This window comes from Tenrec ecaudatus, chromosome 9 (assembly GCF_050624435.1).
Source record: "Tenrec ecaudatus isolate mTenEca1 chromosome 9, mTenEca1.hap1, whole genome shotgun sequence".
Lineage (NCBI taxonomy): Eukaryota > Metazoa > Chordata > Mammalia > Afrosoricida > Tenrecidae > Tenrec > Tenrec ecaudatus.
The window spans coordinates 146,941,462-147,013,550 of record NC_134538.1 but is presented as its reverse complement, the minus strand read 5'-3'; the positions used below and the strand labels follow the sequence as shown (position 1 = coordinate 147,013,550).

Genomic DNA, 72,089 nt, shown 5'->3' with positions numbered 1-72,089 from the left:
ATGTTATGTAAACTTCAGGTATACCTGGACTCAGTTATAAGCAGATTTTTCACCTTCCTGACACTCTAGTTGGGGGGTCAAAAGTAAGGAAGGACATGTATCCAAAGAGCATATATAAATGAAACACAGAAAGATGTTCAATGCCACTTGCTAACAGAGAAAGGCCAAGAAGAATCACAGTGAAATACCATGTTATAGTCATGAGGACAGGGATAAGCCACAAAAAAAGAAGTCAGTCATTAGCTATCATTGAGAAAAATGTGGAATGACTAGAACTCTCATACAATAGTAGTGGGATTGTAAAATGGTAAAGTTGCTTTCGAAAGTCTGACAGCTCTTCGAAAGCTTTTAATATGGAATTACCACAAAACCCACCATCTTTACCATAAGAGGCAAGGTCTGAATCCTGTATATGGTTCATCATCTAACCTCCAGTTCTTTGGACTTGAATCGGCAGTCCACCCTGCCATCTACCCGCTTGGATTTATCTTCCTCTACAGCCAGCAGTTGGCCATCTGGCTGGTTGATCTTGGGTGCATCAGCCCCTGCAGCTAGATGAGTAAGAGAAGCCTCCAGCCTGACACCTGATCCACAGACTTGGAACTTGCCTGCACTTTAGAACTGTGTGAGCCATTTCCTTAATATAAATCTCTCTCTACATGTAAGTGTCACTGGTTTTGCTTTCCTAGTGAACCCAACCGAACACACTCCTTGAACCAGTAATGAGGATGAATATCACGTGCCTCTGTATGGAATACTCTGAGAAAGACGTCATATATATATATATGTGTGTGTGTGTGTGTGTATGTATATATATATATATATATATATATATATATATATATATATATATATATATATATATATATATATATATATATTTCTAATCCTGATGAAGACTCAGGTAAATTCGTTGGACTCATTCTATAAGACAACTGATATGTACTCTTCAAAATGTCATTGTCATGAAAAACAATGGCTGAAGGGTTGTTGCTGGTTGCAGGAAAGTAAAGAGACATGCCAATCAAATGCAGTATGTGATTTGTGAATGGACCCTTTATTAGGGAAAAAACAATAAGCACAATAAATATCTCCATGGCAGATATTTTAATGAAAACTGACCAAAGGCTAATATTGGTTATATATTAAATAAAACTATTGAATCGATGTTAACTATGCTGGGTTTTCTAACTGTACTGTGGTTATGTAGGAGACAATTCAGGGGACATGAATGAATGCAACATACTCTCATAGGGTTCAAAATTACTTATGTGAGGGTAAGTGAAAAATATTGCTACAAGCAAATCATAGAAATATTTTCTGAACAAAAACCTCAAAATGTGAAGCTGTGGTTTCTCAATACACCGTCCATCTAGATCTGCTTCCAACTCTCTAACCATTCTTGGAAAAGGTCTTATGTATTCACTGCAGGTTTAGCATCCCTCATGGACTCAGCTCTGTCCCTTTGGAATGTTGTCTGAGTTTGGGTAGCAAAAAAGCCAGATGCAGCAAGTTCAGGGCTGTAGGTTGGATGGGACAAACGCGCTCAACCACGTGATCACAGGACAGCCCTTTCTACCAGGGGAGAAGAAGGGGTGCATTGTGGGGAGGGGACAAACTTCCTGGTGCAACTTTCCTGGGCTTTTTCTCACCAATGCAGTAATGCAGTCTTCAATTTCCTTAAAGCTCCATCCCAGTGAGCCCCCGTGATCATGCTGTGTCCTCTGAGAAAACCAACCAACGTGACTTCTTTGGAGCCCCAGGAAACAATGGCCTTAACTGATTTCTCGGGTTTTTATTGCATTGGCTCAGGAAATCTCCTCAGAGGCACTTGCATTGGATTTTTTTTTTAAGGCACCCTTAGGAGAATAACACGAGTTACCCTGAGAGAATTTGTTTGCAGCCTTTCATGGACTAAAGAGACATATATGACTAGGTGTGTTAGACAGGGTTCTCTAGAGAGACAAAACCAGATTGCTGATAATTTTATACATATATGTAAAGAGATAATAACACAAGAAATGAGCTGATAAATTATATACAGATAGATATATAATACAAGAAATGAACAGTTAAATTATAAAGCAGTGCAAATAACTCAGTGCAACTCACTCCTGGGAGAGAGTTGTGAGACACTGGTAGTCCTTCAAGTCTTGAGGGCTACCAGGTAGTCCTCTGTAGAGAGATTTAGGCTATCCTGGCACAGGCAGCAAACAGCAAGGCAGGTCACCAACTGTCAGCCAGGTCACCAACAGTCAGCCCCCAACTCCAGAAATTTACATTCCAATTTTCTGGTGAGGCAGGTCTTAAAGGGGCTTCAAATTGCAGTGACACAGTCCACGGGTTAGGTGTCCCACAGGTAGTGTAGCTTGCAAATGGAGGTACAGAACAAGCAAGGCAGCCGCACACTGGTCCGATGATCAAAGAGCGAGAGACCAGAAAAGCGAGGCTCACCAAGCCATTTATCTCTCCGCCCTTCAATTAATCCCACATGTGTTTATCAGCCAGGCTGGCACAATAAACTACCTCACTGGGGTTTGTCCAAAATAAACTCATGCAAGTAGCAAGTATGAACTGGAACGCCAGTAGCAGTACTTTTTGACGTGTGTGTGTGTGCATGTGTGCAAGAGAAAATTAATATGAACGATAAAGAAAACATTAAGTGTGCATAAGAAAATGTGAAGAAAGCTGATGGTGTCAGGCTATCCAAAGATGTAGCACCTGGGGTCTTAAAGGCTTGAACGTATCAAGAATCAGGCATCAAAGAACAAAAAAAATCATCATTGTTTGCATACCTTCCCAGTACAAATGCTGAGGACAAATGTGTGCATAAGTAAGTGTGGTAAAGAAGCCTGATGGTGGCCGGCTATTAAGAAATATAGCATTTGGGGTCTTAAAGGCTTGAAGGTAAACAAGTGGCCACCTAACCCAGAAGCAACAAAGCCCACATGGAAGAAAAAAACCTGCCTGTGTGATCACGAGGTGTCAAAGGGATCAGGTATAAAGCACCAAAGAACAACAACAAAAAATCATATCATTGTGAATGAGGGGGAGTGCGGGATAGGGACCCAAGGCCCATCTGTAGGTAACTGGACATCCTTTTGCAGAGGGGTAGCAGGGAGGAGACGGGTCACTCAGGGTGCAGTCTAGCATCGATGAAGCACATAATTTTCCTCTAGTTCTTAAATCTCCCCCCCCACACACAAACACACTGTCATGATCCCAATTCTACCTTACAAACCTGGCTAGACAAGAGGATGTACATTGGTGTAGATAGGAACTGGGAACACAGGGAATCCAGGACAGATGAACACCTCATGACCAGTGGTAAGAGTGGCGATACTGGGAGGGTAGAGGGAAGGTAGGGTAGAAAGGGGGAACCGATTACAAGGATCTACATATAACCTCCTCCCTGGGGGATGGACAACAGTACAGTGGGTGAAGGGAGATATTGGGCAGTGTAAGATGTGATAAAATAATAATTGATAAATTTTCAAGGGTTCATGAGTGGGTGTGGAGCTGGGAGGAGGGAGAAAAATGAGGAACTGACACCAAGGGCTCAAGTGGAAAGCAAATGTTATGAGAATGATGATGGCAACAAATGTGTTTGACACAATGAATGTATGCATGGATTGTGATAAGAGTTGTACAAACCCCCAATAAAATGATTTAAATTTTAAAAAAAGAAAAAAAAACACTTAAAAGTATTTAAAACTGGAGAATCTGGGTAAAGGGATTATGATAATTCTTTAACACACTTGCAAAATTTAAGTTTTTAATTGCTGGAAATTTTAAAAGTAAAAAATGCAAACAAAACAAAAAATCCTCAAAACACTGCTTGAGATTTAAAAATCACACTCTTCACATGATGCATGAGTAATACGGCCAGCAACTATTCTACAGTAAATGTTTTATGGTGAATATTCTTTAAAGTAATAGCTTCTTTACTTGTGTATAGTTCTTCTCTGTATTGAAAATGAGTATGATCATGTGTCATTTTGGGTCCCAGTTCTAATGAAACCAAACTACAGAACCACTTGATATTTCCCCACGAAGCATTTTGGTATATTTGTTGTCAAGAAGTAAGGTTGTCACTTTTTCTATAGCCCGATAGAAGCCCATTCACTCAAGTCAAACATTAGTCTTTTGATGGTTACCTGTTATGTAGGGTGCTGGATGGCACACCAAAGAGTGATTTATGGCTTCTGTTCTTGAGGAATTCACTTAGTAAAAATAAAAATAATACACAAAATTACATGTGGGACTTTGTTTCACAGACGTGACATTTGTGGGGAGCCTTGAAGGATAAGAAAGAAGCTTTCAGGTGGAAGGAAGAGATTATTTTCAATCGTCAGGGGTTGCCCGTGCAAAAGGAGAAAACTTTCCAATCTGCATTTCTAATTTTAGGTCAGGTGGAGTTCAGAGGCATTAAAGCTTAGTTCAGTGATTAAAAAAAATTTATTAACAAATATTATGCTCGTAAAGTTGTTTAAACTATAGCCACACATATTAAGACATGATTCGAAAGCAAATGTAACCATCCTCAAGGCCAAGAACTGGGCGATAATCCAAGTTACAACTCCCACCTCCGTGTCCCTTCCCTCCCAACCCATTCCTCCCCACAGAAGACACCACGTTCCTGTCACTTGAAGGGTGGCTTTGGGGCTTGTCTCATATATCTTTACATTACCTGTGTCTGGATCTGATAGGCCACTTCACATTTAAGGCACCACTCAATTTGTCTATCCATATCTTGACTATTTAGAAATGTCTTCCCAGATATTATGTAAGTTCCATTTTTCAATTGAAGTTTTTTGTGGTAGTTATATAATCATTGTCAATTTGAGGATTAGGAGTGTAGGGGTGGGGTCTAGCCTGTCAAGTAGATCGTAGCCAATGAGGCCTCTGTGTGGGTATGGCCTCCTCCTGAGAATTCTGGGAAATCCGGTATTTCCTCCTTGGAGGGAGGAGAGACTCTCCCTTACTACTTCACTCCCTGGGAGACAGTGCAGCTGACAAGACACATGGAACCACCCTAGTGCCCTGAGCCGGACAAGCCACATGGAAGCAACCAGACCTCTGAAGCCAGAGAAGCCACAGAGAGAACCCTGCCAGCGCTGAGATGCTTATAACGCCACTGGACCCAAAGGTTCTCTACCCACTGGCTTGTGATCGTCCTGCATTCGGCGTCATTGCATGTGTTTTGTGAGTCTGAAGAGGACTTTATAGATTGGTATCAGACATATGGGCTAATATCAGACTTATGGCCTTGGCGTGGACTGGGTTGGAATGTTTCCTAAATGTTCAGTTACCCTTTATATAAAACTCTCTTATATACATATGCATGCTTATGAATTTGGTTCTCTAGTCTATCAGGGATACCACAGTATTGCATAGAAAAATGGTCAAACCTTAGGTGACTGCTCAATGATGTATCGTGAAAGAATGTGCCCATACAACTGTCACACAACTCATGAATTAGAACACCACTGGAAACCATTCTTGGGCTCTTCAAATCACTGCCAAGTTCACTTTCCTCCTCAAAGGGCACCACAATTCCAGCACCATTGGTTAGTTTTGCCTGGGTATGAAACGGAACTGTACAGTCTCCTAGGTAGTCTAGGTCTGGTTTCTTTTCAGACTCCATTATGTTTTTGAGTCTTAGTTCATGTTGTATGTAACTAGAGTTCTCTCGTCTTCCTTGATAATGTTCCATTATATGTACTATGATTTGTTTTTCTATTCTGTCGATAAACACTCAATTTAGTATTAGTTTTGGGATATCATGAATAAAGCTACTATGAACATTCTTCTGCCTATCTTTTGGTGCATATGTGTATGCATTGCTGGAGGCATATAATTTAGAAGTAGAATTTGCTAGATCATAAGATACGGACATCTTCAAATGTAGTAGTGTCAAACAATTTCCCTAAGTGATTACTTCAATTATGACAGTCTCCAACAGTGTCTGAATTTTCCTGTTGCTCCATGTGTTTCAACGGGAATTTCCACACAAACACTTGAAGTTGTCCTCTTAATGTAGCCATTTTGGTGGGTATATTGGGGTATCTCAATGTGATTAAATTTGGATTTCTTTATTAATCAGGTTAAATATATTTTCATATTTTAGGCCTATGATAGAATATTTTAAGCATATAAGAAGTAAGTAGAATAGTGTAATGAATCTTCTCAGCTTCACACACTCAGCTTCAACTATTATTAACTCATATCATTCTTTTGATTCCTAGTTGTGTCATAGATTACAGCTTTGGCTGTAACTGAAAGCTCAGCTGTTTAAAGCCACCAGCAGCTCCATGGGGGAAAGATGGGGGTTTCTACGCTCCTAAAGATTTATAGGCTTGGAAATCCACAAGGGTAGTCGTACTCTGTCCTATAGGGTTGCTATGAGTTGGAATTGATTCAATGGCAGTGAAAGAGAACCAGTCTTCTATCATCTAAATCTCTATCCATATTCACTTCTGAGTCTATTATTTTTTACACTTGTTTTGCAAGTTACATTCGCATGCATTGAAAATTTTTTGTGATACAATTGTAACCAATTGATACACCCATATATCATCTTTCCCCAAATTCCCTGTGCCCTGCCCCCCATCTTCCCAATTTAGGTACTTTCTGCTTTATTGATGCAGTGGACGAGAAATCCAGTGAGTCTGCAACATAAAGAGCGTGCCCTTTTCAGAGGGCTGTGTAGAGGAATAAGCACTTGTATCCTGCCTGTTAGGGCCTGGTGGCTGCTCTGCTCACCAACTGACTTCTCATGGCCCTGAAAATAGTGTACAATTGAGGAAATCGAAGCACGAGAGGTTCTCACCTGGTTAGGTTCACAAAACAAAGTGGAGAAAAGACTCAGATTTTCCTGACTCAAAACCCATTCTGCTTACCAATGCTGGTTGTCATTCATGTAGGCAACTGGCAGTCCGCAGGGGCGTCTGGGGGAGTAACCTGACGAGATTTGTCTGGATTCTAATTCTGTGGACTACTGGAGTGAAGGTGCTGGGAAATCACACGGGTGGTTTATTGCAATAGTTCAGACATTAGATTTTGGAGGAGAAAATTGATGGTGCTGATGCATTTCCTAGACCTTTTTGTTATTTGTTCGTTTTAGCTATATCATGGCGCTAGGCAGCATTGGGGACTAAGTAAGAGGAGAACTTGGTGCAGGTAACCTTGACTCCTTTGGATCTTTGCATATGCTCCTCTGATTCCAAGGCTACTCCCTGGGCAGACTGTGTGAACAGCAACACCTGGATTAAAATTAGGAAGAACAGGTTGGGTGAGGAGATAAATGAAGTTTTAGTCCTGCTAATTCTGAGCTGCCTGGAGGAAAGTCAAATGGTTTATCTCAAGGGAAAGTAGAAACATAGCTTGGAGGCTCCAGGGTCGGGTCTGAGCTGGAGATAACATGTTAGCAATCATCAGAATGTAACTTGAGGTCCAGGGTTTGGATTGGAAGAGATCTAGTTTTAAATCTTATCTCACCCACGAAGCTGTTGATTTATTTGTAAAATGGGATGGTATCCAAGCCAGAGTTGCAACAGTATAAAGCACTTGGTACGCTGCTGGAGAATATCAGAGGGATGTTTGTGTTTTATTGATTATGCAAAGGCAGTTGAGTATGGACCCCGATTACCTGTGTATAGCATTACAAGGAATGGGAATTCCAGAACACTTAATTATGCTCACACAGAGCCCGTACATACACCAAGAGGTAGTTATTCGAACAGAACAAGGAGATACCGAGTGGTTTAAAATGGGGAAAAGTGTATGTCAGGGTTATTCAGTCTTTATGCTGAGCAAATAATTTGAGAAGCTGGACTATATGAAGAAGGACCAAGCATCAGCCTTGGAGGAAGCGTGTTAATCACCTCTAATACCCAGGTGCCAAAACGTGTCTGCTGAAAGCCAAGAGGACATGGAGCGCTACAGATGAAGATCCAAGACGACAACTTTCAATATAATTTACACCTCAACACAAAGGAAACCTAAAAACGCCACACTGGACCAATAGACAATATCATGATAGGGAAAAGATTAAAGCTGTCCAAGATGTCATTTTACTTGTATCCACAGGTACCACTCATGGGATCTGCGGTCAGTCAATCACATGACATGTTACATTGGGCATGTCTGCCGCACATGACTCTCTTAAGCATTACAAAAACTAAGACATTATTTTTAAAAAACATTTTATTAGGGGTTCATACAACTCTTATCACAATCCATACATATACATACATCAATTGTATGAAGCACATCTGTACATTCTTTGCCCTCATCATTTTCAAAGCATTTGCTCTCCACTTAAGCCCTTTGCATCAGGTCCTCTTTTTTCCCCTCCCTCCCCGCTCCCCTTTCCCTCATGAGCCCTTGATAATTTATAAGTTATTATTTTGTCATATCTTGCCCTATCCGGCGTCTCCCTTCACCCCCTTTTCTGTTGTCCGTCCCCCAGGGAGGAGGTCACATGTAGATCCTTGTAATCGGTTCCCTCTTTCCAACCCACTCACCCTCTACTCTCCCAGTCTCGCCCCTGGTCCTGAAGGTATCGTCCACCCTGGATTCCCTGTGCCTCCAGCTCCTATATGCACCACTGTACAACCTCTGCTCTATCCAGACTTGCAAGACATTATTTTGAGGACCAAGGTATGCCTCAGTGAGGCCATGGCATCTTCAGTTGTCTTATGCACAGGGCTGGACAGTGACTAAGGAAGGCCTGAGAAGAATTGATGCCTTTGGATTGTGGTGTTGGCAAAAACATGGAAAGTACTGTGGACTGCCAGGAGAACTAACAAATCTGTCCTGGAGGAGGTTCAGGCAGAATACTCTAGAAGATAGGGTGGCAAGACATCATCTCCCATATTTTGGACTTGTTATCAGGAGGGACTAGGCTCTGGAGAAGGACATCACACTTGGTAAAGAAAGTGGCCAATGAGACGGAGGAAGACTCAGTGAGATGGATTGACCTGGCAGTTATAACGCTGGGCTCAAGCACAATGTCTGGGAGGAGGAGGGAGGCCAGGCAAGTTTTTGTTCTTTTGGACACAGAGTTGCTATGAATTGGAACTGACTTGATGGGGCCTAACAACGCATCATTAGATGACAGTACAGACTTGAAAAAAAAACAAACTGTTTAAACTCCAAGGAGCTGCTAATCTAGTTACTGTTGCTATCGATTTACCTATTCTGGATTTCATATAAAGAAAATCATACAACACCAAAATTTAAAAAGTATAATAGCAATCACGAAACACAGAAATGCCTCAATCCAAAAGAAAGCAGAAAAATAAAGGAAAACTGGAACAGAAATTCTTTTTCTTTTTAATTTGGATTCACATATATATATATATCAAATCACTCCATAGTTCAATCACATCCAGCAGAATGGTATATTTGCCGTCAAAATCGGTTCTCAAACGTTCTTTTTAGCCAGGCATTATCTGCTTTCTTCGCCACATTTGCTATAGCAGCCCTATCTTCAGTGTTCACTTTAGCAAAGGCAAGGATCCAGAAAGGCCAAATCCTAAGAACTCATCTCGTAGAGGAGGGCTTATGAGTCACTGCAAGCTCAAAGTCCATTCGTACACCTAAGGTTTATATGTGTCCCTGGCCCACTTCAGCGAGCATTATCAGCTTCTTGAGGAATATGTAATATAGGTGACTTGCAGTAATATATTAATTCTAATAACGGCATCATTAATCTTAGTGGTATAGAATTTAAAATACTATCGAGAAAAGGAACACACACACATATATGTTCACTTATATAGTTTAAAAATTGCAATGACTGGACACTGCTTAAGAAAACAAAGGATTAGACACAAGCCAAGAATGTTGATACCATTCATTCACTAAGGCAAACATGTGCCTGCAGAACTAAGACATGTTATAAAAAGCAAATAAAATATGAAAATAGCAAATATATGTTGGTCTTAAATTGTTAATTATCAGACAACTTCCAGAGCAAGAGAAGCAAGAGATTTGAACCAAAGTCCAATGATTTTCAAGGTCATGATGTTTGGCTAGCGGGCATCTGCTGCTTCTTACCCCAGGGCGTTTCAGCTTTAAGTCCAAAAGTGATTTCCATTCCTTTCATCTGCAAAAGGTGTGTTTAAGGTAAGGTGTAGTTCACTTAAAGGGTTTCCATAGATGCAATACTGACTTTCTTAAGAAGAAACTGTACTATAACAAAAAGCAACCCCCCCACCTCTCCCATGAAATTAAAATGCTACTAATAAGCGTCTGAAGAAGGTATGGCTTGGCACCTGCAGAGCAGGGTAAGGCACACATCTCTATGACCTAAGGGTATAGGAATGAACATACTAGGCATGCCTGGGGCTTCCTTGTAGGCAACTTGTGTCCAGGGCAGCAACTTATTTACAACCTACTCCCTACCTGCTTTAAAATCCGCATTCTAGGGAAAGAAAATTCTTCCTTTTGCATTTTATGCTCTTTGTACAGCATTTTGATGGTAAGTTGTCTATAATTGATAGAACTACAGTTTTAGATTTTTCTTTCTAAATAAATTTTATACAAATACATGACCTTTTCTAAATACATAGCCTTTATTTTGGTATTTAGATTTAATTTTGTTGTCAAATGCCACATCATAATCAAAGTTAGCAAAATCTGGACCAGAGAATATAGCAACTCTAATTGCTTCGACTTGTTCACTTTTTTGTCCTTTTTAAGTATGAGTAGGCTCTGTCCAGTGCAGATGGGAAACTAAGAACAGTTTTTAAAAAATTAAGCAAGGCCCAGTGAGGGAAGTTATTGACTAAAGCTTATCTACATAAGGCTACTAAATTGACCTGGTTGGCCATTTTAAAAAATAGGTTTGACTGTGTCCCCATTTTATTCGTCACCAGGGTCTCACCTAGCATAATAAAGAAACCAGCACATTGATTAGCTAGTCCCATTCTTCAGTTATCGCACATTGTGAAGAGCCTCAACAAACCCGCTCATTCCAAAGTACACAAGAGCCCTGACCCTCTCACCAGGAGGGCAGCCTATCTCCTGTTTCCTGCACCTGCCCTTTGACTTGCTTTGAATAACAGAATGTGGTAGGAGGGAGATCATGCAACTTGGACATGGGGTCTCCAGAGGTTTAGCAGCTTCTACTCTTTACCCTCTTGGTATGCTGCCACAATACAAAAACACTCAGGCTAGGCAACTTGAAGATGAAAAGCTACAAGGAAAAAGAGGTCTGGCCAGCAATCCACACCATCAACCAGGTAAGCGAGCCTCTCTCACAGCGGCTGCAAGAGTGAGCCAAACAAGGCCAACCCAAATTACTGGTCTACAGGATTAAGAGATGTAAAATGATTTAAACCACTGGTTTGGTTTGTTAGGAACAATCGTGTGTATGTGTGTCTAAGGGGCTTTGGTCATGTAACACAGTATGTGTTGGGCTGCTAACCACAAGGTCAAGCAGTTCAAAACCATCAGCCACTTGAGGGAGAAAGATGAGGCTTTTCAAACCTGGCAACTCACAGGCGCAGTTCTTCTCTGTCCTATGGGGTCAGTGTGTGATGGAATCGACTTGATGGCCATGAGTACGTTTTTTGAGTTGGAGCATGTTTAACTATCCACCCATTCGTATTTAGGTATGATAGTGTTTCCCTATCTTGAGCATTAGACGTGATTTTAAACTGTAAAAGGGACGTACATCATACGATGTACTTTCAAACTTTAAGGATCAAAAAGTCGTGCTGTCAAAGTGTTGTCTAGGTTGCTGTGCTTCGTGAAAGGAAAAGCTGATACTTTTCTGGGATGGCTTGTGAGAATATTTTTCATTCTTTGTCAGTATTTATTAAATATATTTTGATATGACTTTGGTAATTACAAGGACATCATTGTATCTAAAGTTTCTTGGGACATTTCAATATATACATATATACTTTTTAATTAAAAGATCATCTTATTGGGTGCTCTCACACTCTTAATACAATTCATACATCGATGGCCTCAGGTGTATTTGTACATGTGTTGCCATCATGCTTTTCTAGACAGTTACTATTTGAGTCCTTGGGATCAGCTCCTCTTTTTTCCCCCCTCCTTCCCACCCTCATGACCCCTTGATAGATTGTTATTATTTCCATATCTTGTGAAAATTTTTTGAGGCAGGGCAATTCTACACCATGTCCAAAGTCTCTTAAATTCTGGAATGGATTTTCAATAGATGTTTGTAATGTAGCCATCCATTTCTACTCCATGAGCTTGCACATAGCATTTTAATACTTTTCTAAACTGGCAGGGTTTACTGGCTCATCTTTCTCTAGATAATGTGACAGTGCACATCCCATGCAGTCACGGAATAGCGTAGACAAACAGTGCAGGAAACAGAGCATGCTTGCTAAGTCCTGGCTCTTGACTGGGCACCAGCTATAACCTCGGTGAGTTAGCTAACCTCTCATGGTCTCAGTTTTTCCTTCTGGCAAAGAAGCCCTGATGTCATTGTAGGCTGTTAGGTGTTAACCAGAATGCCACCACTCATTCCTTGGGAGACAGTTTAGGCGATTTGCTCCTTTGAAGATACGCAGCCTTAGAAACCCTTGATAGGCCCGCTCCGAGTCAGAATGGACATGATTGTGGTGAGTTTGCTGGCTTTTTAAGCCTTTCTATAATCATTGTATAGGGTTGTTGTAGGGTTGCTATGAGTCAGGATCGACTCGGTGGCAGTTTGTTTTATAATCATTTTCACAACATCAGTCTTCTTGGCTTTTAAGATTATTTTCTGCTTATAATATTGGTAAATTTAGAAACTGAAAAGTATACAGAAAGAAAATAAAAATCACGTAATCATTTTCAAACCCCAGGGTTAGGTATTGCAATATAATTTTATTTTTTTACTTAAGCACATGTCATATAGTTAAATGTTAAAAAGAATGTGTTTTTTATTGAGTGTATAACAAATGCCGTCATATGGGTGTACCATAATTCATTTTACATTGGTTTATAAAATGCACTATTTCATGATGTCTTGATTGGGTGCTGGGTGAAACTTTTTGACAATGGGACAGATAAACACCACCACACCTTTTACTTATGTGACAGATTATGGTGTGTCCAATGGTGTGTGGTATTCCATTCCAAAAAACTGATCCGTCTTCTGCCCCTCTCCTGTCACCCAATATAATCATGATCCCCCACCAAACGTGCTGCTACCGAGTCGATTCTGACTCAGAGTGATGCTATAGGAGTGAGTAGAATTGGCCCCCTGAGTTTTGCAGCCAGTGTATATTTTTTGCTAGTTTAAAAAAAATGATTTTATTGGGGACTTGTACAACTCTGATCACAATCCATCCATCCATTGTGTCAAGCACATTTGTACATTTGTTGCCATCACCATTCTGAAAACATTTGATTTGTGTTTGAGCCCTTGGTATCAGCTCATTCTGCCCCCTCCCTCCCCGCTCCCCCTTCTCTCATGAACCCTTGTGCATTTTTAAGGCAACAAACCACCTCATCCTCTTCGCCTGGCTTGGCTGGTGAGTTCCAACTGCTGCCCTTTTGGTTAGCAGTCCGAAGCTCCAGGGCGCCTACAATCCACCCAGACTTCTGCACATGGTCCCGCCAACACTTTGAGGGTAACCCATTTCCCAATTGATCGCACCCCCTACAAACGCCGCATATTGAAAAAGGGGTCCCTGGGCACTCTCTTTGCTCTCTACCGAACTACCCGGAGCGCCTTATCTGGCTACTCCACGACGCCAACTGGCAGTTTCCCTCTTTCCCCGAGAATCTGCCCGGCAGAGGCACGCGGAGAACGCATCTCTCGGTCACCCGCCCAGACCCACAGTGGGCACACCTGCCCGGAGCCCGAATCCCGAGCGGGGGTTTGACAGGCGCCTCGAGACCGCGCGGGGATCTTCCCTGAGGAGGGAAAGGGCGTGCGGCCCACGTGACTCAAGTTCACACCAGCGCCGCAGGCGCCAACGCACCTCCACGGGGGGCCAGGGGCGGCTCCCGGGAGCACGTTCTCCTCCCCCCACGACCAGCCCGCCGAGCGCCTCGGGCGCCCCAGCGCTCTGCACCGCGCGCCCGGGCCTGACAGCAGCGCCTGAGCAACAGTTTGGAGGCCCGGCGGCTCCCCGGGGCGCCAGGCCGCAGAGGCCCGACCCTCTCCGGGCGCGCAGCGCCGAGCGCGGCCCCAGGCGGCCCGCCGAGACCCGCGGGGCCCCCGGCTCGCCGGGCGCAGGGCCCGCGTCGGCCGGTGCGCTTCCACGGCTCCCGGGCGGAGGGGTGGCGGGGTGCGGGCTGGGCGCATGCGCACGGCGCTCCCGGGCGCGCCGGCCACACTCCCCCACCCACTCGGAGAGCTTGTCACTTCCTGCCCTCGCCCCATCTCCGTCCGGGGTCAGTCAGTCGCTCCCTGTCGTTGCCGGAGAGTCGCTGCTTCCCCCTTCCTCCCCGCGCCGCCGCGGTCGCTCGGGCTCTCTGGGGAGGGGGCGCCCGAGACGGAGCGAGCCCGACTTTAAATAAAGTTTCCTGGAACAACAACTGCTGCCGCCAGCCGCCCGAGGGGGGCGACCCCGTCCGTCCCCGCCCCTCTCCAGCCTGAGGGACCGTTGCAGGTGGAGCGGCGCCGGGGGGAGCCGCGCTCGGCGGAGCCGTTGCCGGGCGAGGGGCGCCTCAGGGCCGGCCGCTCCGGTTCCGGCCGCCCCTTCGGTGGTGGCCGCGGCGGCCCCGGGGCGGTTCCTCCTGTCAACTGCCTGCGCCCGCGCGCCCGCCGCCCGCGCCGCCCAGGACGCCGTGCGCCGCGGCCGCCGCCTTCGCTCGGGCTGCGGGGAGCCGCGGCGCTTCCGCGTCCGCGCCGGCGGGGACTCTCGGGGAGCGCGGCGGGCCCGAGCGCCGGAGCCCTCGCGTGGTCCGCGGCGGCTGCGCCAGGTGGGCCCGGCCGCCCGGCCTGCCTTCCTTCCTTCCTTCCTTCCGCCCGCCGCCGGCCCGTCCTCGGAGTTGAGTAAGTTGGGCGCACGGGGCGCGGGGACGGGGCGCGGGCCGGGAGACCCCGACGCACGTGCGCGGCGGGAGCGCGGCGCCGGCCGGCCGCGCGGGAGCCCCCCTCGGCCCACGGCGCCCGCCGGCCCGCTGCGCCCCGCGCGCGCCCGCCCGATCGCCCGCCGCTCGGGCCGGCCTGGCCGTGCGCGCCGGAGCCCGCGTTTCCGGGTCGGGGAGGCCGCGCGCGCGGGCCAGCGGGCCGGCGGCGGGGAGGTCGGGTCGGGGCCCGTGCGGCCGGGGGGCCCCCCAGGAAGTTCGGGGCCAGTGACGCGTTTGTGCTTCTCTCCCCAGTCGGGCCGCGATGAAGAGCTGCTCCCAGTGAAAGGAAAGTAGGTCGCGCCCACTGAAAATGCCTTTGCGGGACAAATACTGTCAGACTGACCACCATCACCACGGATGCTGTGAACCAGGTACACCCCCGCCCTGGCCTGCGCCCCCAGTCGGCCTCGCCCGCCCGGCCCGCGCCCCCGCCCAGCCCCTTCCAGCCCTGCGTGCCGCGGGCCGGCCCTGGAGTCGTGCGTAAAAGGGAGCGGGGCTGTGAGGTGCCCGGGGAGGCAGCGAGGCCGGAGCCTGTGGGAACAGGAGGTCTCCCCCTGCCCGGCCCCTTCCGAAGGGGACTGCCAAGCGTCCCCCCTGGTTTGCGCGACATCAGCAGCTCGGTCCTTTCTCCTTTTCTCTCCGGGCAGCCTGCGCTTTAGCCGTGCGTCCCCGTGGGCTCCCCACGGCCAGCCCTGGGCAGAAAGCGGGGAACGTCTGGGAGCAGCCTGGCGGTTCTCTTCCTGAAAATGGCTTCTTGGAAGCTGAAAAACAACGACACGTTGCTCATGCCTTTTTTTTTTTAATCAGACACTTCTCTTTTAAAACCCAGAAAGAAAGGCAGTGGCGTCTTTTGGTATTATTATTAATTTTTAAAGGCGTTTTGAACTCCACATGTTGGGAGGATCAGGTCATGCTAAGTGCTGTCCTTTGGTTAAGAACGAGCCTCCTCGCAAAGTGAACCATTTCATGCTTCGGTAGAGTAAGGACTTTTTTTTTTTTTTTTTTAAAGGCTATCAGGGGGCCTTTTTTCTTATTTAAGCTGAATTTATGAAATTAAAAAAATGCTTTTAAGTCGTGAGTTTTAGCAAACTTTGAGAGGTGACACAGAAACTTTTGGCATTTTTCGACTTCCTAGAACTTTGATGTGCTCTGTCACTAACATTCAGAAGTACAACTTAAAAGGGACTCATTGAGTAAGTTGTTTATTTTAAACTGAAAGTTGGTTATGAATTTTTATGCTCTTTCTTGCTTTTTGAAGGATGCTTTTAACTGCTTGGAAGGTATTGTTTTCTTTCTGGGCTTTTCCATACCATTCATTCGAAGTGGCGTGAACCTTTGATAGGAACAAATGGCTGTGGTAAAGAGGAAGAACTATTTCCAGAGGACTTTGGTACACAGGAGAATAGAATTATATCATGACTACTGTACCACTGCACTTTGTGAAGATCAGTGAGAACTCACCTCACCTAAGAAAACGGAACCCCCGGCTGGCATCTAGCATCTGCCCGAATTTTCAGAACCTTTTTAGACCACTTAGTTGTGTATTTGGAGTGAAGAGAGGTTATTTGTTTTAGCAAGTTTTGAACAGTTTGTTTTGAAGTACAAAGAGGAGGATGTTTTTTGTATTTGTGGTCTACCAGCCTTTTAGCCCAGGTTTTTGTTTTGTTTCGTTTATTCCTGAGAGCTCTTCAAGCCATTCTGAAGGATGAGTTCATTTGGGAAATCATGTTTTTTAGGAAGATGTCTGTTTGTTTGTTTACTTAGTCATTTTTTGAACACATTATTATTGAGTCCTGACTGTCCTGCCACTGTCCAGGACAACGAGGACTTAAATGTGAGCAACACAAACAGAATTTGCCTCCTAGAGCTAATGGGTGGGTCATACGCATAAACAAATGAATAAGCGAGCTAATTTGTGAGCTTACTGTCATTAGTATATTCTAGTGATTATAGTTTCCTTTGGCTATAAAGCCTTTGAAAAATGTTTTCTGAGTGTTCCAGAGCATTCAAGTGTGCATTGGAACTTTTTTGTTTCTTTTTTCTGTTTGCAAGAAATCTGATGAATGGTATTAATTTCACATATTCATCTTTTGTCTGAAACTTTTCCTATTTGTCCACCTCCCCCCTCCAAGATTAAGGGTCAAAACTAGTTCTTTGCTTTCTAAGATTAGAATGAAAGACTTTTAACAGATATAGTCCTGTCCTAATTCTTTTGGTGCCATATAGATTTGTTAGCTTTCTGAGGTTGAGTGGGAGGATGCTTCCAGGGCCGAATGGAATATGTCATGGAGTGGTCATAAAACGTGATGTCCTCAGATGGATGGAAAAAGAAGAAATGATACTGGAGAAATTCTTCTAACAGACTGGATGAGAGAGGGTCCTCATTTGAATTACAGACAGTGGTGGGTGGTGTATTCCTGAGGAGGAAGCTGTGTCCTAATGGTTGATGTAACAACTTGTCAGTGAGGGTGTTTTAAGCCTCTACCTACATATATAGCCTGCTGCCATTGAGTCGATTCCAACTCTTAGTCATCTTGTAGGACAGAGTAGATAAAGTATCTTGTTCTTAGGCTGTAAGAATGTTTTGTTTGTTTGTTTTAATTATAGGAAGTTTTAAGCATTAAACAGAAAGTGGTATCAGGAACCTGATCTAACCATCACACAATTTCCTCAGTTGGGAGTACAGGGATAGACATTCTCTTTTCATCTATATTCCCCTCTCTACCCCCTAAGGGCTCCCCCGCCCCTATTGTTTGAAGCAAACTCCAGAATTCATAAACAGAAGGATTACTGGCATAGGTTGTTTTAAGGTAGAAGAGACTGAGAAAAGCAGGTGTTTTATTCTGGCAAGTGTGTTTTTGGAAGGTTAGATGTAACTTCTAATGGCTTGGCTGATCTTGATTAGGGGAGGGTATTGTCTTCTTTCTAAAATAGCCCTATAACCTAGATGGATATGAATTTGGGAGGGATGGTAGACTATATAAGGAGAACTTTTGAAAAGCACAACTATATGTAATGTTTTCTAGTGGGAGTATGTTTTCAAATGAAGAATCATTTCTTACCACAGGAGCTACATGCTATGCTCACTTTGCGTGTAGTCATGTTTTACCGTGGGCCACAGCCAAGCTAACCTTGATGTGTCAGAACACTTGCTGAGGTGGTGGTGTGTGGAAATGGAAGTTGGTGTTTAGGGAAAGTTTTCTGAAGCATGTACTTAATGAGAAAAGGGCTCTAAAGAGAAGCCTATACTTTTATCTCATATCCCTCCCTATTTCTTTCTTTCATTTTCCCTTTCTGGAATTCTTGCGGCTTGCAGAGCCAGACTTTGACATTTTTAGTTCTTAGAGGTGTGTGTGTTCTGTCCCTCTCTTTTGTATGTTTTTAAAATAATCATCAGCTGTTAGAATGCACAAATACTAGAAGCTCCATCTAACACGAACAGTATCCTCTTATTTACAAACTTCTGCAGTTGTTTCTCTAAAAGATAGAATTGTATTTCTCATCATTGATTTTGACACCATTTTTCAGTGGTGCCAGGAAATAAATGGATTGGCACACGGTGTTGATAATGTTGCCGATTTAACGTGTGTTGAGTGCTTACTATGTTCCCAGTATTGGTTGAAGCGGTTCCTCTGCATTAGTGCATGCCATCCTCACATAATTGATTGATCTGTGGGCATCTATGGTATGAGACAAGAGAGAGATCCGAGAGTTAACGTACACGTGTTGCATCTAGTGGATGCCAGAAAAAACAAAATGCTCTGTCAGTGTTGTTAATGTTCTCAAAATGAGTGTGTGTGTGTGTGTGTGTAGTTTTAATTTATCTACAATATCCCTTATGTGTCCCTTACAATGGGGGAAATTTGGCATAATAAAGTGATTTGACTGCAAGACATAGTTTTTGTACAGACTGTATGACTTAGGCATAAAGAGTTATCTAATGTTGCATCTCGGAGCCCTGGTGGTGCTGTCTGGTAAATGTTGGACTAGTAACCGCAAGGTTGTTGGTTCAAACCCAGCAGCCACTCTGAGGGAGAACCATAAGGCTATCTGCTCTCTAAAGATTTATAAAACTTCGGAAACCCTGTTTCAAGCACTATGACTTGGAAATGACTCAGTGGCAGTGGGTTTGCATGTTTTTTTTCTTCTTCTTTAAGACTGTATCTGTATGCGTGCACAACAGACGTGAGCCTCTTTATCAGAAAGTTGTGTGTGGTCCAAACCCCAGCTGAGAAGCATCATACAGTGTTGAAATAACCTTCTGTAACTCCTCCCTCACACAGCACTGGTGGTTTGGATGATGGTGAACAAAACAGTGCTGCAGATTCACAAAGGGATAATTAAAGTGGTCAGATTTTCTTCACTGTACCCATTCTTCATTTTTTGGTAATTGGTTGAAAAACTCATTTTTGGAAAGTAGGGTGACCACTCACGACCTCTGCCATTGAATCAATTCCAACTCTAAGCGACCTTGTAGGACAGAGTAGAGCTGCTGTTTAGCGTTTCTAAGTGTCAGTCCTTTCAGGAGCAGACAGCATCCCCGCACCCATGGAATGGCTGGTAGGTTTGTACCTCTGACCTGCGGTTAGCACCCTCCACTTAGTCCACAGCCCACCAGGCTGTTTAGGGATGATAGAGATCTTTGTAAATGAAACTTTTTTTAAGTGGAAATAATTATACTTTTTAATAAAAATATTTTTATTCTAAAAAGCAAGCAGTACAGAAGTGTGAGGCAGAATGTGAAAATCCCCCCTGTAAGACCACCAGTTAGAACCTCTAAAGTTTTCACTGGTCTTGTGTTCATATTAGCCTGTTGTGTTTATATTAGTACACAAACGCACCCACTTAAATTTCCCTGTGTCTGTATGTATTAATGTAAATGGATCTTAGCTCTCTGAGACCTGTTTTTGCTGCCTGGAAATCTAGTCTGGCTCCTATAGAGAGAGTTAAATTGTGCGAAATGTTTCCCAATTATGCACAGTGCTGCCATGAGCATTGTGTTACATTTATCATTTTCCCTCAGTGCTGGTTGAGTTTGCCTCCTCATTGCTCAGATTGTCCAGAGGGATCTGGAATGGTTTCTGAGGGGCAGCCAGGCTCCTATTGCCCTAGGATTTTAGTCAATGCAGTAGTTCCTCTGTAAGGGGAATGAACCAGGAATGTGTGCTGAGTAACACTAACGGTGCAGTAGACCCTTTACTGTTGTACCTCCTCTGTGTCTAGTCTTAAGTAGCTTTGAACTGAGAACATTTCAATTGTTTTGTTTTCTCCCAATGTTTCATTTGCATTGCAAAGATGATGTATTTATACATATACACACAAGTGTAATTATCATTAACAAATTGCTAGCAAACCATTGTTTTACTTCCTTCGTAAATGATTTCAATAACCCTGTTTCTGTGGGGATTGGGGTGGGTGTTTGTCTTCCATGTAGTTTATATCCTGGAACCTGGAGATCCTCCTTTGCTACAGCAACCACTACAGACATCCAAATCTGGCATTCAGCAAATAATTGAGTGCTTTCGATCAGGTATGAATGTTTTAGGATATATTTTTCAGTCTTCACTCAGTAGTTAAAAAGCTACTTCGAAGTCCTTACAAACACTTTTTCAAAACTATTACAATGTGTAAATTGGTTTAATCGACTACTTTCAATTACCATATTTTAAAAAGTGGATGGGTAGATATCAACTTGGTCTAGAGAATGTTTTCAGTGTTTTTTGTATGTATATGTTAATGTTAAAAGAAACATTTAGTGTGGTTTAAAGGAATACATAATGCGGTATATTTGGTAGTAAAGCGCCTCTTTTAAAGAGCCTTTGTTATTTTGGGGCCATATTTTATATAAACTCTCACAAGACGGGCTTTATAAACTCTGGCTTTTGAGATGATTTACATAGAATGTCTGATATGGCACCAACTCGATTAATTACCTTATCATTTCTTTATGTGACATACCTTCTCCTGCCTTAGCCTGGAGTTTCTGGAATTTCACTCTCTTAGAGCACAAGATAGAAAAAAGCTTATTCTTGCCTTGATATCTTCAGAACTATTTGTCCAACTCTTTTCGTTATTATGTACTTGTAAGAATTGTATACAGTAAGTATAATTTTTGTACAGTCACAATCCAGGGATTTCAAATTGGTGCTGCTTACTACGTACGTATCAGTGACTGGGAACTTGGTGTTAGTGGTCAGCTCTTAGGTTGCTGCAGTTCTTTTGATCTGCCTGTCTGCCTCTTTCGGTTTGGCTTCTCTGAAGTCATAAACTCTTCAGTCAGAGGTGAGCAAGTAGACAGAACATGATTGGTAGAGACTTCACTGATGTTTCAGAGCTTGCTGTCTTAGTGCACAGTTTCCAAGGGTGAAAGGAAAAGAGAATTTCTACATAATTACTCATTTTATGTTGATGAGAAACATTTGGGGATGCTTGTTTTTAAGTATTGTAAAAGGGAATGGTATATATGTATATTTGTCTTAAGATTGTAAGAAATAGGATATTCCTTTATCTCAATTAAAAAGCGTTTGTTTGTTGGTTTTGCTTTCCCCATCTGAATTTCAGTAATCGATTTCTTAGGTGTTTCACCCACTCTCCTCCTGGCATTACCTTTATGTATATTTAACCCAGTAAGTACTTAGTCTACATCATGTGCCTGTCTTCTTGCTGGATTATGGGGTTGCCTGCTGTAGTGTGTGTTTTTGTTGTTGCTTGTTTTGTGTTTACAATAACTACCCTTGGTTAACAGAAAAAACCGAAAATTCTCCTTTGGTAAATATAAAGTCTTATTAGGGACAGTGTTTAAAAATATCCTATTTCTAGCATAACAGAGCAATTCTGTAGTAAGGGTATGTTTTAGCTCCTTTTAGAATAGAGATATAAATTTCATGCCATGGGACCAAGGTTAATAGCTTTTCACATCTAGTAATATGCCTTGCTATAGGTTTCTTTTTTTAAACTTTGAATCTGGAATTAGGAAGGTTATTTTATGCTGCTTCAGTTTATTACACAGTGTCCTTTGATCTAGAGGGCTGGGATTTGCAAATTTATAAATTCTCCTGTAAAAAATGCCTTTTCAGCAAGATCTCCTCCCCCAAATATGTGTGTGTGCTGACCTGGGAAGGTAATTACCGAATATACTCAAGTATAAGCCGACCCGAATATCAGCCGAGGCACATAATTTTACCACAAAAACTGCATTAAAAATGTGCTGAAAAAACTCGAGTATTTTAATTATACTCGAGTATTTTTAAATACTTAAAAACTGAGTTCATGGTTTTCATATTGCACCACAGCCCTGTTTTCTCTGTCTGCCATTTCTTTACCATCTAAGTTAACGAAGTCAAATTCTGGAATGGTTGATTCAGGATGATATTCCAAAAGCCATATTTATGTTTATTATTGGAATTTTGCTTGTTTCAAAAATATCCTCAACAAATTTACCATCAGAATAATTTTTTTATTTAGGCAATTTGTGGAAAAAAAACAACAACAATCCATCTCAAATTTTAGTTCTTTGAATGCTCAGTGGCATCCTTGGGTGGTGGTGATGTGTAATGCACTCAGCGCAGATGCATAGTGCACTGGAAGGTTGGAGGTTTCAGTCCAGACAGAGGCACCTTGGAAGAATGACCTGGTGATCTCCTGAAACAGCAGCTTTAGAAAACTTGCAGGGTTTAGTGTTCCTGTGATAAAGCATTAGTGTGAGTCTGAATTGACTACCGCAACTTTTTCAATTTTTAAATTTCAAATAATTTAAACTAGAGTTGTTTAGAAATATACTGAGTGGTATAATTTTGGACCAAAAAAGAATTCTTTGACTTCAGTAATGTTTCATAAATAGAAATTTTCATTGGGAATTATCTGGGAAATTGACAGCCTATTAAGACCCTTTAGCAATGAGTCATTTTCAAGCCATTGATACCTCAGGCTAATTGGTAGCTCAGGTTGGATGAGATAGAAGTGTAGGCCAGATGACAGAGGGACTGAGATCTCTTTTAACCCAGAGATTGACCATTCCTTCCTGTCCCATCCTCCTCCCAAACACACCCTCAATGACTCATCTCTTTCCTGACTCTTCCCATTACAACTGGGTTATCTATGTTACATGGGAAGCCCTATGCTGGTGGTGCTGTGTATCTCTGTCAGGTGTGTGAAGATAGAGGTCTCAAGTCTATACTTTCATGCTGGTTGGCCTACAGAGAGTAAATCGGTTGCGGCAGCGAATGTGTTAGTATTTCTCTCCTTATCTTCAAGCCCAGGGTGCCAGTGTCAGCTCCTGCATCATCCCTTTGTAAATGACTCACCTTCTCTCACCTACCGTGGTTGTCCATGACCTGGTATTCATTCCTACCCAACTTGGAAGTTCATAAAAGGCTTCGGTCTGAGGAATGAATTGAGTCATAGAACGTCCACCAGCCCCTAGTGGGTGTAGTGCTGGTGGCTTCACCAGTTTTGACCCAGGCTCGCTGCCTCACACTTCAGCTTTTACCTGGGACTGTTTTCCTTAGCTTTAAATTACAAATCCTTCTTGACCACTCTATTTCTGGCTACTTGACTTGTAAATTAATTTGAGTAGATTTTATCACTGCAATATGTAATTCATGCCTATGGTTCAAAGGAAAAAAAGTAATTAGGAGTCTGGGAAAATGGAATGGAAAGATAACGCAACTTTTTTCCATGAGGTTTTTGCTGTCTCTTTGTAGAGTGTGAAAAGCAGGCTTCTTTACCACCGTGTCCCCTAGTTCTCTGCTCAGGCATCCCTGCCACATAAGTGGTGTGTCTTCTTCCAGAGACAAGCATCTCTCTTCCCTATACACATGCTGGTAGACTGTACACATTGTTTGGCACCTTTGCTGTACTTAACAGTAGGGTCAACTGTCGTCCGACATGAGGCCACAGATAGATGCCTCCGCCTCTTTAACGTTGACGTGCACGTCCTCTGCTTTGAAATCCCTGCTGCTTGCCGGCTTGAGCTCTGCTGTTTGATTTCAATTCGTGGGGTCCTGTACCTCCTCGACTGGGTCTTTCCCTTTGCTAGAGCCTTGCCTGGCTGTGCTAGGTCTCTAGGATCCATCAGGGACTCAGTGTCTTCTACTTTATCTTCCTTCCTCCCTGACCTCCTCTTCTCCCTAAATTATTCTAAAAATTTAGATAATAAAAGAAAGGTATGCTACCATTAGATAGCTATTACTATGTATGTAATTGAAGTTACTGTTCTGTTTTAGTCTCTTTAGTTTTCTGACGGAGGCAAAGGAGTTTTCAAATGCTCTTTGAAACAAAAATGGGTGGAAAAGAGGATAATCATTTAATATCTTAATTATGAAGGTGACATCTTTTAAATTCACGAGATATAGCATATTAGAAGGCTAGCATATAATGTAAAAAAAAAGAGATTCTACCTTTAGACTGTAGTAGACTGTGCAAGGAACTCTGTTTTGAATATTAGTTAGAACAAATTTTAAGTCTGCTCCCCTCCCCCCCAACTGCTTAAAGCAACCTGCACTGCCATTTAGGCATAGCTTGAACTGGTTGGTGACGATGGCACCTCAGCCCTGACTCTTGAGACAAAGAGTCTATGATGGGCCAGAGAGGTAACTGTAATATGTTGAGAGTGCCATACTGGAGGGTAGATTTTAGTCTTTGTTTTTTGGGGTTTTTTAAATATCTAAATTGGACCAGATATTATTTGGATGAAGAAGTAAACGGTAGATTGATTTGTTCTATTTCTTCTTTCCTGCAACTTTTTCCTCCTAGGAGAGTGAAGGCCCTTCGACTGTAAAGTTCTCAAGGGCACAGCCCATAGCTGTCACTCTCATTTCCCCAGTGAATCACTTTGCACTGGGTATGCAATAAGTGCCAGGGTGTGTTTGAGAGCCTCCACTGAAAGCAAGAGGCCCTGGCCCAGCATAGTGTGCGGTCGCCTGTGGTAGTGCCTCCCAAGGAATGCCGGGACTTTTCAGTCACCACTTGTAGGTGGAGTTTTCAGACAACAATTTCATTTTTCAAATATGCCCATATTTTACCACACTGTGCATTTATGTTAAGGGAGAATTTCTTCGGAATTTCTTTCATGTTTGTCTTGAACTCCAGGGAGGTTTGATGAGATTTGCGATGTCGGGATGATACTGTGGTGCAAAAGAATTCCCTGAAGAAGACTGATTCACATGTGTGCCAACAGCAGGCCAGCAGTGGACCAGTGCAGAATCGTTATTGGTGAAGCTTAAAAGTGTCATTGACCAAAATGTCAGTGTATTAAAGAAAAAGTGAGAGCTGTCTTTGTTGAGCACAGAAGTTAGAATTAATGTTATCTCAAGTTATAAATTGACTGTCAACCAACTTAATTTAAAATTGAGTACTGGATTCCTTTTGAAAAAAATATTTCAGACTTTGCCATCAGCACATATACTGCACTTACTACTAATAAATAGTACAAGATAAGCCCTTGGTGATGTTTAAGTTTTATTGAGTACCTATTATATATGAAAATGCAACATGCAAAAAAAAGAAAATATATGCATTAATTAATCTTCAGGCACGAAAACTTTCCTTTTTGGAGGTTCGAGGTTTTGAAATATTCTGCTTGATGTTTAAAGAGTAAAGGAGTTCTAAGATCAGTTAATTACCTCAGGCAAGAGAACGATCAGTATAGGAAAAATAAGGCTGGGGTAAAGCAGCAAGGCACAGCCTTCCTCAGGATGAAGACTTGGGGGGCAGGTACCTCTTGTTACTGTCTAGGTGACCACCTACCTCTGTGACTGCTTCAGAGACGCAAAATGGTGACCTATTGCCAGAGGCACCGTTAGTTGTTTATAATTGCTGGTGAGCAAAAACAGTCAGGTGACTAGTTTTGAATAAGATCATTATGTCCCTGAGAATAGCAACAAGTGGTGACTGAAACTAAAGAAAAAATGTTCGTGCCAGTGTTTATGCTCTGTGATATGTCTTATTGGTTAAACATCTAAATAAAATGAGAAAATCATTACGGTCCCTTTTCTGACTCGCTGGTAGATGAATACATCTTATCTGAAGAGGACTTTCTGCTATGCGCGGAGAAGGCCTCCCACCTAGTACGCCGTTTGGCAATGTCAGATGTAGTCCTAAGAGCTGGGAAGACACAGTGAGCATCAGAGATACCTTCATCATCCTCTGAGAGTTCTAGTGTCATCATGAGAGAGAGAAGTAACTAATCACAAGATCATGGGGCAAGCTAGTATAAGAGAAGTATAGGGTGCCACGGGAAAATAAGTGCAGAATTCTTAACAAAAACAACAACGACAAAACACGAGAGAGGTCAGAGAAGAGGTCCTGGAGGAAGTGACCTTTAACTTGGGATCTGAAGAATCACTGGACATGAGCCCAACGAGGGAAGTGGGAGAATGTTATAAACAGAGACCCACATGGGCGAAGGCGAAGGCTTGGAAAATGAGAGTGAGTGTGATAGAGAGGGAGAGCGAGAGCTCCCATGAGGGGATGTACATGGGCGCTTGCACCTTTGCTGTATGTGCTGAACTGAGAGAGGCTTCGTATAGCTGGAACCACGGGGAGATCAGTGATTGAGAGCTAAGGATGATTAGTCAAGATGAGAGCCAGATGCTTTTATACACTCTACTGAATAGAGCCAACAATAACTAGGACTGAATGTTGTTTTTCCATGATTGAGAGACCCTGATAAAATAAATGATCTGTCTGATTTAAAGGGGAAGTCTTATATTTTAACAGCGGTATTTTAAAATATAGTCTCATGTTTTTACAGATTATTTTATGCTTTAAATTTGCTACTTAATAGTTTCTTTTTAAACCTTTAGATGAATTAAATTCTAAGTATAACCTACTTCAGAGTATTTTTGTATTCCTAGTTAACTTTTTTTTTTTATTGCTCTCTTTAAAGACAGTTGAATCTTAAGTATGGGTTTACCAAGACTTTTCCTTTAGAGCAAAAATATGCAAAATGTTTCTGTGTTTTATTCCTACTGGCTTGATTCCTAACTTCACCTCCAGAGAACTAGATCAATCAAAGAAATTTATCCAAAAGCATTTTTGTCATCATTCTGCCTCATAGTTGATCTGTCACTTAAGAGCTTAACTATGAGCAAGATAATATTAGCAGTTATGTTTTACCAATATAACTTGTGATGTGAAATGGAATACAAACAATGTGTGTGAATTTGCATTCATATAAAGATAAAACCTCCTCCCTGGGGGATGGACAACAGAAAAGTGGGTGAAGGGAGATGTCGGACTGTGTAAGATATGACAAAAGAATAATTTATAAATTATCAAGAGTTCATGAGGGAGGGGGTGAGGGAGGGGGAAAATGAGCTGATATCAAGGGCTCAAGTAGAAAGACACTGTTTCTAGAATGATGATGGCAACAAATGTCCAAATGTGCTTGACACAATGGGTGTATGCATGGATTGTATAAGAATTTTATAAGCCCCCAATAAAATAATTTTTTAAAAAAAGATAACATAAAAAAAAGATAGCATGTGAATCTTTAAATTCCTCATTTGTGAGTTTGTGGTCATATACTTTAGGGGAGTAAACATAGGTTTAGATTTGAGAAATGGTAGAAAACATTTCATTATATTCTTTCAGTAGAATAATTTTAATTTAAATTTTAAGTTTTTTTTTCCCCCTGGTATATAATTTGATTTTTCTGAGATTTCAGTTCATGTTTTCCCTCATAATATCCAAGATGGGTGTAGTTTGTTTTGTTTTACGGAATGAATAAATCAAAGCACAAAGATTATTTAGACCCATATTTTCACATAACTAGATACGATCAGAATTGGAATTTCTAAAGACTTGGTAAAGTTATGATAATCTGGCTGTCAATCCATTTGCAATAGAATTTTGAGTATTGAAAATGTAAATGTTACTAGGTTTTAAAAGATTGATTCAGAAACATTTAACATTTACCAATTTTTATTGACTAGCATACATTTTGGTGCCTCAAATGTTGTACTTGTTTCTGGGTATATTGACCTGCTGCTGGTTCCAAAAATGTCACTAGTGTTCCCGATCTGTTCTAGATTTTGTGATTCAGAGCTTATACTATATGCCGTTCTTCAATCTTCTTGCTCATAAACAGTCTGGATATATTAATGTAGTGTTCGCTAGCCTGATTAGAGGAAAGACACACTGGCTTTATTAAAATAGTTTGTGTTGTACGAAATATTGAAGTCAAGTTATTCTGCCTAAGTTGTCTTCTGATCCAAAGATATCTTTGAACAGTGTAAATTACATAAACTTGGAATTTTCCCCAAGTTATCACTTCACTTTTATTAGGCACTGAATAGAAGGAATTCCAGTTTGTTACCTTAAAATGAGTTCATAAATAAGAGTTACCGTACAATAAATAAAGAGACCTGATGTCATAGTGGGTTATATGTTTAACTGCTAACCACAAGGTTAGCTATTTAAGCCCACCAGCCACTTTGCAAAAGAAAGATGAAGCATTCTCTTCTCAAAAAATTTACAGCCTTAAAAACCCGAAGGAAAAGTTCTGCCCTCTGCTGTAGGGTTACTATGTCATAATTGAATGACCGGTAGTGTGTTTGGTACAATCAATAGAGATTCACATATTCTAAAACTCAAGATGGATTTGTAAGTTCAGATTTTATTGTAATTAAGATGTTCCAGTCATGTTATAAGATGACATGATTTTTCTACCCGTGTCCAGAAACTCTTGAAAAGTCAGATTTTTCTTACAAAGAAGCTTATAGGGAACCTGACCTCTGAAACACTTAACATCAGTTCTCTATTGACTTCTATATTTTAAAATGTGTTCTGAAATGTTTACTGTGTAATTTGAAGAAAAAATTAGATCTTCAAAACATTTATCCAAGTATTTTGTGAGGTCTTACAAATTTGACACTAAATTGCCCTCACACCTTCAGTCTATGTGCTTTTTCAGTTTTCTTTTTTATTTTCCATTCTTCTCAAGCTGTGTTCTGGCTGTGCAGTGTCCAATCTGTAGTCTGGGATATATTGCATAGCCTCCCATACCAAAACGAAAAAATCATTTCTAACTCATAGTGACTGTAAAGGACAGAGGAGAACTGCCCCTTTGGGTTTTCAAACCTTTAAGTCTTTTAAAGGCTGCAGTGACTGGTGGGTTCCAAGTCTGATCAACTAGCCATTGTAGGTCCATATGTCCCTTGGAACCCTTAATACTTAATTCTTTTTCAAATATTGCTTACCATTTTTATTCTGTAATTTTTGGGTCTTAATTCTCACATTTAAACTAGGATGATAAAATAATAAATGAGTCTAACTTAATAGCTGAAAGTATAGTAGAACATCCTTTCTAAGAAACCAGAGCTGATGCGGTCTATCCAATGTGATTTTCTGCATCAACACGTCAACTGACCCCAGGAACAGGCCTGAAAACCAAGACATCAAAAAAGAAAATTTGAGGGGTTTTTTTTTTTGGGGGGGGGGGCTGTGTTATGACACTGATATTGTTTATACTCTTGAGTAATCCCAGAGCTTCCTAGTCAGAAAATGTTTGTTGACTGATGGACCAACCTAGATCATAAAGAGCTTTTTCGGGGCATACTGGCTTTTCCCTCCTTAATTTAAGTCAGTGTTGTTATTTTTATATCTGAGGAAACAAAAGGCATATTAGTAAAGCACTGGAGACCAATTTCATTCATTTCTATGTGGCAGAGACCTGGACACTAGTGACAGAAGACCCATGGCTTTCATGTTATTCCTGGTAGATATTTTTATTTAGCTTTTTCCAACATGACACTTAAGTTCTCTAAGATCAAGTAGTATTTCAAAAGTCTGATTATTTTTTTCAACAACTACTTAGAAAGTATTCTTAGAGCGGAAAGCTATAGTTATAGATAAAACAGGTATTGTCTTGGCTGCTCTGAAGTGTATAACCTAGTGGAGACAAACACACTAAACCTGTAGTTTATCAGTGGTTGATTGCAGTTGAGTTCACTGTTTTGAGGGCGAAAGACTGAATAATACTGCTTACGGGAGGGTAAGAAAAATTTAGAATTATCTCTCAAATGGACTGGGATTCTAAACTAGTACACGTAAGTGGCCATAGTCCCTAGTTGGCCAAGAACCTAAAATAAAGTGAGCTGAATTTAAAAAGAAAATCTTAGGCAAGCTTGTGATACAGCTTGGACTTACTTTAAGGAATCCTACTTTAACGAATAGAGTGTACAAACTACATTCTGTTCCTAAGACCGTAAAGAGCTAGATGAATCAGAACAACGGCAAGGAGTGGTGGAGGACCATTTATTTTACCTCCTCACTCCCGATCTATTGAGTCAGACTCTGCAGGGCCCGTCAGGTACATCTTTATTCCTAGGTCATTGTGATCAGCCAGGTGTCAGAACCACTGCCTTGAGTTCCTTAAGAATTGATGGGCAGCTTAGTTCGAACAAGAGCATCAATTTTAGCTGACCTAACAATCAAATGATAGTGAGATTTTGCTGATTAGTTTTTACTTTATGACTTAGTGTTAAGCATAATACGGCAGAAGTTAGCGATGCCTAGATTTTGTTTTCAAAGAGTGCACTTTTGGACTGTCGACAGTGATTGCCCAATTTAGATGTGTGTATGAAAGTTTTCTTTTTGCCTTTTGTTTTTCCTCACAGGAACTAAACAACTTAAACATATTTTATTAAAAGATGTGGACACTATTTTTGAATGTAAATTATGCCGAAGTCTCTTCAGAGGATTACCAAATTTAATTACCCATAAAAAATTCTACTGTCCACCAAGTCTTCAGATGGATGACAGTAAGTTTTATTCTCATGTTCCGTGATGTTTGTTGCAGTTGCATATTCTGTACTGTAGTTAAACCTTTGCATTAAAATGCTATCAATAGCTCATTACAGGTAATGTCATGGTGGAGAAGAAAATTAAACACGTGACTCAGTGTTATATGCAGTTTCCTACAGAGGTACTTTCATGTCCTGCTTCCCACTTAGATTTTCCTAAGGAGACCATAATAAAAGGGGTTAGATTTATGAGTCTTATTTATTTGTACTAAAATATTGGGGATTGTTTTCGATGGTTTCTATGGGCCATACAGTTTATATTCAGGGTATTTTAAAGTTACAAAATATTAATGCTGTCTGTCTTTAAGGGGCACATTCATGGTATTTTTTTTCTTTAACAACTTGTTACCAGATAACGTTATTTACTGAGATTCCTCTTAAGTAAATGAAAAGGTTGGAAATAGAGAGCAAAGGATGAATCAATGATTGAATACTTGGGAGTGGTGGAGAGCATTAAGTAATCTTTATTAATTGCTCTAGTGTTTTCTCAGTCCTTCTTGATTTGAAGATCAGTTTTATTTTCAGTGAAAATTTAGATCATTATATCAGAGATTAAAATTTTTGTCACAGGCTAACATGAGTCAAGAAAATATTTGCTGACTCAAATGTTTGTTGGATTAAATGAATTTTATGTATGTGTTTACGTTAGCAGAGTACGTAATGGCAGTATCTTTTTGCTTTAGAGAAGTAATGTGAATATACTTAAGTATTTTAGTATTAGGTTACTGTCATTATTTCTTGTCCAAGAATATAGCTCCTAGTGAATTTACAAAATGTAGAACTTTGTCAATTTGATACCATAGTTGCATTTTGCGCATTTTCAACTTAACTTTTTTGTTAGGTGGAAATGAAAATTCCAAATACTTCATATACCTCACATGAAATATTCATGTGAAGATGGCTTAAAGTATAGGTAACCGATGACACCACAAAAAGTCATGTTTGTCTGGAAGGTTTTCCTGCTGTTTAATCTTGTTATACTTAGTTTTATCATTGAATTGTAAGTTTAGCGGCAATAAACGATAACCTTTTAATTAAAGTATTACTAGAAAAATAGATTTATTTTTCAGTAATTACTTGTTATCTTGGTTATTTTTAGAGTTGATTTATCCAGGGAAATAGATAACTGGATTTGTTGGGTTATTTACATTTTTAGTAATACTCATTTTAGAACTGCTTTTGTGAAAGTATTTCACTTTCTACACAGATCCTGCCTTATCCACTTTAGAAAAAGAAAGGGTAAAAGACTATAAGAACCATGATGATGTTTTTCTTGACTTTTAAGTAGATAGCAGTTTGGGTGCTTTATTTGTACTCTGCTTTCAGAGTTGTTCACGGAAGCATACCGGGTGTCAGATAACTGGGTTGCAATCGGAACATTTGTCTATAGAGGGTGTAAATAAAATGAGCTCTCATTTTTGAAATAAATTTAGTTATACTTTAATCATTTGTCACATTAGTAAGCATGAATAGTTCTGAGTTTTGCAAATAACTTCTATTTATTCCATTGATGTTTTTATATTTTCTGAGAAATCTTTAAAACTTTTTATACTCTTTCATTTCTCTAAGGTGTTCAAATTATCCTCACACACTTAGATAAGCTTATTATAAAAAATTAATAGGGGTTTTGTTTATTTGTCGCCCTTTAAGATGATTTTTCAAAGATACAGTAGCACTCCATGCTGTTTCATCTTTTCTGGGCTCTGAGACTGGAGGTACTCTTCAGATAGCATCTGGGGTTTTTTTAACCTTTTTGTACTAAGATAAGAATTTAACTTAAAGCAATTTTAGTTTTGTTAGTACAGTTTTTGGTGGTTAATTGCTTGGTTGTGGACCAAAAAGTCGACAGATAGTTCAAACCCACCAGTTTCTCCCCAAGGCAGACATGTGGCAGTCTCTGTCTGTAACGAGTACAGACCATGTGGGACATTATGCTCTGACCTCTGAAGCCGCTCGTCAGATTTGGTTTGATGGTAGTAGGTTTGGTGTTTGGTTTAATGCAGGCGTACCTTCGAGAGATGATAGGTTCAGTTCCAGACCCCTGTAATAATGCAAGTAGCACAGTGAAGTGTGAGTCACACGAATTTATTGGTTTCCTAATACATATAAAATTGATGTTTATTCTAACTTGAGTGTGTATCATGGAAAAATTTGAAATACTGTGAGAATTACCAAAATCTGGCACAGAGACACAAAGGAAGCTTGTACTGCAGGGAAAGTGGCTGATAGACTTGCTGTGAAGTGCACGGAAGCAAAGCACAATTCAGCTGATGGAGTATGCCTCTACTAGTTTTATCTTTGTAAAATACTAATAAATAGGTACTAGTCTTACAAAAGTAAATATGAACCATATTATAAACTTTTAGGTGGAGAGGGTCTTCCTGATACATTTAAAAATGTCAGCGGGCTTGAGCAGTTTCATTATTTCAGATTAAAATTGTGTGTGTTTTTTTTTCTTAATAGACCTTCCTGATGTAAATGATAAGCAAAGCCAAGCCATAAACGATCTCCTAGAAGCCATATATCCCAATGTGGACAAACGAGAATATATTATTAAGCTAGAACCCATAGAAACCAATCAGAATGCAGTGTTTCAGTATATTTCAAGGGCCGATAATCCTGCTGAAGTCCAAGAGCCAAGCAGTACTCCTGAACAGACAGAGGTCCAGGTCCAGGAAACCAGCACTGAACCATCTAAAACAGCACCAGTTCTGGACCCAGAAGTAGAAACAGTGGAGCCCCCCCCTGTTGAGATCATTGCAGATGATGTTACACCTCCACCTGATGAACCACCTCCGGAGTCTTCAGCTGACTTGGAAACTTCTGACAGTTCTGATTTTGGCCACCAGTTGATATGCTGTCTCTGTAGAAAAGAATTTAATTCCAGACGAGGTGTTCGTCGTCACATTCGCAAAGTCCACAAGAAAAAAATGGAAGAACTAAAAAAGTACATCGAAACACGAAAGAATCCAAACCAGTCCTCTAAAGGACGCAGTAAGAATGTTCTAGTTCCATTGAGTCGGAGCTGTCCAGTGTGCTGTAAATCGTTTGCTACAAAAGCGAATGTAAGGAGGCATTTTGATGAAGTTCATCGAGGACTAAGGAGGGATTCAATTACTCCTGATATAGCAACAAAGCCTGGGCAGCCTTTGTTCCTGGACTCTGCTTCTCCTAAAAAATCTTTTAAGGCTCGAAAACAAAAGTCGTCTTCAAAGACTGAATACAATTTAACTGCATGCAAATGCCTCCTTTGCAAGAGGAAATATAGTTCACAAATAATGCTTAAAAGACATATGCAAATTGTACACAAGATAACTCTTGCTGGAACAAACTCTAAAAGAGAGAAAGGCCCTAATAATACTGCCAACAGTACAGAAATAAACGTTAAAGTTGAATCATCAGATTCTGTAGAATCTTCACCCCCTTCTATTACCCATTCTCCACAGAAAGAATTAAGGGGAACAAATCATTCAAATGAAAAAAAGAACACACCGGCAGCACAGAAAAATAAAGTTAGGCAAGACTCTGAAAGCCCTAAATCAACTAGTCCGCCGGCTGCAGGTGGCCAGCCGAAAACCAGGAAACCAAAACTTTCAGCTGGCTTTGACTTTAAGCAACTTTACTGTAAACTCTGTAAACGCCAGTTTACTTCCAAACAGAACTTGACGAAACACATTGAGTTGCACACAGATGGAAATAACATTTATGTTAAGTTCTACAAGTGTCCTCTTTGCACTTACGAGACCCGCCGGAAGCGTGACGTGATCCGACACATAACCGTGGTTCATAAGAAGTCTTCCCGCTACCTCGGGAAAATAACGGCCAGTCTAGAGATCAGAGCGATAAAGAAGCCCATTGACTTTGTTCTCAATAAAGTGGCAAAAAGAGGCCCTTCGAGGGATGAAGCAAAACACAGTGATTCAAAACACGATGGCACTTCTAACTCTCCTAGTAAAAAATATGAAGTAGCTGACGTCGGCATCGAAGTCAAAGTCACAAAAAACTTCTCCCTTCACAGATGCAATAAATGTGGAAAGGCATTTGCCAAAAAGACTTACCTTGAACATCATAAGAAAACTCATAAGGCAAATGCTTCCAACTCACCTGAAGGAAACAAAACCAAAGGCCGAAATACAAGATCTAAGGCTCTTGTCTGGTGAGGAACAGTTACAGAGTTTTGCTCCCCACCCCCACCTCCCACCCCCCACCCCCATCAAACTTTTTAAAGTCATTCTGTCCATAATTTATAGGTGGTTCCATTTTAACCCATGTTTGCTTCCACATATTTTATGACAATGGGAACTGCAAGAGCGACGTGCAGATTGCACCTGTCTCTTGTGACCCTTATTCCAGTGGCTTGGGAACAAACGTTAACTTCAGAATTTATCTGCCACGGGACAGTGCAGTCTAGTTCTAGGTAGATGGCACAAGGTCAGTGGTTGCCCCTTCAATATTATAAAATAGATACATTTACATTGGCTTATGTTTACAGTTAGTCGTTTGTTTAACTGTTTGCACAGGTTTAATTTGATTCAGCAACTTAGTCTACTAGTGAATGCATCATAGGGAAGTTCAATAGAAGGGATCTGTGAAGGCGATAATTATAGGAGATATCTTCGGAGGCACTGTAATTATTGTAAAAATTAATCTGTGATGGCTAAATAAAGTGCTGTGCTCAGAAAAAAAATCCCTAAGTTGACGTTAGATGATGAGCATTATTATTATTTATGTTGACCATAGTGCTTCTAGGAAAAAGGGGTAATGTGATAAATCCCACCCCCTCCCCCGTCCCCCTTTCTTCTTGGGAGTATGTGTTAGTTACTTTTTTAAAAAAACTTTAGTTCTTACCTGGGGGAAAAAAATAAAAAAGATTATTTAGGAGGTCCCAAATCATCTTCCTTTTTGTTTGACTAAACTTCTTGGCGATCCTTTCAGCACAGCTAATATTAGGAAGTAGGACTTTCTTGGTGGTGGTGGTTGCAGGAAAAGTATAATCCTACAGGGAAGAAAGAAAAATACTATTTTTAAGAAGGTTTTGGAACAATTGTAGACTTAAAATATGAGACCTAAGATAAGGAGCGAGTTCTTTACACTTGTTTTTGCAAATTTCATATATATCTTTAAAGTTTACCTTCAGTATCTGTCCCCTGTATTAAGATAGGTAGTATCTAAGTGAGTATTAAATTAGTTTTGGATTCTGGTTCTAAAGCAGAGTATTTATAGTGAGACTACTGCATAAGTTAAATGCTGTGATTTGATAATCACATATTTTTTTATTTGTGTGGAAAACTTGAGGTGAGATCATCTTTTAGAAGTCATTTACTATTGTATAACTTTGAAAACAAGACATTAGTAAACTCAAAAGTGTTCATTTATTCCCATTTCTCCTCAGATAACTTCAAGTGATGTACGAAAGGTTTGGAGTTCATTTTTGTGGAAAGACTTTAAATTGGTGTTAGAACCACTAAACATCTTCAGATGGTACTATGAGGAAAAAGAACCATTTTCGTAAACATTCAACTGTAACTGCTGTTTTCTGACTAAATTAATGACCATCTGACCACTTGTCTCTCAGGCCCTCCCTGCCTCTTCCAGCACTTTCAAGTAGCTGTGACATTACGTGACGTCATCACAGTCTGTCAGCTAACTGTTCTTGACCTTGTGCATTTGGCCTACTGTTTCTAACAAACATTTTGCCAACTTTGTTTTCCAAATAGGTTGTTGAAGAAAAGATCACCTCTGGTGATTTTTAATTGACATAGACTTTTTATCATAGGGAATTTAGCTTTGTTCTACTTTATTTGGCAGAATTTTCATCTGGAATGTACAGATATATACATATATATTTTTTTCTAGTTAGTATATGATAAGAGCAAAAAGCAAAAAGTCTCAACACATTATGAATATTTAGTTTACTAAATATTTGTAATTATTTTCACATCCATTTATTCCTAACTTATTCTCCAGCACTTAAGTGTTTGAAAGTTACATTGTAGAAAAGATGCTCTAAGAAATTTCCAGTTCATTGTCATGTATGGGTTATTACTACCTTTTCATTTGTTAATATCTGAGGTTTTTGTGGAAATTAAACATTCCCCTATTTTTCTTTAAATTTTATACACAAGCACTTTAATGATAGATGGCAAACTTAATTTTTTCAGTTTCTTTTTCTTAAGCCCACACATTTACTAGTGTTAATATGAAGGTAATAACTTAGTGATGTTTTTATAGATACAGACAATCCATGCACAACCACTTCTAATATACTAGTTTATTTCTTTAAATATTGCTTGAAAAGAAAAAGATAGGGATAGAAACCTTGATTTTTGTTTTCTTTCCCCTTCCCAAGAAAAATCTTAAATGACCACTTTAGATAATATTTGATTCCTACTGTAAGCCTTGGAGAATAATGAATTCTTGTCCATTTTTGTAATCAAGATTTTAGGAGAAACAGAAGTACATTTATCTTTATGAAATTTGGGGCAGGCTTTTTGTGTATTAACATTTTGTACTTTTTAGGGAATATTTTATTTTTTAGTAATTTGTGTCAAATTATAATTTTAAAAGGTACAACAGAAAATATACCATGTTTTTATATAGGTTCATACCTGTATCTAGGGGGCACTCTGTCCATCTATATACTTTTTGTATACAATTTTAAAATGTTGGAGCTCCACAAGGTCATAATAAAATGCTTCTCGAGCTAGAAAAACATTTACCCTTCCTAGTGCTTTGCACTAAAATATACTGTGAAAGGAAACTAGAAGGACTGTAACTGTTGCTGGAAATGTTCTATATTGAATGTACGTGCTCTTGTTGGAAAAATGTATGTGACGGAAATAAACCAGACTCGAAGTTATTTCAGCTAAATGGGCTTCAGCAAAGGTGCATTGGTTGAAACTTAAATGTTTTATTATCAAATTTAAACTTATTCAGTGACTCTGAGCAGCTACACTTGAATTATATTCTGATAGTTTTATTTTTAAGAATTAGAGTAATAATTTCTCTTTAATTTAAAAGCAGATTTACTTTTCCACATATGGAAAACTTGTACTTATAGGTCTAACTTTAATGACTAATAGCATAATATATTTAGGGAACTAAATGTGTAGGTGGTATTTCATTTATAAACCATCTTCATCAGTTGCACATTATTAAACCTGTATGTTTGACTTTTTGCAAGGTGTTATCTTTTTATGCATTCCTACACACAAGACATATTCCAAAGAAAATGTCCAGCCTTAAGTACCACTAACCAATGAGAAAAATAGGATTCCTTAAACATTTGGGGGGAGTCCTTTGCTGCATCCTCTTAATTTGTATGTCAACCTTTTCCTGTTTGCTTTCCTTGTTAAATATTGTGGGAAGACAAGAGAACTGGTGTGCTGATGGTGTAGGGCACTCAATTGCTGGAATTCTCTTAATCTGCTCACCTCAAACAGGGCAGTTCAGAGTGGACCTCCCCTGTAATTACAGTGGGGGCGCACAACAAGACTAATAGGAAGCAAGAGGGATCCAAAGATTACTTAAAATTTTTATCATAGAGCAAAATAATAACACTCTGTCAGGACTTGTGTTAGAAGTAGGTAGAGAAGTTAGGACTATGTTATCATAATAGCCAAATGAATGGACCACGTCAGACAGAGGCAGGCCACTAGTGGCATTACACTAGGATTCGTAAATGAACCGGTTAGTGATTAGAAATTATTCTTACTCCTTTCTGGTTTTCATCTTTCCTGTGGTTGTATTTTGACTTTGAGCTCTCATCTCAGAGGCTCAGATTCAAGGTCTAAGAACTGTGTGCCAGAAGCTGTTCTACACTACACACAGGGCCTATGCAGGTAAATATCTACAGGCTGCCTTTGCTGTAAGGGTTAGTAGTGAAAATGATAAAGAACCACCAGAGGTTGGTTGATTGTTTATAGTAAGACATAATTCTGGCTATGCATTACGGTGGGTTGGACGACCGAAGAGTTTTTGTTTGTTTTTTTTTAACCGATATTTGACTTATCTCATACCTACTTGTAAGTATGGTGGGGGAGGGGAGAAAGACTAGCTTTTGGATTTCCTAAGTGGATTGTGTGAGAACTAGATGGCATGTGGCTAACGTTGGCTAGGTGCTCCATACACACATTTCCTTAACCAGCGATTTTTTTTTTTTTAGTTCACAGTCTGTATTTTCCTCTCGATGCCTTACAAAACAAAAAACTGGAAGAGTGTACAAATTATCCATCCTTAATATTTAGCCTACTTTGATCTACATGAGCAGAATGTTTTGGGGGACTGATTGCTTTGATGGTTGAAAAGTACCTGCACCTTATTTCTGGAAATGCATGTGTTGTGATGCGTTCTGGCTAAGAGGCTGTTCTAAAGAGCAGAGCCTGTGGATGCAGTGGTGGGAGCGTCCCAGCTTTTACTCTGGACTTGGGGTGCTGGGAGAACGGGGACTTTCTCTGGAGGCGTGATGGCGTGCTGGTATGGCTGTGAGCGGCTGGGTCTGCAGACAACTGCTCCTGATGTGCTCTTACAAAAGTTCTCAGCGAGAATAGCCACTGAAACGGAGAGAGACGTACTCTAGAAAGTGAGAAATTGGGTCTCCAGGTTCCTGCAGCACAAGGCCTATGGAAGAATAGATCTTCGGTTTGGACTTACTTCTGATGGAACCTGTAGACTAGGACTAAGACTCCAATTGATGTGAAGCCGCACTTGAAAAAGGGAAGCATGATACAGACTGTTGGAATCCTGATTTCCTCCTCCAGATCTTGGCATTGAAGTGGAAAGGAATAAAGGTCCCTGATAGGCGACTGGTAGAAGGCAGTATAGTATCAATGTCCCATAACTTGGCTTTTCTGACTTTCTGAATTCATTCTCCCTCTCAGCATTTGTGCTCGCATCCTTCTGTTTGGAGCCGCCTCCAGCTCCTATCCCTCCATGTCTTCTCTCCTAGTTAACAAAGACCACTCGACCAAGGTAATTTTACCGTGTTTGGGGATGGAGAGAGGGTGGCCCGAGAGGCTTTGTTCCTCCTGGACCGTTCCACTGCACTCTGGGTTTGGCAGGGTCATTACTTCCCAGGTTTTTTCTCTGCATACTGCCCACCACTACCTTAGGACAAGGGGAGGGGAGCTTAACAAAGGCCACAGGGCATCTCGTGGGGAAATGCCCCAAGTTTTAGTTAGGCTGTGTGGCCCCTCAGCAGGAGTCATTTCCTTGAGTGTACACTTTTGAGGTCAGGGACTCAATGTCACCATTGTTTTGGACAGCCCTCCTTACATGTACACTCGGGCACTTGAAGCTTTTGTTGGTGGCACTAAAGCAAGTCGTGCTTTTTCCATCTCAGAAATGTGTTGTTACGTACTTTGAGACCCGTGATCTCAATTGCGTCAGTATTGATAGGTGTCACTTATTTTAGAAAATACCGTCTGCTCTAAGATGAAGGGTGGTGAAAATAGAGAATTTGTAGTAGTAGCTAATAGCACTATTTGTGGCATGCTTCAAGGTGCATGCCAAGCCCTGTTCTGCTAATAACCGTTTGCATCCTTTGGGCCTTCTCACCAGCAGTCTTCTGAACTAACTTCCTTTGTTACCTCTGTTTGGTAGACCAGAAAATGGAAGCAAAAAAGTTCAATGATTGACCTGAGTTTTCACAGCTAAATAGGTGATAGAGTTGAGATTTAACACTTCAGTTAGCACCACCTTACACGTTACCATTTGTAGAACATGGTTATTACGTGACCTTACTGGCCGCTTAGTGTAATGATATGGGACCAGATTACTGGTCATGACTTTTCTGGGTTCACAGATGATTTCCCAAGTGAATTTGGGGCAAGTTACTTCAACAGTTTGTGCCTTCATACTAAGTGGGGGTATATGTATTTTTTCTTAAATGGGATATTTTTACCTCAGGGTTATATGGGGAATAAAATGAAAAGTGCCTGTAATACGTTCTGTCCGAACAGTGCCTGGCGTGCTCACAGTAAATGTGCAGTCTTCTTTATAAGTGATTGTGCATACCATATTCAAATGTGGAACTTTTAAAAGTACCTATTGAAGTTGAGTTCAGATAGCAACTTGTGCATTAAAAACAGAGAACTTTATTGTTACACATCCGATTGAAGTGGTGCTTTTGTCTTTAATTGGAATGACGAAGATGACCGACTTATCTCACTTGTTACCGAGGCTCTTCTAACCCGATACTAATAGTTTGACGTTTCTCAAGTTTTCTCACTTATCCTGAGAAAGGCCTTGGGCAACACGCTCACTGTAAGCCAGGCTTAGCTTTTACGGCTCACTTCCCCAAGGAGAGTCCCGGTGGTGCAGGGATGTGGTGCTTGGCTGAACCGTCAGCAGTTCAAACCCATCAGCCACTGAGAGAGGGCAGCCAGCTTTCTCAAAGATTTACAGCTTTGGGAATGCTGTGGAGCTGAGTTTTCTGCCCTGCAGGGTTGCTAGGAGTTGACTCGATGATAGTTTATTTCTGGGTTTATTTCCCCAGAACAGCCCATCCCCAAATGCTCATTAATATGTTTCCTCTAACACAATTTGTTAGTTCTGGTCATGTGCCAAAAAGATCATCATGGAACAGATGCTACTCGGGTAGTATTGCAGAACCACTCTTAGGAAACCAACGTTGTCGAGATGCATCGCTGTGGCAAAGGAAGCATTCAGTGCGGGGAGCTGCAGCCTCCCAGAAGGAGGCGCCGGCCAGGCCAAGTCAGGCATAGCTTTGGTGACTGTCCTCCAGAGCTTGGAAGACTTCATTCATCCAAGGCTCGCCTGGGGGTTTCCACCAGACGCCAGCCAGGCACCGCCTTCCTGTAGATTCTCTGCCGGGAGGGTTTACTCACACACCTAGCTGTTCAGGATAGGCCTTTTTCTGATGCTGGAATAATACACTTGGCCCTAGCCTTGGATGGACATTTATATCCCCAACTTCAGTGCTAGTGCTGGGATCTCCACCTGGGGTTGTGGCTTCTAACTGATTGGATGTGATACTCCATTGCTTGGGTCAGGCCACTGGAGCACACTGCTAAGCAGACCCAGAAACCACTAGTGCCTAAGCAGTAGAATGATGATGCAGTGAAGAAAAGGCCAGGCCTGGACCACAGGCACAGCCGCCTTTGGATGCCAGCACAGCAAGAACTCGCAGCCCCCCTGGCGCCTCGCTTTGTGTAGTCTGCTAACACTGTCAGTAGAGGAGCACGTGCTAACTTAATGATCAGAGGAGGAGTTCTTGCCCAAATGAACCGTGAGTGCCAAGAGCTATCACTGCAAACCCGGGCTTTGAATGTTGAGTTTTAATCTCTTACCTGTGGGACTGTTTGGGAAGTAAGTTGGCTCCCAGAAATGGGCTTTCATGAGGCTTTGTTTCTCAGCTTGGCAGAAGCATTTTTTAAAAAGCTGAGCAATGCCCTTTGTGGGTAGAGAAGGTACTTTGATACGTTTGGCCCCACGGTGAAGCTCTGAACTGCTAACAAGGTCAATGGTTCCATTCCTGCTGCACGCGAGGAAGACACGGCAGTTGGCCTCCGTCAGGATTTACGGCTTTGGGAACCTTATGGGACAGTTCTGCTTTGCCCTAGGGTCACTGAGTTAGAATTGACTTCGTAGCAATGGGTTATGAAGCCTTCGAATGTAATCTTTTCAGGAATGAGTTTAGTCTGTGGGCTGGACTTCCTGTCACCACTGAGCAAATGTCCCTCTGGGTCCTGAGGAAACGTGGGGAGGGTATTCTGTACTCAGCACCTGCAGTTCCTCTCCTACCTGCCTGGTGTCATTATCCTCTTGGGCCAGCCTTTCTTTTTACTCAGACAAAGCTATTCTGTTCCCATCGGGCTCCCCTGTCTTCCAGGCGCTGCCTGGCCTGAGTACATCCTTCAAGAAAGACTTGCTCCTGCGTTTCCACTTGTGAGTTCTGCACCTTGCCTAGCTCTGGCGGCCATGGTCGTTAGCCCCGTCCCTCATTCCTTTAACGTCAGGCACTTGAATGTTAATCATGTGTTGGGATCTGTCCCGATCTTTTGGGGAAGCAAAATCACATGGTGATTAAAACATGAAGTTATGCAGATTTTGACTCAAGTTCTGCCTGATCCATTGATTAGCTGTGTAATTCAGGGAACATACTTAACTGTCTCAATTTTTCTTGTCTGGAAAACAGTGTTTGAAGCTGCTGTCTAGGTAGATTTGTTGTAGAGATTTATAAAGACTATGACAAAGGGTATGTAGACTACCTATACAGCATAATGTCTTGCTCAAGTGAGCGCTTCATCAGTCTTTGGGCGCTCTGGTGGTGAACGCCAGCCTGGGCTCCTCTTGCAACTGGAGTGCTTGTGTTCTTGAAAGCCCGTTGCTTCTGGTTATCTTGCTTTGACATTTGAAGTCCGTTGCCTTTCTGTTGACATCAATCCAGCCGTTGACTGAAAAGTCAGATGTAACCTCAGTGATAAAACTGAGGTGCACAGCTGTTTGTGAAGTGAGTGTCTCTCATTACATGATGGCCCTGTCATCCGTGTGGAATTCGATGCCATTTGCTCCAGCACCTTTTGCTAACTGGTCAAGAATGTGATGGAGCTATCGGATGTAACTTTGGCTTGTGTTCAATCCCCACTTCTAACAGTCTGCTTCCTATGGAGTAGAAGCATCTTCCTCTCAATTCTTTGTGATCACTTGATGCACCTTTTATGAAAAACTCTCTTGCTCACGTACACTTTGGAAACTCATTGCCATCAAGGTGATGCCGACTCCTAGCAGCCCTTTAGGAGAGGTAGAGCTGCCCCTGTGAGTTTCTGAGACTGTAACTCTTTATGGGAATAGCAGCCCCGTCTTTCTCCTAAAGGAGCTGCTGGTGATTTTGAATTGCTGGCCTTGTGGTTGGTTAGCAGCCCAGTGTGCAACCAGTACGTCACAGTAGCATTGTGCCTGTGGCATGTCTCTATCCCAATTATATCAGCAAGCATTCCTCCTCAAACATCGAAATATGACTGATAAAAGTTACTTTGATACAGAGTGAAAATGAGGGGTTGAATTCTTATTTCTAGAATTTTAGGTTTTGAACCTAACCCCCAAATCTCCATGCTACCAACTCATACCATAGTCTATAGTAAGGTCAGCTAACTAAACTATCAGCCCCCTTCCCCTAGTGTTGGTTTTAACCCTTCCCATACTAATGAATCCCTTAATTTTCTTCGCTAGCCTAATAGCCTTCTTTCTAGGGGCAGTTATTACCACCCTCAGTTCCTCCTGACTACTGGCATGAATAGTCCTTGAAATACATGTATTTGCTCTTAACCCCCTTCTTAAACAGTAGGAGGGGACATCCACAATTTCGTGGAAAAGTAGAATGGAAACATCATGGAGCTTTCCCTTGAGCTTCCTGCATTCACCTGGCTTTGAGTTGTGAGATTCAGGGCAGCGCTCATTTGTGCTGGCGTTGTAAACAGCGGATCCACCGATACATGCTGAGCACTTCTTATACCTCACCTTCTAATCCGTGTAGCTCCTCTGCCTGTGAGTTCCTGCCCTCCTGGTGCCATTGCCTGTAGGTGAGAGTGACAAATTCAAAGGCATAGGAATGCTGTAGGGACGGGCCCATCATCAGGTGGCATACGCCATCCTCTGTTTCAGTGTGTGGGTGTGCAGCTGATGCTTTCTAAAGGGTGCTTATAAAGATATTGCCTTTGTTTTGTCCATTTCTCTGAGATGGAGCTCACATTCCCACTCCCTGCTCCACTCCCAGATCCAAACAAGAAGTCACCCTCTTGTGGATAAGTCCTTTGTGTCCTGTTAACAATGTGAAGGAATGATTCATGTGTCCCATTCCCACTGCCTGCTTCAACTCTTCCATCTTGGCCTCAAGCCCCTGGCAGGAGACCACCTTATCTAGATCACGACAACCTCAAAATCAAGCTCCCTTCTACCTAGTGGAGTCATCGAGCAGAACTGCCCCCATGGGTTTTCTGAGAGGGTAACCTTATACGCACAGGCAACCTCATCTATCTACCATACCACTCACTGATGAGTTCGAACCGCCGACCTTGCCACCAAGGCTCCTTCGGTGTGACAAAGGTAGAGGCTATTTTTTCGAGTCCCTCTTCGATATCAGATTTCTTTCTCTCTTTTTTTTTGGTTCTTGTTTGTTTTTTCTGGTCTTCTGGGGCTTTTTTGTTTCTTTGTGTTCTAAAGACAACACTTCTGCCCTTGCCAGTGTAATTCCCCAGATTTTCTTCCAACAGCCCCTCCCACCCCACATCATCTGCTCCTCTCTCAAGCGAGGAGCACTCTCATCCCCAAATAAATCAAACTCCAAGGGGCCTCCTGTCTGGTTACTAATGGTTCTTCCTACCCCTTTGTGTCTCCACCCTGCTCTGGAGGACCGCTTACCGGTCCTCTCCATCTGGATCCCATTGCCACGGAGCCCCCAGGAACAGGGTGGTGCGTGCGTGATGTACAGGAGACATCACTGGCTCAGTGGTCAAAGGAAAGATATAAGACCACTGCCACCTTCCCCTCTCCTTCACTCCGAAAACCAAAAAAAAAAAAAAAAAAATCCCCCAAACCCAGACTCTGCCATTGAGTCCATACCAACTCAGCTCCTCTATAGGACAGGGTAAAACTGCCCCTGTGGCTTTCCGAGACTGTAACTCACTACAGGAGCAGAAAGCCTCGTCTTTCTCCTGGGGAGCAGCTGGTGTTTTGGAACTGCTAAAAGCTCAGAGGTCATTAATGACCATGTAAATGTGGATCTTAAAGGTGGGTGGGTGGTCCTGCCTTCTCTCTGTCCTTAGTGACAGCATAGTCCCTGCGACCTAGTGGGCACGGGGAGCGTTGAGGAATGTGGATTGAATGCCGGATGCTACCTTGAACCCTTGGAGGATCCTTTTCTTGCCAATAACTTTTCATTTGTTCTCGTGATTATTTCTCTTTTGTTTTTTTATCCTCGCCTCCCAAAGTATCTCCTCTCACTTCTGTGCTGCTGATCCCAGACCCCCTTTCTAGCCCTGATTTTTCACCTAATTTTAAGGCCATTTGTGTTCAAAGTTGCACGTGCATGTAGCTCCAGTGTCTTAAATGCTATTAAAACCCAGTACCCAATAAACCAAACTTTAGTTTCTAGATGGTTCCACCCTTCTGTGGCCTGGTCCCAGTTACCCACAGTTCCGTCCACAGTGATGTAGGCTGATGGGAGCCCTGGGGAAAACCGGCTTGCTTTCTTCCTCTCGCACTCTATTGAAGCAGTGATGGGGATGTCCATCTACCCGCCTCTGAAGGTTTCTCGCCTTGGACTCGCCACCTATCTCTGACCTACGCTCTTAAGATAGTTGCTTAATGGACTCCCCCTCCAATTTGTCTTCTATGCTGTTGTCACCACTGGCTTCCTAAACACAGAGATTGACTGGGACAGTCGATTTATGATTCGCCCACTCCCCTACTGGTCCCTTTCCTTGTCATTGAATATCATTTGTAATAGCCTTTAATCTGGTTTGTTGAGTTTCTGTTTCCCTATTGGAGGGCCTTATAGAGGCCCTGTGCTTAGCATGATGCTTGGGACACACACACACACAAAACCTAAAAGCTCACTGCCATCAAGTTGATTCTGACTTACAACTTGGGAAAAACCAAACTCATGCCATCAAGTCAATGGCGACTCATAGCGAACCTATAGGACAGGATAGAACTGCCCTTGTGCGTTCCCGAGACTGTCCTTCTTCACGGGAGTAGGAAGCCCAGTCTCTCATGAGGAGCCATGAGTAGTTTTGAACTGCTGACTTTGCAGATCACGGCGCATTTCATCACCACTATGCGATCAGGGCTCCAACTTATACCACAATAGCGCTTGAAAACATGTGCTGAGTGGGTAGAGATGGATGAGGGCTTATTACAGGCAGGCAGGCAGGAAATAGCAACGGTAGGATCATTACAGGACTCGAAAGTGATTCGATGGTAGAGGGTTTTATACTCTTTTTTTTTTCAATTAGTTCTCCAGCTTCTGCCTGTGCCATTTGCGTTTCTTTCCTTGGTGATGGGAGGTAGTCCTAAACCTTATCTTCCCCTCACTCCTGGCTGTGGGTGCTTTCTAACCAAAAGATGGAAGCAGGTTTGAGGATGACTCATAGTATTAGCCTCCTGTTTCAGGGAGGTAGTTTGCATCTCTGAGGACATTCTAATGGTCACTAGACCCTTTTCTTGGTCTCGAAATGATCTCTGGGCATTTCCCCCTCTAGCAGTGCTTTTGGGAATGGTGGGCTATTAGCTGGGGCTTGAAATAATTCTAGCTCTCTAGCATTGGGGACCCTTTAAATCAGAAGCCTCATTTCATATGGAGCCCGGAGGTTCTCATTTACCCAGTGTCTTTAAAGCTTCTCACTTGCATTGATTTTTTCCTTCTTTCAGGTAATAATAGTTTTCCCTATGTTTTAAAGCTGTAGCTTTAACAACAAGCAAAGGAACTAGGTTGAGTGGAGATGTTTCTCGAAGATGTGCTTTCCTCCCTTCATCAACGAAATTAGTTCCCCAAGAGTCGTCCACCACGGGTTAAATATAAATCCTTTGGAGTGAGTACTGGAAATGAGCGTTTCCATTTAGTCCAATGGCTAGATGTAATTGGCCCTTGAAATTTGTTTGCCCATCCATTTAAACATTTGTTCACCGTCCATATTTGAGCGGCTCCATGCCAAGGACTGACGGCCCTTCTCAAGAAGTGTACTTTCTAGAGTCTACGTTGATATCTTTCACCTGAGCTATTCAATCACTTCTCTATTGGATATTTCCACATGCATGCTTCTCATTCACTCGTGCCAAGCACAGAACGTGTGTCCCTTTCAAACATGCCCCTCCTCTTATAGTCTGTTTCTCACAAAGATGTGCGGTCAACCACCTGATTCTTCACGCCAGAAATACAAGCGGTATCCTTGGCTCACCCCACTCCCATGAACCTCCGTACTCAGTGCACCATCTCTCCAGTCATTCTCTCAGGATGTCCTTTGAATCTCCCCGCTGCTTTTCAGGTCCACTGGGCTCTCCTGAGTTTAGATCGCCTTTTCCTCATGCTGGTGCGAATGGAATAGCTTTCCCTCAGTCCTCCTTCCACTTTACCCCGCCTGGGCCCATTTCCCCCATCCTCACGTCAGAGTGATTTGTTTTTTCAGTTCAGTCTTGAGCCATGTTTTGTCTTTCCTCAAGACCTGCTGCCGCTGCTCTGAGTGTGCCTCGAATGATCCACCCAGGCCTCTCTCAGGGCTTGCCTTCTCCGTGGCGGAATTGGCTGTCTCCTCCATGTACTTCACCCGTCTTTATTACCTGTTACCATGTTTGTCAGTGTTTACTTGGCTCTCCCTGCCTGAATGGAAACACGTGGGTTCTGTGTGCTAGTCATTCTTGTATCCTTAATGACCAGCATAGCACCCAGTACACAACGTGTCACCTGCAGATGGTTTGGGAAGAAAGGAGTCTGGGGTTGAGAACAGTTGATTAAATGTCCCGTCGAACTGGTTAAGGGACATGCCAGAATCTTCTAGCCCATTAGTGAGGGCGGCAGCATCGGCATTCCTCGCTTTATTGAGCTTTGAAGCTCATTACGTTTCCACACATTGACCATGGGTGGCAGCCCCGCATCAAGCAAGTCTACCGGGGCCAGTTTTCTAACCGCACAGCTCACTTCGTGTCTCTGTGTCCCACTTTGGTCATCCTCACAGTATTTAAAACTTGCCCCAAATGCTATTGCGTTGTACTTAATAGACGGTTACAGTATAAACCCAGCTTTTATACACACTAGGGAACCAAAATATTTGTATGACGTGTTTTATTGTCATCCTTGCTTTATTGTGGTGGTGGGAACTGAACCCACAATCTTTCCAGTGTACTCTCTCACTCACTGCCCTCGAGTCAGTGTTGACTCATAACGACCCCCTGTGGGTTTCCGAGACGGTAACTGCTCACGGAAGTAGAAAGCCCAGGCTTCCTCCTGCAGAGCTGCTGGTGGTTTTGAATTGCCGACCATGGGAACCGCAGCCCAACTCGTAACCACTACACCACCGCATGGTCGCCAGTTCAAAACCACCAGCAGCCCTGAGGGAGGAAGCCTGGGTTTTCTACTCCCTTAAACAGTGACAGTCTTGGAAACTTACAGGGGGTTGCTATGAGTCAGCATTGACTTGTTTGTAGTAAAGTATGCCTGTAGTCCTTTATATATTTAACTCTTACTTCAATTTAACTAACTCGCCCCCCCCCCCACCCCACCAAACCTGGCATAGTTGGAATACATGCCTCTAGTAATAATCGGTGATGTTGAGAAAGCAGGTTTTTGGGTTTTTTTCATATTTCAGTTCTTATGTTTTGGGGTTTTTAAAATTTCGTTTTGCTATTGGTGAGACTGAGAATTTGAATACGGATGTGAATAAAGTTGGCCTCTTGGATGACCCTTGACATACTTTTTTTTTTTAAGTAACAAGCTCACCCAATTTGGATCTCTTTGGAAAAGGGCAGACTTTGGGGCCGGCCTTCTTAGCTTTTCTGTAAAGAGAAAGGATTGCATTTTGGGGCACAGGTTATATGTCCACATGCAAATCGCCATTTGCTTTACAAAGTAAAGTGATAGCTGCAGTGTTGAGCCCATCACATCTTATTTCCAGTGCACTGCAGGGGCTCCGCATTTGAGTCCTGTGGTAGAGCCAACGCTGCTTTGGTCCTTGGCCTTGTGTTGTTTGGTGCTGTGGCGGGAGTTCCAACTCACAGCAACCCGGTCTGTGACAGAGTAGATCTGCTTTCTGGCGTCTTTTTTTATGGCTTTAATCTTTATGGAATATTTTTGGTGGCACAGTGGTTTAAGTGCTCACCTACTAACTGTAAGGGTCAGTGGTTCAAACCTACCAGTCAGTCCATGGAGGGAAGATGTGACACTCTGCTCCGATGAAGATGACATCCAGCCTTGGGAACCCGATGGGGGCACGGCCACTCTGTCCCATGGTGCTAATGTGTTTGATGTCCTCATTAAACTAATAGTCTTAGAAAAAATATCTCTGACCACCTGACCAGTCACAGTGAGGAATACAAATGTATTAAGCAAGAATGGTTAGGAGGATGGTTGATTGTATTTACGAAGTGCCAGGCATTGTCTGAGGCTCTTAGGATTCAGAACTAGCAGGTGTGTTAAAAATGGGCCATCCTTGGATGGAGTTAGAAGCCCTGGGGGTCCAGTCCTGAGGACCGTGGGAGAGCCACTTACACGTGCTAAGGTTGAAATCGCCTCAGCGTCATTGGGTTTGACTCTCCAGAGGCAGATGGCCAGGTCTTTCCTCTGAGAAGCTGCTGGGTGGGTTTGAACCACCCACCTTTCATTAGCAGCTGAGCACTCAAACCACTTGTGCTGCCAGGGCTCCTTCTACAAAACCAAGCCGACCCACTGCCATCTCGTCGATTCATAGCAATCTTATGTAGGCTTTCCAAGTCTCTATGGGAGCAGACAGATCCCCCTTTCTCCTGAAGAGCGGGCTTGAACCTTCAACCTGGCGCTTAGCAGCCCACCACCTAACTCACAACAAGGATGTTTGAAAAACCAAGAGTGTGAACTCAAGTCATCCGTGGAAAGTACCAATTCCTGCTCTTAGACTAGACCTATCAGATCCACATTCCAGGGGTGCACTGTAAGCTTTTTAGCATACCTATTTATTTATTTATTTTTACTGTAAGCTTTTCTCTTTTTACTCCAAATCCCCCCAGGTGATTTGTTGGGCCGTTCCGTCGAGCTACCAGGCTCTATAAACCAGAGCACCTCCAGCCTTCACATGCGTAGTGGTCACGTGGGATCTTATTAAAACACAGATTCCAGCTCAGTAGCGCTGGGTGGGGCCTGAGATGTCTTCCATCCGAACAAGCCTCCATGTGATGACTCTGCCTCTGGCCTGTGGTCCCCACATGGACGTCACCACGTCACTCATGACCCTCTGCATCCTTGCAGATCCGACCCTCACTTCTGTTTGTTTCTTGAGACGCGTGTCTGGTCCAATCTAAGTGTTTGGTTTCAGATATTCTTTTCTCATTAAAGTTTGAATACGCAGCGAGCCAGGCTTTGTCCTCCTGGCCTGCCATAACCATCAAGTCCCTGAGGAGCCTGCCTCTGAAAGTCATTTCTCATTTCTGATCTTCCTGACAGCCATGGTCCTTTGAGGTCAAATAAAAAGGCAAATCCAGGTAGAAGCACACTCAGAGCAGGTGTCACCTTCAAGAACAAACACACAGCCCCTTCCCCGCTAAGCCTTGACTCGCGGGAGATTGCAAGTGCTTGATTCTCTGTATGGCCGGTGTGGTGTCAGAATGCTTTTCAGGTTTCAAAGGCACAGTCTGTGCAGGCTGGCTGCTGCATACAGTGAATGCGATTGACTGCTAATCCAAAGGTGCTAACACAGGCACCTTAGAAGGAAGACCCGGTGCCATACTTCTGAGAAACCAGCCATTGACAAGCCCATGGGGGCACAGGTGCACGCGTGGGGTGGCCAAGGCGAGGGAATCAACTCAGCGGCAAGGGGTCTACTGTTTCACCCCTCTCAACTGGTTGCTTTTTAAAACAGCGTAACCTTCCCCAGGACGTCTTTGATGCGATGGTCAACCTGCTGTGTTCTGGAGAAGGATGGAAATGGTTCGATAGCCTTTCAGTAACTAAAATGTCTTTGCTGCTAAGAAGGAAATGCACTTGAACCTAACTGGGGTTGATCCTAGAACCCTGATGGCGAGGAGGGGATCTGAAGATAACAAAGTGTGCTGGTGTGACTGGTTGTTCGGGGCTGTAGGGTTGGCAGCACCCACTACCGGTTCCTGGTGCGACAGGCATGCAGGCAAACAGGTATCTGCTAGGTTGAATTGACCCAGACTCCCTTTTTAGCCCCGTGAGTGAGGAAAGTCTTTGTGCCACATGTTAGAGTGTTTATTACATGTAGGACTCCTGTGTTTGAAACGAGTCTGTACTTAGCTCTGAAAGATGGAAGACTTCAACTGAACAAACTTGAATGGACTAGGAGACGGAAGGCAATGTTTTAACAGTATTATCTGGAAGCTAGTTAATAATAAAAAATTAAGCAGTTTTTGTTTTGTTTGTTGTAGAGTTTGTTCAGGTATATCAGACGTGGAAGAATTTCATGAATGTTCTTCAGCTAATACCAGTCTTAGAGTGGCTTCCTTTCTCTATTCTTCAGATACAGGTCCTCCTCTCTGGTGCCCTCTAGGTGGAGAACATGGTGACCTTGAACTAGGATACTAGGGTACTCAGAGGAGCTGCTGGAGACTTCTCATAATCCTCAAGTTCACTGTTGAGGTGACTTTGGAAAGCAATTGCTGGGCAGAAAGTCCAGGTCAAGAGACTTGAAACCGCATGTAGGTTCAGATGGAATATGGGACGAGACCATGGCCAAATCAGAAGGCGCGGTGTCCCATCAGTCCATGGAACCCTGTTTTCCAGATTAGGGGTCGAGGTGAAGGGTCTCCAGTAGGAGTATCTGACAGCATGCAAGAGACTAGATTGCAGGGTGGGAAGACTGATGGCAGGGAAATCAGTTAGGAGCCAATTCAAAATCAAATTCGGGCAAGGACGTTGAGAGTAGAGAGAAAGATACCATGGTTACTACAGAAGTGCTGTTTTCCAGACAGAGATGCAGAAGGAATCGTGTGTGACTCCCAGGTTTGGGCACTCTGAGTGAGTGAGGTGGTTCGGCTATTCCTCCTGCTAGAGAGGAACAGGAACACTTCAGGGAGACATGCTGCCTCCACTGTTAGACATGGGAGTTCAGGGGATTGTGGGGCATCTCCTTGGAGTAGAGCTACTCATCAGTAGGAGTCGGCCGTGCAAGGACGCAGGGCAGGAGCTGGGGACTCAGGAATCAGCACACCAGTGGTCGTGTGAGTGTGCTTCTCAAGAGATTTAGAAGAAATAGAGCTACTGTTGTCCACTGCACCTTTTGATTTATGCCGTAGTTTAGGGCAGTGTCTTCCGGTTTCTGATTTTCATTTGGCAAGTGTCTGGCCAGCCTTGGTTCTCGCTCTGCCTTCTCTGTGTGTGTATACAATGTATGTCATCTATTTGCTATGACTCTTAACTGCAAGGAGCCCTGGTGGCGCAGTGGGTTAGGTGTTGGGCTGCTGACTGCAACATCAGTCGTTCAAACCCACCAGCCACTCTAAGGAAGAAAGATGAGGCTGTCTGCTTCTATAAAGCTGTAAAATCTTAGTAACCTTAAGGCATAGTTCTACGCTGACCTCTACGGTCATTCTGAGTTAGAATGGGCACTCCAGAGGTTTTGTCCTTAACAGAAATGCTGGAAAACGAAACTGTAGTTGTAACAGCATTAGGCAATGCAAACTGACTTACGTGCCTTAGAGACCTGTTGAGATAAAAGCTGTTGAACACGAGTATTTCTTCATAATGGCTCGACTCTAGGCAGGGCAGTGAGGCAACCATCTGGATAAAGATCCTCATAGAACTTGCTAGAATCCCTGTGACAAACTCAAGCGATTGCCCTGGCCAGTATGCTAAGGAAAGGAAGGAATGATAGCACTGACGGCTGGTTACGTGAACGAAACACACGGATGCATTTCAGCTTGCCGAGATGCAGATGTTGAGCTAGGGAGTCATGAAATAGCAACTAATAAGAGTAGGCCCTGTGTGGTCATAGACAGTCCCCATGGTCCTCACTGGTTTCTCCCAGTTTCTTTTCACCTCTTTTCTGGTGGGCCTGACAATAGAACTCCTTTAGCTTGGCATCGAGTTAAGCACTGGAGTTCCAGTGGACATGTTGGTTTCGAGATGGAAATGAAGCACCTTTTCACCTTACTCAGGCCAGTGGATGCTTACTAGGCAATGCAGACTGGGTTTTAAGAAGCCCACCCTGCTGGGGATTGAAAGTGGTGATTTAATAGAGAAAGCAGAGGTCTATAGGCCCTTTGAGCTATTCAGCTTTTAAAAATTGATTTTAAAAATCTGCCTTTAAAGGAGGCATCCCCAGGGAGACTTGGCCTGTCAAGTATCACTAAATTTTCTGGATGACTTATGAACCTCTAAAAACAGAAGTCAGTAAGAGAAATACTGGCCGACCTGAACTAGAGGAAGAGAGAGAACTTAAAACAACTTGGTGTTATTATTATCCCTCTGTGATCTTTAGTAAAACGAGCCACCTTCCTTCCCAAAAAGGAGTTGGGGAGTTTATCTTCTAATACTTTTTAGTGTCTTTTTCTTATTTTATGTTTAATTGACAAGATAATTGTAGGAAATTAATTCTTCACTTCCTCTTTCACTGCCATCAAGTTGATGCCGACTTCAAAAGATCTTATAGGACAGTGTGGCACTGCCCTTGTGGCTCTTCAAGACTTCTTGACAGGGGTAGAAAGTCTCACATTTCTCCTGAGGAGTAGCTCATAGTTTTGAACAGCTGACCTGTGGTTAGCATCCCAATGAGTAACCACCACCCTACCAAGGCTCATTAGTAAGTTGAAAAATAATCACCAAGAAGTTATTGAGAAAGGCAATATTGATAAAGCTATTTAGGCTTTTATAGATTGACTTTTTAAAAAAGCACAGTGGAATTTCAAAATATGTATTTTCTGCCTATTGGATTTCATCTAAAAGCTAATAATTTATGTGGGGTTTTTTTTTTGCCTAACACTTTTGAGATAATTTTTTTTTTTAGCAATTTCACCCACCCCCACCACCATATACGCACAAACACATTCTTTATCCATGCACTAATGAACACTTTGGATTTATATTGGGTATTTTGTTTTAAATTAGCAAGTGGTTATAAACGTCTCCTTTCGTTTTTGAAACATCAATAGGTAATGGCGAGATAGAGGACAGTTTTGTTTAGTTCTGACTGATGTCTTATCAGCCTGGCCCAATTCGCAGACTTGCTCAGTGCCAAAGTAAAACCAGCATCTCTTGATTCCCTAGTCGGGCACTTTTGGGGTGGAGCAGATTGCTGAGTGTAAAAGTTGTGACACGAAAGGATACGAGGTTCCTGTTAGGAAAGACTGGGAGGAGGTTGTCACACATCTGGCCCAAGTATGACCATCCCCTCCCTCCGGGCCCTGCCCTGTTCATCGTTGCAGGTAGATGCATACCAATCTTGCATTTGAACTTGGCGAGTTACTTGGCTAGTGTATGAGTTATGAGCACATATATCACGCTATTATACCCTACTGTGCCGTGCCCTATGCGGGGGTGGGTTGGGGGACCCCGCTGGCAATCTAATGTCTGAAAGTTATCTCTAACCTTTTAAGCCAAGGTTACTATTTAGAATCCTGCTTCATATGTCTGTCTTTACAACTCCATCATTTCCTTTCACTGTCACTCTCATGTATACATGAAACGTCGTTTCCATGTAATTGTCAAGCCCTCATCCAACCTATGTTTTTCAGCTCTGATCTCCTTGACTTCTGCTTGTCTGTTTCCAGCTGCCTGTGAAACACTTTACCTCTCCTTGTCTATTTATTCACTTACTGTATTTGTTAAACATTTTCCATGTGCCAGACCTTGACAGCCTCGAAGTTAGTACGTCTAAGTTGCAAATGAAAGTTATCATTTCACTTCATTGGGCTTATTACACAGAAGCCGGTCTCCCATGGAGCTGCCCTTGACAGCTCCATCCCCCAGGGCCTCCTCTGAGGAACTCAGCATGTATCTCACTAGTTACTCTTCAACTTCGGTGTTATTGTTTTATTCCTATACAATGACATTGTCGCTAAGATTAGACTCTACCAGGAACCCGAGTGGAAGGTGAATTTTGAGAATGACGAGTGCAACGAATGTATAAGGGTGCTTTGCTCAATCGATGTATGTATGGATTGTGATAAGAGTTGTATGAGCCCCAATAAAAAGATTTATTAATTTTTAAAAAAGATTAGACTCTAAGCCCTTTGAGACTTAAAGTGGGTGGCATAGAGGGCGACCAGGGAGTGGACGCTAGGCTGTCCCAGTCTCCCTAGCCTCCAGTGCCGCTACTTCTTCTGCTTGTCCATCGTTTCCTGTTTTGAGAGTCCTATTGCCCTACTCTTGGCTCTCCAGGCCTGTTAATGTCCTCTCTTTGTGAAAATTGTGGATGATTCTTAGGACATTCTTGGGCTAATTTCAGGAGATTCTAGATGCGTTGTTGCTCTTGCTGTTTTTCTTATATCAGCATCCAGTTCTACCACCCTCCCCAAATAATTACTTAGGAACCTTTATTTTCATCTATCAAAAGATGTGCCGAGCTTCTCTGTCCTGAAAAGAATAGTTTAGACAGATCAGAAATAAAAGAAGAAAAATAGAACTAACCGGTTTTGACTTTGGATACGGAATACCAAGAAAGAAGAGAAACCTGGTCAAGTTCACAAAAGATAACTTCCTTCTCAGACTCGTTCCCTCTGCTGCGGGCGTCTATAAGTGGGAACGGAGCAGGCGGAAGTGCAAATAATGCCGAACATCCTGCAAGGCAGTGAGTGCACTGCCGACTAAGGCTTCTGTACTTATTTCCCCTTTGCGTGCTCGATCGGCCAGCCATGCTTCTGCTGGCTCATTGATGAGGACTCAGAAGATTTAGTTTGGCGTCAATATGACATGGATACAATGGAGGTAAGTCCTGGTACAAGGGCGCCCATGTAGTTAATGAAAGTGTCAGGAAGATTACTATCATTTTTAATCATGTATTTCATTTTTGTTGTTGTTGAAACCATGTATGTACAATTTCTATACATACAGTTGAGACATGAGTTATACTCTTGAGTTGGACAAACCATTCTCGCTGTCTTTATCCGGGTGGTTTCTCCCCCATTGCCATCATCTCACTGCCCCCGAAGGTTCCCAGGAATATTACTTTAATAGGTAACCATGTACACATGTGACCGTAGAGAGCAAAGCCGTGCAAAGGGGAGTACTGTGACAGGTAAGCTTCCTTCTTGTCACCTGACAGTTCTTCTATCCGCTTCCCTAGAGGCAACTGGTTATGTTTCTTGCGTCTGTAAGCGTTGGATTATGTACGAGGGAGCTTCCAAAAGTTCCTGGAAAACCTCGTTGTCTTTTCGTTCCATTTCCCACAAACTTTTAAAAGCCCCCCAAGAATATACAACCATATAAGTGTGCCCATCTCCCTCCTGTCATGGAAGCACTAGCACATGGTACAAACTTACTTGTTTGACATTGTGTCTACAAACAGACACCCAAATCTTTTAGCATTTAAAAAATATTTTTTATTGTGAATTGAGTGGGAGGTTACATTTCAGATCATCAACTCCACATGCAACAATTCAAACCACTCCTCAGCTCCACCCCTGTATTCTGCCCCACCCCCGGATGTATCATCTTCTGTGGCCCTACCGCCTCCCTCCTCCGCATTACCCCAGGAGACCCCCTAGAAATCTTTTTATTCCTTGGCTCATGAACTTGCTGTTTACTACACTGCAGGTAGACATTTTGTTTTTGTTAATGGGAATGAAGAGCATTAAATTATTCATAGTTTCTAGTATATCATAGAGTACTTCATGGACCGCATAATGCCGTTTTTCACATTTCTTTCCAAAAGAAAGGGATCCTGGCCATTGATTTACATGTTGGATTTGGAAAATAAGAAAATGTATACAGTAAAACCATATTTTAGCTAAGAAGAGAAAGAGGGAAAAGCTTTTTGGAATATTTTTTTCCCCATCTGAGACAGAAATGGCCAGTGACATTTTCAGAGAAATAATTGACCTTAGAAGAAAAGCCATTCAAACCCACTGTCAGCGACTCAGTTCCAACTCAGAGTACACCTTTATGGGAGCAGACAGCCTTGTCTCCTCCTGTGGAGCAATTGATGGGCTAGAACCACTGACCTTTTTGGTCGGCTGTCCAACGCTTACCTAATATGACCCCCAGGGCTCCTGGTTAGTGCTGCCGTGTTGTGTCTGCCGCAGAGCAACCCTGTGGACAACAGAAGGAAACACTGCCTGGTCCTGCACCCTGCTCACCAGGGGTGTGGTTCGATTGGCCCTTGTCAGTGTTCAGTGTGTTGTACTGGGGTGGTGTACCTGATGTTGTGATGCTGAAAGCCAGGTCACTAGTATTTCAATACCAGCAAGGTCACCCACGGGGAACAGGTTTCAACAGAGCTTCCAGACAAAGATCAGACTACAGAGTTACAATAGGCTGTCCCTGCTGAGCAATCAGCCATTGCAAACCTCACGAATAGCAGCAGAACATGAAGTGGGCCCTTTCGACTGATGTAAAATCTTTCCGATGTGTGCGTGACAGTCAGTTTAATAGTTCAGGACCAGAGAAAAGCAATGATAAAAATACCAAACCACAGATGTTTTACTTTCTGAATTTTTTATTCTTCAAGCCCATGCAACTAAGCTTTCATTTGTTTCTGGAAAAGTTTGTATACCCATATATTTTAATCTTCTTGATATGACTGATGATCATCTGTATGAAAATACACTCTTAATTTTGACCATTCTGAGTTTCTTTTGGCCCAATTATCTACCAATGCAATCAGAAATGCATGATTTTAGATATTATATACCAAATTGTAGTCATTAAAAACAAGCAAAAACTCCCACATATGCCCTCTGCCACACGGCCATGATAAGACTCACCCAGGTCAAGAATCTTTGATTTGTGCTTTTGAAAATTAGCTAGTAATCCTGCATTCTTCCTAAAGATGGCAGTACCTCTCAATGTATTATTTAGTGGGCGATTCTCTCTGAAAATAGTATCAGTTATAATTCTGACCATGATTGGCTGGGAAAAAAGAGACTAAAGGTATATTTTCATATGCTGTTACACTGGTGACCAAAACTCTGGTGGCACCAGATCAAAGCACTCGACTGCTAGCCAGAAGGTTGACTATTCAAACCCACGACCTGCTCCAAGGTTAGAGTCGAGAGGCACGCTGCTTCTCTGAAGATTACAGCCTGGGAAACCCACAGGGGCAGTTCTACCCTGCCTGTCCTAGAGGGCCACCAACAATCAGAATTGACTCACGGACTGTGGGCGTGGTTTTATTGCAGTAGTTAAAATTCAGAAGTGGGACACTGAAGGTTATAGGACACCCCCCCCCCCACTCACATGCTTTTGGTCCTCTTCCCTGCACACAGAGTCCTTCTGCATTCTTACGTTGGAATTCTTGAAGCCATGCTGACACATACGTCCACTGTGTCAGGCACATTTATACACTTGTTGCCCTCATCATTCTCCAAACATATGCTTTCCACTTGAGCCCTTGGTATCAGCTCATTTCCCCCCACTCTCCACCCCCTCCCTCATGAACCCTTGATAATTTATAAATTATTATTATTTTGTCATATCTTACACTGTCCGACATCTCCCTTCACCCACTTTTCTGTTGTCCATCCCCCAGGGAAGAGGTTATATGTGGATCCTTGTGATCGGTTCCCTCTAGACATTGCTGTATTTCTGGGTAGCTCTCTCTTACAGCGATGCTATCAGGACACAAAGATGGATGACGCCAAGCCACTCTCCCCCAGTCACCACATAATGTGTGTATATTTGGACATCTGAAATATTTGGGAATTTACTCTTGATAGAAATGGCTAGGTCCAAGTTCTGCTTGAACTTGGACTTCTTACATAGGTAGTTAATTCTGTTAATAAGCACCATAAATACTTATTGGTGTGACTAAAGGAAAAATAAAAGAAAATCTTCAGCCTTTTGTAAAAATGGAGAAGCTAAAAATTCACAAGGGGTTTCTTTGGAGCGTGCAGAAACAGCGCTGTTTGGTTCCTCTTCGTCCTCGTGTCCATTTCCAAAGAAATAGCCATGTCTCGTGTGTGTGTGTGTGTGTGTGTGTGTGTGTGTAAAAATCACATGAAGGTAAGCAGATAGAGGGCAGGCTGATCTCCTGGGCAGGCCTTGCAGTAACTTTGACCCAGCCACTATGAATCATCCCGACTACTTTCATGGGGAGGTGGCTGGGGCTTCCTCCCTAATCAGCCTCATACAGATGCTGACGCATAAGCATGGGGATGCTTATCTGCACTGGGAAGTGGCTTCTAACAGCCATTGCCCAGTGCATGTCCTCCCACTAGGCAAATCAACCCAGAAAATAAAGTTGTGATCAGAGGGTTGCTGGAAGCACATTGGAACAGCTCCCAGTGACCAGTGTCAGTGAGCTCTGGGGGTGTGATGCCTTCATCTTCTCCCTTGGAATGTACCTGCCACTCAGTCCGTGGATGTCAGGGCACACTTTCTACTGGACGACACTTTCAATTTGATCCCTTTTCTCCTGGAGGTGTTATGGACCATCTCTTTGCACATGTTTCGTTTCCATTGGGGTGTCATAAAAGACTTTATTTGGTAAAACGGGGCGAATAATGTATGTAACAGCCTGTGCTGTTAAGCCAGTGTAGCCAGTGCTGAGCTCAGGTCACCAGCATGCTCGAAGGTGTCAAAGACCATCTTTGGGTCATTTCTGTCGAGGAGCTATCGCATCTGTCACATTTTGAGTTTTAAAAAATGTCATTCCTGAAAGTTAGCCTTAACAGTGAGACTGTGGGCGAATATGAACAATGCTTTTTTGGTTCTCTGTATCTTGCTGCTGTTTTTGAGAATTGGGTTTTTTGAAAATGTTCATTTCCTCCTTCATAATCCCCCTTTCCCCACCACCCACATCTGTGATGTGAATCTGTTAGAAGAGATCTTGAAGTTACTGCTCTGCTCTGGAATATATGCAGCCTTATATTGACCTTGAGTATGCGATGTCACTTGTCCCCTTTCTGTGTGACTTCAAACACGTGCCTTCACTTCAAACATGACTTGAAGTATCTTCTCCGAGAGTTATTTTGAAACACTAAGATAGCTACAGGATTTCAGGTAACGGTTAAGAAATGCAGGAGTGGGTGTCTGATGAATACCAATTCAGCAGTCAACGAAGACATCGTAGGTCTAACAAGTACCTAATTGACAAATCGAACAGTGTGTGAAAGCTGAGCCCTTTGGTCCATCACTGTGGCAATAATAATCATCATCAGCCTCCTCTCCATCTACCCGGGCGATGATGAGTTCATTTTGAGGAGTGGCAGAGGAGACTTGGGGAAGGGAACAATGGAGCAGTTGGCACAGTCCTTTCTGGTGTTTGTAAAAAAAACATTGTGGTGCATATTTGAAGGTGGTGGCCTCGGACACACTTTGAGGAAACAAACATTGATAGTAAGGAGTTTAGAGGAGAGCTTAAGGAAAGGGCCCCAGTTGGGACTGGGCCTTGAGGGATGGGCAGCATTCTAGTGATGGGGAGGACGGAGAGGATATTTTGGAAGTGTGAAACAGCAGGAACAAAGCACAGAGCTGGAGCTAATAGTGCAGGTTAAGGAGAGAGGCATCGTGGGCTCAGTGGTTCTTAGAATTGGTCCCTGAAGAACACAGAGACAGCGCTCTCACATGCTGGGGTGTTGGAGAAATGGGCAGCTGTGCCATTTCTCTTCAGCATGCAGTTGGATGGAACGACTGAGCTGTTCGCTGCAACCAGCTTCTCATTTTCATGTGCTTTGGATACCACCAAAGGATAATTCCGTTTAGAGACCTTTCTGGAAACTGGACTCTCACCATCTTCCAAATACTCTCACCTTCTCTCTGACTCACCCTCCAACAAATATTCAAATGGAAGAAAAGCAAATCCTAAACCTCTGAGGGCAGATGCTCCACCACCTATGTGATGTCAAGCACACAGGCTCTTCCCACCTTTAGGAGAAAGTATTCCACATGTCACTGGGCCACTGTCCCTTCCCTATCGGCAGTCACCACCGTTCCAAGAGCCATTGCCAATAAATAGGAACAGAGTATGATGTTTCTCACTACCAGACAGATGTGCTGGCTTCCCAGAGGCCTTAGTTGAACTCAAAGGCAGAGGAACTAATGTGACTGACCTCTCGCATGAAAGTCTTAGCAGAATCTGCGGTTCTAGGAAACAAGGGTACCTTCAGCTAGCATTGCGTTCTATGGAATTCCAAGGTAGTTCCTTGTACTTTTGTGAGGCAAGGATTTTAGCACTGTTGGCAGGGGTGTCGGGGACACCATTGATCAAAAATGAAGTATATCAAAGCCCATAACAAAATTTCCACTCATCTAAGCCAATTACTGAGATTAATTACTGTGTGGTTAGACTTTTCTTGTTTGTGTGTTTATTTTTTAGTAAGTAGCTGTATTTCTTTCCAAGTGAAGTGAGGGGGTATAATCTCTTATAAATATTGTTTCTCATATACTCTTTCTGTTCAGGAAATCAGTTTCCAGTGTAATGACTCAAGTCTATGGTGTATGCAATTCTGTGCACCTCTCCAAGGAGAGAGCGCCCCTACTTCATCAGGATCGCAGACGGGTGGTCTGGAAAGGTCAGGGAACTTTCTAGACAGAACTTCTCATAGGCAGGAACCAAATGTTCTTTGCTGTATTGTTGATTTTTCTCTCTAGTGTCTAAGCACAGTGCCTGAATTGTAAATATTGTCGTGAGGTGCTGTTGTGTCCGTTCCTACTCATCATGCCTCTTGAATAACAGACCCAACACGGCCCTGTCTTGAGGCCCACTCACAGTCAGTCCTTCGAATCCTAAACTCATTATGGCAGCCACTCGGCCAATCTGTGTCATGGAGGAGCTTCCTCGTGTTTACTGCCCCTCTCCATTTCCAAGCATGATGTCCTTCTCCAGGATTGGTCCCTCTGAACAACATGCCCGGAGTATGCGACACGGAGTCTAGTCCTCTTGCTTCGATGGAGCCTTCGGTCTGTACTCTTGCGAGAATATGCTCAGTCTTTGGGCAGCTCATGGTGTAGTAAATATTCTTCCGCCAACACCGTCATGCAGAGCAGCAGCACTGGAGAAGATACGTAAAACCAAAACACCAAACCCATTGCTGTCGAGCTGATTCTGACCCCATGGTGTCCTTTGTCTCGGGGTCTCAAGGCTGCCATCTTTAGGGAACCAGACTGCCATATCTCTCTCCCATGGAGCAGTGGTGGGTTAGAACCACCAACCTTTTGGTTAGCAGCAGAGCACTAAAGTCACTGTGCCACCAAAGCGTCAAGTCAACCGTAAATGAAGACCATTAAGCATGTACTTGACACAATCGATGTATGTGTGGATTGCGGTAAGAGTTGTATGAGCCCCAATAAAATGATTCAAAGAGAAAAAGTCACTAAGCATAATGGAAGTTGGGTGGTAGGGAGCACTGATAAGCAGCGCTCCTGTGGCTCCTCTGTGTTGACGCCTGCGCGGTAAATCATTGAGTGCAGAGAGAAGTCTCCATGCAAACTCTTGTGCGTTCACGAGCTGTTGGTTCACACAAAGCTTTGGTCTCTTCAGGTTTGTTCTCGGTACATTTTCTTCATTTCGGATAAGTTTTGCTATCACATGTCTGCCTCCAGACATGATCGTTTTATCCTGTACCTTCAGAGGGACAGAAACTTGCAGGATGGCTGTGGTCACCTTGATTGACCAGGTCATCCTTCATTTCTGCAGTCTCCCAGTGAACATCTCACCGTGGAGTCCCTCATGATGGAAGTCAACCCGACAAGTTGGTGCTGCCTTTGGCTTAAAACATTCATGCAACGTCTGATAGGTGGCCTATCAATGTAACAGGAAGCATTGGGAAGCCGTCCCATGTGCTCCATTGATTTTATTGTCACCTTTCTGCATTTTCCTGGCTAAAGGTTAGGAACCATGAATAACGGCTAACGTTTCATACTTGTTATGACAAAAAGGCCAGAGTTTCACTTCAGACCCTTTCATCCATCGTCATGCCAGTCTTGCCCTCACTAACTCCTTTCAAATTATAGGCCAAGGAAAGAGGTGGAATTGCTGTAAAACAGCGGCAATGACCTTATCTAAGACATTTGTTCCAAAGAGTGGTGCGTTTTTCTGTGTTAACTTTGTTTGTGCTCCCGGAGCCCTGGGGATCATAAATCGAATTAGGTATGGTGGAAGCACACAACACTTTCCCCCTCCTCTGAACTAAAAATGATGAGAAGAGTAAAAGGTGTAACTTTGGGAAAGACAGCGGTGCTGATGGACTGCAAGTACGTTCAAAGGATAAAGTGCGCCGTGGTACTGCGGTTCACTCCGAACTTGTGCGGAGGATCCATGCTTCTGTGAACCATTCATTCTTCCTGGAAAATCCACACTGTAAGGCGGCATTTGTTCTCAGGACAGACTGAGGTCAAGACGAGGAAAACTCCCGTCTGTGTCAGTAGTTTGTTTCCTCTCTCATCCAAGTAAAACACGGATGTCTGAAATGTAGAACGCAGCACCCATCACCCATTAAATCACATTCCGGTGTGCTTCCATTCCTGTACCCGTGTGTGTACACACGGGTGTACACACACCCGCGCACACCAGAAATGAACCAGGTTTTATTCACTGCATGTAGTGTAAATGCCATTTCATACCCAAACCAAGATCAAGCCCACTACCATCAAGTCGAGCCGATTCACCAGACACAGGCAGAACAGCAAACAGCCCCGTCTTTCGTACTCAAAGCCACCCGGGGGTGGGTTCAAACCCGGGGGTGGTTTCAAACGGCAGACCTTGCGGTTCAGAGCCCAATGCTTAACGTCCTGTGCCCCCGGGGCCCCTGTTGAGCCCCCCTCCTTTAAAACCTAGATTTTGCCATTAGAGCTGCTGCACTGAACCCCATCTTTGAGAGAGAGTATGCACGCGTGTTTCTTCCTTACAGGGCATTTGTAGAACGGGAACCCCCGGGTCAGAACGTGGCAAAAGGTTAAGGATGCAGCTAACACGACCTCAGCGCCATGCAGACGGACTGGAGGTGTCTGCTGGCGCCCTGGCTTAATCTCCAGCTGACTACCCCTGGGGGAAATGGCCCTTCGGGGCGTTCTTGGATGAGCAGGGAGGCTCCGGCGCGGTTTCCTGGCGTTTCTAACCGGCGTGTCTTTGTCTTTCTCCCCTGGGGACCCTGCGCCCTTGCGGGCCGAAGCCTCGGGAAGCCGTCGCCTCGCAGCGCCAGCTCCCTGCGCCCGGCCTCCCCGGGGACCCGCTGCCCGCCCGCGGGCGCCGTCACCACGCGCCAGGCCGCCGCCAGCTGCCGCACCAAACTCCGAGGCGGCGCGGCCCGGGAGCGCCAGCACGCGGCCCGGGGCCTGGGCCGGCCCGCGCCCCCCTGAGCGCCGCCGCCGGCCGCCGGCGGGACTGCGTCCGCTCCGCAGCGCCCCGGACCTCCGACCCTCACCCAGCGCCCGGGGCCGGGGCCGCTGACCCTCACCGGGCGCCGAGTTCCACTGCGTCTCAGCCAACTCCCGTCTCCCGTGCTGCTTCTCAGGCCTGCGTTCACGCCCCCCTCCTCGCTTTCACGGAGCCTGGTGTACCCCAGACCCCTTTCCCAAGGAGCCCCTCAAGAGAGGTGCATGTGCCTTAGGGCCAGGGCATAGGGAGCATGCCCTCCTCGCTACCCATTGCCACCCGCAGAGCGCACCTTCCTCTTCTGATGGATCCCGTTTCTCTGAGAATCCTGACACTGGAAGATCGCCCTCTTTCCTTCCTTACTGTCCCCCCAGTTCCTTTCTTTTCTTAGTTCCAGCCTAGCTACTAATTTTAGTGGCCTCCACCTCCAAACTTGCCATCAATTGTGTTAGATACCACCACTCGTTCCCTCCCCTCTGCCCCCTCGACAGCCACCTGCCTGAGGATTGTTCTAGTACCGTCGAACCCCTAGTGACCACGGGGTGACCCACAACCTGGAGCTGTGCACCGATGCACACCGTTGCTGAACTGCGACCCAGCAACCCGCAGTCCCATTCGTCCGTGTCTTCGTCGCCCATGGCCATGCCTCCCCCCAGTGGTCACTTCTCCGTCCCTGCCCAGCGTTCCGCGATGTTGATTAAATCGACGGAGCCTTTCCTTATCTGTCACACGGCTGTAGACTTTGTCATCATCCGATGCTGCATCATCTACAGACTCTTGCCGGTGGGGATTATGGGAATGCTCCTCTCAGGTCTCCTTGGCATCCAGAACGGTTGGCTGCCCATTCCCACTGCTGCCCCTGCGGGTGGGGCTCCACCACTTGGCTGCCACAGGCCACCCCTCCCCTGGCTGTTCCCGATCAGTGACTGAACCTGGCCAGGTTACGAGTGATGACCCAAGCCATAAGACCTAGAGATGGTGGGCATCTCTGGCAGGAAACTTTGGCCTGGGGGCGCCTCAGCGACTTGGGTGAAACGTTCTTTGAAACTGCTGTGGTCGGAGTGTCTTCGTGTGCGTCTACTTCCCTGTGCTTCCCAGCGCAGACTGGCACTGGGGTCTGCCCCTTCCTGCCCCCACTCCACTGCTGCTGTGTCCTTGGCAGGTGTTCTTTCCCTCAGTGAAATGCTTGTACAGTGAGCCCCTAGCTTGGCTAAGCTAACACTTATTAGGCATTCCACTCTTCCATCTTTCTATCTCTTGGTCATCGACAGGAGTCTTCAGAGTCACCCACTGACTCCATTGACTGATCCTCCTCTGCGGCTTCTGTTGGCAGCGCTGCCTCCTTTAGCCTAGGTTCCAGGCATCACCATTGTGCTCATGAAGCACAGTACTCGCAGAACGCTTGGACTTCATCTACTTTCTTTCCTGTTAAAATCCCAACACTGGATAAGCATTGCCGCCTGCTTCCCTTGGGCCTGCCTGGGGCACGTGAAAATCACCTCACATAATTCAGTATCTCAAACAGCAGATTGCTGCTGCTGTTCCTGTCGTAGTTTTATCCCCCCCCCCACTTATTCAAACGATTGTTTCTGTCTTTCATCTCATCAACATTTTCTGCCCCCCTCCTCCCCGCTCACTTCATATTTCCCTAAGAGATACGATGTATAAACGTCTTCATCTTCACATTATACATCCACCAGCTCTGTTGGTAACCATCTTTGTTTTCTGTGAAGATGGAGAAAGCTTCAGAGGTCAGCCCCTTCCTCGTGTGCTCTGGATCGCACTCCCTTCCTGCCTTTGTAAGGACTTTGCTACAAACACGTGTCAGTGTTTTCCAGCTCATCAAGCCTTCTCTGTGCACATCTTTCCCGTCTGCCAGCCCTTCCTCAACCCTCTTCATACCCACACTTAGAGAGATTGTCTGCTCTCATCTTTCCGCTCGTCCACCCATGTCAGTGCGGCTCCTCAGGCAGTTAACATCACCCGTCTCTTCCATAGTACCCAATCCATGGGGTGCTTTCCTGTCCTCACCTGGACCACTTACTGCTTTTAAAAATTGTGATCCTCCTGTGAGATCTGTCATGGATTGAATTGGGTCCCCTCAAAATGGGTCACTTTGGCTGGACCATGATTTTTAGTGGTTTGGCAGTTAAGTGAGAGGGTGGTTGACATTTATGTAATGATGTAATTATTTGATATGATGATATGGCCTTCAATTAGCCGAGTGGTTGCGAGGGAATCAGGGTTGTGATGCGACACCCTTCCCTCAGGTCACAGCCCTGATCTGATGTAAGGGGCGTTCCCCTGCGGCAGAACCTGAATTGACCTTTATCCTATGTAAAGGAGAAAGATGTCCTCAGAGGGAGAAGATCCCAAGAGGGAAGATCCAGGAGTGGAGTGCATCCTTTGGACCTAGGGTCCCTGCGCTGGGAACCTCCTAGACCCCGGGGAAGATTGATGCCGAGACACACAGAGAGCGCCCAGGAATGCCCACAAACGCTGAAAGGAGACAAGGATCTTGCTTCTAAACTGTGAGCTGACAGAGAGCCTTCCCCTAGACCTTGTTCCCTGAATTTGGACTTCTAGACTCCTAAACTGTGAGAGAATAAATGTCTGTTTGCTAAAGCCATCTATCTACTTGTGGTATTTCTCTTCCCGCAGGACTAGATAACTAAACAACCCAAGAGACTCGTGTCTTTTGGTTTTCCTCCTGCTTCGCTAAGGATGTCTTGGTTTGTAACATTTTTTTCTGCCCCAGTTTGGAAAGCTGGGGTTTCTCAGAGCTCCATTATGATCGCTTTTTTCTCTGCTCTCTCCCAGGACTCTTTTTATCCATTTTTGTGGGTTTAAGTACCATATTTATGCTAATGCATTTCAAAGTTATGCTTCCTGCCTAAACCTTACTTTTAAGTTTTAGACTCATATATCTGTTTGCTTCATTTTATGTGGGAGGCCATGGCACTTAGCTATGTCAAAGTTAATGTGTTCAAAATCGAATTCATCATTCTCACCCCAAACCTGTCTTGTCCTACCTTCCTGGTCACAGTACACAGCACCAGCAGCCAGCCAGATGGTCCATTTGGAAACCGAGGCATCATACTGGATCCTTTTCTGTCCTCACTGCCACATCAAGTGGACCAACATGACAACAGTTTTATCCCTCAAATTATTTTGAATACATCTGTTTTTCATCATTTAGTCCTGGCCAATAGTTGTTTTTGCCTCACGTGACTATTGTGGCGGCTAGTCCTGCCAGACCGACTTCAATACATTATTGGTAGAGCGGTCACCATGACTTGACTTTACTCATGAATTGAATCACGTAGATTGCCATTCACAGATAAAATCTAAACCCTTACATGGCTCACACAGCCCTACCAATCTCTCCAGTCCCTACCAGTCTCCACATCCAGCTTGCCCTCTCTTCATTGGCCACCATGAGGCAGCCACACTGCGTCTCAGGCCTTAGAAAAGGCTGCTCTCGCTCCTGCTTAGACTGCTTTCCATGGCCACCCTCTCCTCATCCCCAGGTGTATCCTGAGAAGACAGCTGAAATACAGTGTTTTGATAAAGATCACTCTGGTGCAAAATAGTCCCTTTCCTCTCCCCTCATTCCCTAGCTCAGTCCTTTGTTTGCTTCCTGCATTAATTACGCTCATCCCCAATTTGTAACTTGATTGGCTCGCTTACTTTTTCTTCTTTACTTTCCTTTCACAAACTCCACTGCATGAAGGCAGAGGCTGCGAGTGGATGCTTCATTTGTCAACATTCTCTCCCCACCCCCTCGCACAATCCTTGGCACATGTTCACACTCACACACTGCCACAGAGTTGATGCTGCTTCCTAGTGTAATAGTCGTGATGCACTGGGCTGCTATCCGCAAGGTCAGCAGTTTGAAACCACCCGCCAACTCCTCTGGAGCAGGATGGGGCTTTCTACTCCCATAAAGAGTTTCTGTCTTGGAAACCTGCAGGGACAGTTCTGCCCTTTTCCTGTAGGGCCACTGTGACATGAGTTGGCACATATCACGTACAAAACGAGTATGTGTTGAAAGAGTAAATGAAAGCATTTACTGTTTTTTCCCTGTTGAGGTTCACTTTTTATTGTTTTGCAAGAGCTTTTGATGTATCACGACCACTAACCCTTTACTTCGTCGACATGCTGCAGGCATTTTGTCCCTTGTCCTATGTGGACTGATTTATTTCACCATGTCTTTGATATGCATAAATATTGCATTTCTCACTTAGACAAATCTGTCTTTTCCTTCATGATTACTGCTATATTTAAGATTTTCCTCCATTCCCATACTCTATAAATATTTTTCTACATTTTCTCTGAAATTTAGATTTAAATTTTTACTTAAATTGGAGTTTATTTTTTACATAGGTGTGATTAAGGGTCTGAGTATGTATTTAGTTGTTACATCCCCACTTACTGAAAACTCCCTTTTCTGCTGTTTTGAAAATTCCACATTTATTAAATATTAAATTCTTAAATATACTTGGCATAGTTTCTGGATTTATTTTATTATATCCTATATTCTTAAACAGTGCTGTTTTATTGCCATTTTACTTTTTTTTACTGTGTTATAAACTTTTTAAATGTGGCAAACATTACTTTTATTTTTCAAAGTGTATTTGACTGTATTACGCACTAATTTTTCCAGAGAAGCTTTAGTTATATTTTGGTCAAGCTCCAAAATCAATTCTGTTGACATTTTGCTTAGGATGTTTTGACATTATAGATTAATTAGGGAAGAATTTCCATTTTTGTAATATTAAGTTTCCCATTCAGGAACTTGATACATAAGTTATTGAAGATTTCTTGTATTTTCTCTTAAATTCTTAGATATATTTTTGTTGCTACATGAGTAGGATCATGTCCCTATTTTGTTTTATGACTAGTTGCTATTTGTGAGGTCAAGTTACTGATTTTGGTAATTGGCAACTGTTCTGAACTCTCATTAATTATTCTAGTTGATTCAAAGTAGACGTTCATTTTAAGTGTAATTCATGATAATTTCCACCTCTTAAAACAGTATTTACACCTCATATATTGAATAAAAGATGATTATTTTGCTTGTATTTCTGACTTTTGAGAAATGCCATTACTATTCACCTGCTTTAATGACAGCTGTGGGCCCGGAGCAGAAGTCTTCTTTAAGAGAGTGGTCCCCTGGCTCCATTATTGCTAAGCGTGGCTATTCAATCCATGAAACATATATGGGCAATTAAAGATGATCATATTGTTTTATTCCCTTAGGATACTTATCACAATAAATTAAGAAATTTCAAGAATAATTCAATGCCTATTCTTGCATGAAATGCAACCTATATCATTATGGTAGGTTTTTTTTTTAGCTTCTTTAGTACAATAATGTTGAGTTTAATGTCTTAAATTTTATTGAGGCTCATTTAAATTATATTCATGAGTAAGATTGGACCATAGTTTTAATTTTACTTGGATTCTCTTGTATGATCTCACTTTGAAATAGGAATTTTCCATCTTGCTCTGTGCTCTGCATTAGTACATAATACAATAGTTGCCTAGTCCTTGAACATTTGGAGGAACCCATCCAGGACACTGTTCATACCCCAACTTTTTCCATTGTAGGTGAGTAGAAAATAATTCGAATTGAAAATGTTTTAAAAAATTATTTCTGTAGTTTGGGCCTAGATGAATTAACGACCACTTTACAACACCCCCCGCCCATATTTTTTACTGTGTCTACTTAGGTGGGGGTTTATGTATCAGATCATTCTTTTTTGCACTCAGCAACTGAAAAAACTTACCAAACCTCTCAATGGCTTGCACTGCTTCTTCCAGCTTTTCCTTGTGCATAACTACTGATTCTTGAACATCAGTTAAAAATATATCCTTAAAGAACATCATGCATTACCATAGAAATTTAAACTTTACTACCTGAGTCTCCAGATAACTATCTCATAACTTAAAATAATTTCCTTAAAAACAAAACTCACTGCTGTTGTGTTATTGCTGCCTCGTAGTGACTCCCTGTGGGTTTCTGAGACTGTAGCTGTTTACGGGAGTAGAAAGCCCCGTCTTTCTTCCCTGGAGCTGCTGCTGGTTTTGAACTGTTGACCATGCAGTGATGCAGTGGTTACATGTTGGGCAGTGATCAGCATGGTCGAACTTTCTTTTCTCTGTGGTTAAATCCCTTTCTTGTCCCCAATCTTTTAGTTGTATATTTTCTCTATTTTTTTAAATGAACAGTCCTTTTAAGGAAAGAAAACTTAGATAGATTATCAATTCAATTGTTATATTTTCAACATAATTAAAACAACTTTTAATCTTCATTAATTCCTTTATCCTTTTCTCAAGTCTGTTTTATTGCTTTCTAAATGTGTCTTTGTAATTGATTACTTAATTCATTCATTTTTACCTTTTCCTTATTTCATGATAGGATATGTAAGGCTATAAATTTACCTCTAAGCACAGCTGTGGCTATATCCCAAACATTTTTGGTATGCAGTCAATTGTTACTATTTAAAAATAACTGATTAAAATTGCTGTTTCTATTTTTACTGCTGTGAGTTAGGATAGTGTTGTGAGGTTTTTTTGTTATTGTTAAACGTGCTTTCTTTTCAATAAAGAGTAAATTTATTAATATTTATGTTGCTATTTTAATAAATAATTCTGTTTGAAAAAAGCAAAATTATCTGTGAAGTGATCTTATCTAAAGTTATATTAAAGCGCTGATTCTATACAAAATCTTACCTAATAGTGCCAGTTAATGGTGGTGATACTAATTATAACAGGGATTCATATACTATTAATTTATTATAATTGGGATTTCTGTATAATGCCTAGGTACTCATGAACAAGGGAAAAAAAGAACAAACTTTAAGAATATTTATTCTACCCCAAATTTTCAGGTGATATGGTACTTAATCATCAAACAATGAGAACAAGCTATCAAAGAATATGGGATCCAAAAAGAGTTTGAATATGTAATGTAGTCACAAAATTTGGGTATTAGAGCAATTTTTCTCCAAGAATTGGCAAAAATATTTTTAAAATATTATTTTCTATAATTAAGAATACATGTACATAAAGGGAATAAAAATTACCTATA

The 72,089-nt window shown here is 42.9% G+C and overlaps 1 protein-coding gene across 4 annotated transcripts; it reads left to right on the top strand.

Moving 5' to 3' along the window:
* Positions 1–14,366: 14,366 nt before the first annotated feature.
* On the top strand, positions 14,367–67,618 carry ZNF800 (zinc finger protein 800). 4 transcript variants are annotated; one of them, XM_075558626.1, is made up of 6 exons: positions 14,369–14,980; positions 15,310–15,428; positions 20,492–20,587; positions 30,678–30,821; positions 33,327–35,019; positions 64,791–67,618. In XM_075558626.1, the coding sequence occupies exons 2-6, from the start codon at positions 15,368–15,370 to the stop codon at positions 64,975–64,977; spliced, it is 2,181 nt and encodes a 726-aa protein (XP_075414741.1). In that variant the 5' UTR covers positions 14,369–14,980; positions 15,310–15,367; the 3' UTR covers positions 64,978–67,618. The 4 variants fall into 4 exon arrangements, with proteins under 4 accessions (XP_075414744.1, XP_075414741.1, XP_075414743.1 ...); XM_075558628.1 differs by lacking the exon at positions 64,791–67,618 and adding an exon at positions 36,256–38,016 and having other exon boundaries at positions 14,371–14,980; XM_075558629.1 differs by lacking the exon at positions 64,791–67,618 and having other exon boundaries at positions 14,367–14,980; positions 34,882–36,245.
* Positions 67,619–72,089: the final 4,471 nt, after the last annotated feature.

Coding starts and splice junctions, on each gene's coding strand:
- ZNF800 (XM_075558626.1), top strand. CDS start 15,368: ATGCCTTTGCGGGACAAATACTGTCAGACTGACCACCATCACCACGGA. Junction 15,429..20,491: donor CCACGGATGCTGTGAACCAG/GTACACCCCCGC, acceptor TCTTCCATGTAG/TTTATATCCTGGAACCTGGA. Junction 20,588..30,677: donor AATTGAGTGCTTTCGATCAG/GTATGAATGTTT, acceptor TTTTCCTCACAG/GAACTAAACAACTTAAACAT.